Genomic DNA, 72,089 nt, shown 5'->3' with positions numbered 1-72,089 from the left:
TCCGGGTGGCGGAGGACGGATCTCAGTTGCCTCCGTGTCTGAGACCGTTAATCCGCACATCTTATCATGTGACTTGTTGAACGTATTGCCACAGCAACATGCCGCGTGGGGAGGCTTCACACTATTCTCCGCGGCTTCCACGCACAACTCACCACATGCCCCACCTAGAGCAAACCACAAGAGGAGGTTACCCCATGTGACTCTACCCTCCTTAGCAACCGGGCCAATTTGGTTGCTAAGGAGACCTGACTGGAGTCGCAAGTTTGAATCCAGGGCGTGCTGAGTGACTCAGGTCTCCTTAGCAACCAAATTGGCCCGGTGTGACAGTCAGCGTCAATAATCGCTGAGATACCCAGACCCCCCTACATTCTGTTTCTTTAAAGGTGTAGTATGTAAGATTCAGAAACTCTTGTTATTAGTGACACCTGTGGCCGTTAAGTGAACTGCAGCAGCTACCTGTTGCTCCTGCTCGCGCGCACACTCCATAGGGACGTGAGCGAGCATCAATCAAAACAAAGATGTAATGTACTGACAGATGCTGACAGATGAGGTAGCATAAATAAAATGACACAGTTATGAATGTTTTACTACAAACTTTGAGACTGTATATAATTGTGGCAGGGCAGAGAGCGGGGCCGTGATTATACACACCCAGTCCATTATCAGGCTAATTAAGCCTCCGCGAGGGATAAAGGCCGATTGCGGGCGGTGGTGCGGGAGAGAGAGAGATCGTTGATGGACATGTCCGTAAATGATCTCTCTCTCCCACACCATCCTCCGCAGTCGGCCTTTATCCCTCGCGGAGAATCACAACGCGGCCCCGCCCTCCACCCTGCCACAATTATATTTGACTCTCCAGTGCTGGAACATGGCTAAAACAAAGTGTGGACATAGATCTGACTATGCGAGTCTGTAGTTTGAAGTAATCACTTTTCTTTGCATGATACATTGACTGCATTTATACGATAGCCTATGTCGGCGTTAGCGAGCTAGCCAGCTTTAGCAATAGCTGTTAGCTAAATTTGGTGGACACTGTACATTATAAATACCGAACGAAGGTCCCTCCAGGAATCAAATGCCCTGCCGATGTTCACTCTAGTTCCCGCTTAGCCAGATGGGATTCAGTAAATAACTTTTTTGGCTTACTCTGAGTTTGTGTAGGAGTCGGTTGGGAGTTGTGTTGGGAGCGGGACGTTTGCTGGATTCCAACTCTAAGTTAACGTTACCTAGTGTTGCAGTTTGTTGTCGCTGTTGAATAGCGGAAGAGTAGCTATTACTGTCTCGGGAGCGCGGATAGACGACACATCTTTTGGATTTTCCCGGCAAAACCGACCCGCTCCCTTCGCATGAAAATCAGTCTACAGGCTTTTAATAGGCAACCTAGGAAGTCCGGGAAGGACTCATTTTTTATTGCATTTTTTAAGTTGCATTGCAAACAGTTCACATATTGGCTAAAACAATGACATGGAAATTGCCACATACTGCACCTTTAGGAGTAGCAGTGTGGAGTATAAATGTATATATTCTGTGCCACATGCATTACGCTAGTATTCTGTTCCAAATATACCCTGCAAGTTAGTTTTTGGGACGAGCTACACAAGTGCAGCAGGGAAATTAAATGAGGAGGGAGAAATGTATCAGCCATAGATAACGAGCAATTCATTGAGTTTTAATGGCAGAAATTCATGCAGTCCCTCACTGTCATGAATACACAAACTACATAGTGAAACACACACACACACCAGACTTCTGCTGAATCTAATGTGTGCAGATGGCGTGGCGGCGCCTGGAGTAACCAACACACAAAGCGATGTACTTGTCTCGTCCAATGAGAGCGCTCGTTTAAAACTGTCATCAGCAGACTGATGATTTATTGCCTGATGCTGACGCTCCACAAGAACTCCATTCTGCAACTGCACCGTCAGAACAATAACACATTAACAACAAAACCAAGACCTCACGCTACCTTTATACGCCACCCGTTCTTTTGACAGTAGCTCAGCTGTTTCCGAATCAGTCTGGGGCTTCCAGTTACGAGCTACTTCTTCTAGCAAGTAGCAGTGTAGTGTGTAGCAGTAGCATGCGGTTTTAATGTCACATTATATTGTGCATACAGCCTTAGTTCAGAAGCGTACTTTACGTGAGTACTTCTGCGTTTTTGCCGGTAACAAACCTCTCAGTACTTAAGGGGGCGATACAGTCACTTAAAACCCAGACTGCAATAAGGATAAACAGTTGTGTTGATATGGTAGCAGAGACTATTCAGCCAGAGATGGAGCTCTGGTACTAACATAAATGTGAGAAATTGAAACAGAAAGGAAGTCCCATCTTCCAACAGTAAAAGAGCCCATTACCTTTTAGATACAAATATTGCCTGTCAGTCAAATCGAGAACGAGCATGCGGATTAGCTGAACCAGCCTGAAGAACAGCGGGGATATTTTGGGTGTAATCAGAGCCAAAGAAGCACAATTTATGAAACAAGTGTACAAGTAGTGCTGATTTGAAATATGTATTTTGATCGTTATCTTGACCAACCGTTTTGGAGATTTCGGTCTTTCCCCATTCAAGTAGATAGGAGCTGCTCTTTTATGGTTCTTGCAATGCAAGAAAATTGCATTTACATGAGACTTGGGGCCCTATTTTTGTGAGCGCACTACGCACAAAAACCATGTGCTACGTCTTATCCAATTTTCATAAGATCGCTAATTGTACATTTACATTTACATTTATGCATTTGGCAGACGCTTTTATCCAAAGTGACTTACAGTGCACTTATTACAGGGACAATCCCCCCGGAGCAACCTGCAGTTAAGTGCCTTGATCAAGGACACAATGGTGGTGGCTATGGGGATCCATACCAGCAACCTTCTGATTACCAGATTACCAGTTATGTGCTTTAGTCCACTACGCCACCACCACTCCACAATATTCATGCTAACGAAAAGTGGGTGGGAGTGTTTGCGCGATCTGTGGGTGTATGCACGCTAACTGTAGTTGTATTGTATGTAAATGAAGTGGCACAAAGCGCAATTTTCTATTTTCCTGTGAAATAGTTCATTGTGCTTAGACGTTTCAGAACCTCATCTGTTTTCAGCGCAAAGCGCAAATAGTTTAGTTCCCGAATTAGCAGTTTGTAGATTCCGAAAATTTAGTGGAACATCAAATTATGTCTCTCACAATAGACACTTTATGACACAAGAATGTGTTACTGTACGTTCACACCAGAAGCGGTGAGAGCATCAAAATTCACTCTGGCTGCCCTGCCTTCAACGCTCGTGGACGCTCGTGGACGCTGTGACGTAGTTGAAATAGGCGGCAACGTTTGTTCAGAATGCTTTGTTTTGTGAACTATATTTAAAGGGGCAGCAATTTAAACATCCAGACATGTCGACCATTTACTTTTTGCCGACAGATCACAAGTAGCGTATATCCTCATTAAAATGTGAAAATAAGAAATTGATCGATGGCAGAAAGTAATTAAAATTATAGTTGTTTGTTATCAAAATAAAATACATTTGTAATAATAACTGTGGTCTTGGTCATATATTAAAGGGAAACCCGTCACGGCAATAATCAGTTTCTCCTCCATTTTACCAAAGTTCACACGGTTGTGTTCTCTAGACTTCGCTAGAGCGGAGCACTTCTATACTCCTATAGGTTGCCACCGAACCGCGTCACAGCTCATTACCATAATGTTGACTGCACTTGAACTTTCATCTGACGCCCACACTGCCCAAGACTCGCCGCGCCGCTTCTCGCCGCCGAGAGACGCTGGCTGTCATTGAAAATGAATGACTTCCAGTCGATTTGACGCTCTCGACCGCCTCTGGTGTGAATGCACAGTTAGACTTGTGTTTAACCATCTATAGGTCATGTTTCTATTATTATTACAGTTATATTTACAATTGCATTTACGATCTAATTTGTATTGGTATTTTTCCACCTGTTGTCATAAAGTGATTTTTAAGTCACTGCAAAAGCCGGTGGAAGAGGTTGAAAAGAGTAAAATGTTTGTATTTGGTGTGATTCTTTGACCCCTTCCTTATTTCAATTACATTTTTGATTTGTTTGAAGTGCAATTTGAATTTAGAAATATTTTTGGTTTAATTTCTTCGTGTTTCAATAAATGAATAACATTTTTCAAAATCTAAATCGACCGGTAGAAGTCACGTGAAGTGTGTGCCGAAACAATTAGGGTTAATACTAGGCATGAAAATGATTATTAATCCTTACATTCTCTGTAATTTAACAAAGCATACATCCAAATCTGACATATTTTCTATGCATATAAAAGGAGCGTGTCACTGTTGTAGAAATATGCATTTTTGTTAATAGACCAAAGAGGTAAATCAATATTTCTATTATTCTAATTCATTGCATGCAGTCCATTTACACTATCAACTTTACATGAATGTGTTAGCTTTGTTTATATTGCTGGTGACTGACAGGGAATGGACTATATAATAGAATACAACACTACAATTATCGGAGAAGAACCTCAGAATTAAATTGTACTTGATCCAGGCCACTTGTGCCTAGACTTAGCGCATGCTTGCACGAAAATATTGAAACTTCATGGCCATGCCCTTATGACTTAAAGCATAGCGCTTAGCGCTAGCACTCTTAAAATAGGGCCTAGTCTACATGCAAAGCCACATCAGGCGTTTTTCCAAAAACGTTACCCGTAGGGCTGGGCGATAAAACGATATTGATACATATCACGATAAAGAAAATCCACGATAAGCGTTTGAGGAATTTTCGATATTTACTGCGTGTCGCTAAAACACAAGCAGTTCGGCTTTCTCAGGCTGCGATTCAACTGGGGCGGACGAAATCTGCTCAAAGGCGCTCACAGCACTAGGAGAGAGCAACCGCTGCCAATCCTACGATCCACCTCGCGAGCATGACACTCGGCTTTCATAGAAAATGCTCAGCTTCGCTCACAACGCGCTAGTGGTAACGTAGGGTCAGACTGGATGAACTTGCTAATGCTAGCTGCCTTGCTAATGATTAGGCTACGTCAGACACCGGATTGACTCCATCCGCGCCGCAAGACTTCATGACAACGTTTGCGTCCTCTCATCGTCTCTAGTGAAGAGCGCGACAGAACAACAGTGATGTGGACAACAGCTCTGATCTTTCTGCGCTGTAATCTTGAATATTGTTCTCTAGCACCAAACATGCATCATTTCTGCCCCGTCCCGCTCCGCATGCGTCGCCTCTTTTCCTGCATGTGTGTAGACATGAAGTGCCGCACGAGTTAACGTGGTTTCAAAGCCTTTTAGACCAAAACGTTTTTCCCTTCTAAATGTATCTTTATTAATCAGCATGTTACGAGTCTTTAATAATAAACAAATCCAATAAACAAATCGATTTCTGTTCTAATGTTGTGCAAATGTATTAGATGTCTGGAATGGAAAAGGAAAGACTCAATTACTAGTCAGCTAGTCTCTCACTTTAATGAAAATATACAAATGTTTTCTAAATGTTCTCTCGGGACACCCCTGAACCCACATTCAGCATCATTCCACAATCACAAGGGCTTCTATGCCCCATACTTGAGTATCTGAATCTAAAGAAATATAAAAAATATTGAATTTTAATGTAAAAAATATTCCAACAAATACTGGACTGCTGTCACTCTGAACAAACAGATGATCTTTAACATTTATTTTCAATTGATAAACGGTAAAAGACGATAAAATTGGTGAATATCCCGCAGACCCCGCTGTCTCTGGACCCCCTGTGCATTTTTGTAGAGACTATTTTGACTGTTTAGAATAAAATGTTTCTTGTTTTCTTCCGTCAACTTTGAAATAAAAAAAGAAAGTGAAATGTGTAAATGTATATCGTGATAAATATCGATATCGAACAATAGGAAAAAGATTATCGTGATAACAATTTTGGCCATATCGCCCAGCCCTACTTACCCTATTAAAGTAACGTTGCTTAAGGTGTTTACATGAACACACCTTGTCTGTTAATTAAGCATAATCGCTGTAAGCGTGGGCATCTAAACGCACTCATTGTTTGATTTTAAAGAGACTTTGGTTTAATTTTGTGTTGGGTTGCCACTTGATGTTGAAAGTAATTCAACTACTATAAATTATGAAGCTTTATGAGCTGTAGCTCGGATAACTACAGTTTCCAAGTATCTTCCCCAACACCGGAGGTCATAACTGTGTGAAAAACTAGTGTTTAGTGGAGTAAAGTGTTCCTGGAATGAGGAGGCTTCATTCGTCTTGTAGAATGAATTTCTTTCACCCTCATTTCCTCTCAAGAGTGGCCCGGTTTCTTCATATCCACTTCAGATTGGCCACAATGCTGTACGGGTGTGAGATTGACAGCGAGTGTGTGAGAGATCTTCAGTAATCAATGCTTCTGTACGCAAGAACGTGAGCTCTGTCAAGCCCCATCACATATCAAACATCAGCTCTGAAAGTGGCCACTGGAAGGAAGGCTTTGGAGCGCGAGAGCTCCAATCGATGCTGCTTGAGCGACAGCCAAAATATGGTTTAAAGTAGCTTTTGATTGATGGTATTTAGGGCTTATCTGGACACAGAGGGCAGCCGCTCCATTATAATCTCTGGGAGTAACAGTTACACCGACAGCAGCAGAGAATGGCGACACCTTTCATGGTTTATGCAACACGCTCACCGCTCATCTCTCTCTGAGGGCTTTCGACGTTAACGATCAGGGCCTGTTGCTATTGAATGACGTCAGAAGATTTGGAATATACAGTGGACCAGGGATGTCGCTAGACACAGAAGAGAGCCATAACACAAAATTGACCACACTTTTACTACAGTAACTATAGTTCAACTACTGGTATTTGTAGTACAACCATAACACCACACTGTACCACAGATTTAATACAGTAACTATAGTTCAACTACTGTATTTGTAGTACAACCCTAACACCACACTTACCACAAATTTACTACAGTAACTATAGCTCAACTACTGTATTTGTAGTACAACCCTAACACCACACTTACCACAAATTTAATACAGTAACTATAGTTCAACTACTGTATTTGTAGTACAACCGTAACACCACACTTACCACAACTTTAATACAGTAACTATAGTTCAACTACTGTATTTGTAGTACAACCGTAGCACCACACTTACCACAACTTTAATACAGTAACTATATTTCAACTACTGTATTTGTAGTACAACCGTAACACCACACTCACCACAACTTTAATACAGTAACTATAGTTCAACTACTGTATTTGTAGTACAACCGTAACACCACACTCACCACAACTTTAATACAGTAACTATAGTTCAACTACTGTATTTGTAGTACAACCGTAGCACCACACTCACCACAACTTTAATACAGTAACTATAGTCCAACTACGGTATTTGTAGTACAACCGTAACACCACACTCACCACAACTTTAATACAGTAACTATAGTTCAACTACTGTATTTGTAGTACAACCGTAGCACCACACTCACCACAACTTTAATACAGTAACTATAGTTCAACTACTGTATTTGTAGTACAACCGTAACACCACACTTACCACAACTTTAATACAGTAACTATAGTTCAACTACTGTATTTGTAGTACAACCGTAACACCACACTCACCACAACTTTAATACAGTAACTATAGTTCAACTACTGTATTTGTAGTACAACCGTAACACCACACTTACCACAACTTTAATACAGTAACCATAGTCCAACTACTGTATTTGTAGTACAACCGTAACACCACACTTACCACAACTTTAATACAGTAACTATATTTCAACTACTGTATTTGTAGTACAACCGTAACACCACACTCACCACAACTTTAATACAGTAACTATAGTTCAACTACTGTATTTGTAGTACAACCGTAACACCACACTTACCACAACTTTAATACAGTAACTATATTTCAACTACTGTATTTGTAGTACAACCGTAACACCACACTCACCACAACTTTAATACAGTAACTATAGTTCAACTACTGTATTTGTAGTACAACCGTAACACCACACTTACCACAACTTTAATACAGTAACTATAGTTCAACTACTGTATTTGTAGTACAACCGTAACACCACACTCACCACAACTTTAATACAGTAACTATATTTCAACTACTGTATTTGTAGTACAACCAGTAACACCACACTCACCACAACTTTAATACAGTAACTATAGTTCAACTACTGTATTTGTAGTACAACCGTAACACCACACTTACCACAACTTTAATACAGTAACTATAGTTCAACTACTGTATTTGTAGTACAACCGTAACACCACAACTTTAATACAGTAACTATAGTTCAACTACTGTATTTGTAGTACAACCATAACAGCAAACATAGTCATGGTTCGTTCAGTTTTACTATATTGAATCTATGGTTAATTTTCGTAAGGGCATGTTTCTTGGTGGAAAAATATTAAATGAAAGTGAATGGTGACTGAGACTGCACTAGAGACTGCATCTCTAATCTAATATTTGTGTTTCATAGAAAAAATACAGTAATACAATTTTGGAATGGCATAAATGTTTGGCAATAAGTCTCAGTCACCATTCACTTTCATTGCATTACTGGTGAATGGTGATTGGGGCTGTCATTCTGCTCAACATCTTTTCCACAGAAGGAAGTCATACGGGTTTGGAAAAACATGTGGGTGAATTTTTATTTTTGGTTGAACTATTCCTTGATATAATAGCTATAATATTACTTCACCAAAGCAACCTAAAAATCAAGCCAGCTAGTAGATGGCTGAAGCAAAGCTCTACACGATTGGTTTCACACTTAGTAGGAGGTGTCGTTCGAACAGTCGTCCTCAGGGAAGCTGCGGTGAACCTGTTGTGAAACTCGCACAGGTGTTGATTTATGGAGTGAGGCAGCAAGTGTTAATTACAGCTAGAGCCGAGAAAAAAGAGCAAATATCCAGACACCCGGTCTCTCCTTCTGCTCCAAACTCTATCTCTGGCTTCCACTCAATCTCACTTACGTCCCTTTTTGGCGTTTTCGAAGGCGTTTGACCTTCAAACGTCTTCATTTCCACAAAGTCACCTGAACGTTTCCTTCACTATGAGAATTTCTCTCTTCTTTGAGGTTTAATCTCTGTCCCTCTCTTCAGACCCTGGAGTCATACCCATGGGCCATTAATTTCATTTCCCACAGTGCTCCGAAGGAGAATAGGGTCACCAATCTCAAATTTAAATGTAATTTTCCTCTGGGTCTTTGAAGGTGAGGTACCAATCTTGTTCTTTCTTTTAAGAACTGAATCGTTGACCGATCAATGTCACTCCTTCATATGGAGTCGTAAGAACTTGCTGATTCACATCTAAAGGGTACCGTAGAGTCCGAGGCGAGAGATTGAAAATTGACTGGCAGTACAGTAACCTCTGAATAGAGAAACTGCAGGCTTACTCCCAAGCAGACAAAAAATACGAGTCAAACTAGTCGAGAAGTTGCAGAGACGACCTCTGCAGAAATTTGAGGTGCCAAGCTGTGAAAACTGTTGGATCGCTTCCTATTTGTGTATCGAAAAAGAAAAAAGACATTGATGTTGACATTTATAAAGATAGTCATTCTTTTTATTTTTATTTTGCAAAGAACCTTGACAAAATGAGAGTGTTAAATAGATTTTTCATGTCAGTGGTGTTTTCCAGTGTAAAACTCACCAACAAGATGTGATTTGGATGGTTGCCAGGGCGTTTCTAAGGTGTTTTGGGTGGTTGTTATGGTGCATGCTAACTGGGCCATGTTATTAGCCCACCCCTTTCACAGACTTTTTGATATTATTTACTGTGCTGCTATGTGGTTAGGTTAGGTTAGGTTAAATTAGGGTTAGGTTAAGTTAGGGTTAGGTTAGGTTAGGTTGGGTTAGGGTTAGGTTAAGTTAGGGTTAGGTTGGGTTAGGTTAAGTTAGGTTGGGTTAGTGTTAGGTTAGGTTTAGGTTGGGTTAGGTTAAGTTAGGGTTAAGTTGGGTTAGGTTAAGTTAGGGTTAGGTTGGGTTAGTGTTAGGTTAAGTTAGGGTTAGGTTAGGTTTAGGTTGGGTTAGTGTTAGGTTAAGTTAGGGTTAGGTTAGGTTTAGGTTGGGTTAGGTTAAGGGTTATGTTAAGTTAGGGTTAGGTTAGGTTGGGTTAGTGTTAGGTTAAGTTAGGGTTAGGTTAGTTTAAGTTAGGGTTAGGTTAAGTTAGGGTTAGTTTTAGGTTAAGTTAGGGTTAGGTTAGGTTAGGGGTTAGGTTAAGTTAGGGTTAGGTTGGGTTAGTGTTAGGTTAAGTTATGGTTAGGTTAGGTTTAGGTTGGGTTAGGTTAAGTTAGGGTTAGGTTGGGTTAGATTAAGTTAGGGTTAGGTTAGGGTTAGGTTAAGTTAGGGTTAGGTTGGGTTAGTGTTAGGTTAAGTTATCGTTAGGTTAGGGTTAGATTAAGTTAGGGTTAGGTTGGGTTAGTGTTAGATTAAGTTATGGTTAGGTTAGGTTAGGGTTAGGTTAAGTTAGGGTTAGGTTGGGTTAGATTAAGTCCAATTAAGTCCTAAAAGTCTAAATGCTTTATAATTAACAGCACATGATTTGAGGAATCATTCATTCATGTCTTTTGCAGATCATTACAGGTTTTTTGAAAAGCCAAAATTATGCGCTATAGAAAACATTAAATAATAAAAACAGTAATAGTGAAACTATATATACAGTGTGTGTGTATATATATATATATATATACACTCACCTAAAGGATTATTAGGAACACATACTAATACTGTGTTTGACCCCCTTTCGCCTTCAGAACTGCCTTAATTCTACGTGGCACTGATTCAACAAGGTGCTGAAAGCATTCTTTAGAAATGTTGGCCCATATTGATAGGATAGCATCTTGCAGTTGATGGAGATTTGTGGGATGCACATCCAGGGCACGAAGCTCCCGTTCCACCACATCCCAAAGATGCTCTATTGGGTTGAGATCTGGTGACTGTGGGGGCCATTTTAGTACAGTGAACTCATTGTCATGTTCAAGAAACCAATTTGAAATGATTCAAGCTTTGTGACATGGTGCATTATCCTGCTGGAAGTAGCCATCAGAGGATGGGTACATGGTGGCCATAAAGGGATGGACATGGTCAGAAACAATGCTCAGGTAGGCCGTGGCATTTAAGCGATGCCCAATTGGCACTAAGGGGCCTAAAGTGTGCCAAGAAAACATCCCCCACAGCATTACACCACCACCACCAGCCTGCACAGTGGTAACAAGGCATGATGGATCCATGTTCTCATTCTGTTTATGCCAAATTCTGACTCTACCATCTGAATGTCTCAACAGAAATCGAAACTCATCAGACCAGGCAACATTTTTCCAGTCTTCAACTGTCCAATTTTGGTGAGCTCTTGCAAATTGTAGCCTCTTTTTCCTATTTGTAGTGGAGATGAGTGGTACCCGGTGGGGTCTTCTGCTGTTGTAGCCCATCCGCCTCAAGATTGTGCGTGTTGTGGCTTCACAAATGCTTTGCTGCATTCCTCGGTTGTAACGAGTGGTTATTTCAGGCAAAGTTGCTCTTCTATCAGCTTGAATCAGTCGGCCCATTCTCCTCTGACCTCTAGCATCAACAAGGCATTTTTGCCCACAGGACTGCCGCATACTGGATGTTTTTCCCTTTTCACACCATTCTTTGTAAACCCTAGACATGGTTGTGCGTGAGAATCCCAGTAACTGAGCAGATTGTGAAATACTCAGACCGGCCCGTCTGGCACCAACAACCATGCCACGCTCAAAATTGCTTAAATCACCTTTCTTTCCCATTCTGACATTCAGTTTGGAGTTCAGGAGATTGTCTTGACCAGGACCACACCCCTAAATGCATTGAAGCAACTGCCATGTGATTGGTTGATTAGATAATTGCATTAATGAGAAATTGAACAGGTGTTCCTAATAATCCTTTAGGTGAGTGTATATATATATATATTCAGATTTACAATTATATATTCTGATTTATAACTATTCATTTTGATATACATTTATAGTTTCGGATGTATAACTATATATTTAGAGTAACATATATACTCTAAATTTAGATTTCAAGCTGTACACAGCAGCATGAAAATGTATGTGAACCCCACAAGCAAATGATGGCATGAAAAGCTAATCAGAGCCAGGAGTTGGCAAACCTGGCATCCATTTAATGATATGAGATTGGAGGTGTGGGTTAGAGCTACTTTAACTTATAAAAAGCACTCAAACATTTTGATTTTGCTATTCACAAGAAGCATCTGCTGACGCGGACCATGCCTCACAAAAGAGATCTCAGAAGACCAACGATCAAGAAATGTTGCTTTGTATAAATCTGGAAAGGGTTACAAATCTTAAGGAGCTTAGATGTTCATCTGTTCACAGTTAGACAAATTGTCTATAAATGGAGGTGATTTAGTACTATAGGTACTCTCTCTAGAAGTGGCCATTAGATATTCATCTGTCCACAGTTAGACAAACTGTCTATAAATGGAGATGATTTAGTACTATAGGTACTCTCTCTAGAAGTGGCCGTTAGATATTCATCTGTCCACAGTTAGACAAACTGTCTATAAATGGAGATGATTTAGTACTATAGGTACTCTCACTAGAAGTGGCCGTTAGATATTCATCTGTCCACAGTTAGACAAACTGTCTATAAATGGAGATGATTTATTACTATAGGTACTCTCACTAGAAGTGGCCGTTAGATATTCATCTGTCCACAGTTAGACAAACTGTCTATAAATGGAGTTGATTTAGTACTATAGGTACTCTCACTAGAAGTGGCCGTTAGATATTCATCTGTCCACAGTTAGACAAACTGTCTATAAATGGAGATGATTTAGTACTATAGGTACTCTCACTAGAAGTGGCCGTTAGATATTCATCTGTCCACAGTTAGACAAACTGTCTATAAATGGAGATGATTTAGTACTATAGGTACTCTCTCTAGAAGTGGTCGTCCAGCCAAGATGACTCAAAGGGAACACTGCAGAATGATCAGTGAGGTAATAAAGTACCATAGATTCACAGATAAAGACTTGAAGGAATCATTGGAACTGGTTAACATCTCTGTTCATGAGTCTACTGTACAGAAAACATTAAACAGGTGTTTATGGCAGGACATCACGAAGGGACTACGCTGCTTTACAACAAAAACATTCCTGCACGTTAATTTTGCCAAAGACCACCTTGACACCCCACAACACTACTGGGAAAATGTTTTGTGGACTGATGAAACTAAGATTGAATTGTTTGGGAAGAACACTCAGCACTACGTTTAGAGTAACATGCAATATTCAGATTTATATGTAGATATTAAGGATTTTTAACAGTATTCAATGATATATTTTGATTTATGCACATTGTTGCATTCATACTCTATTCATATTTAAAACTATTCAGGATTTATAACTATATTTATATTATATTTTAATATTATCTTCTTCTTCTTCTTTCGGCTGCTCGTGTTAGGGGTCGCCACAGCGGACCATCTGTGATCTGCATATTTGACTTGGATCAGGTTTTATTCCGGATCCCCTTCCTGATGCAACCCACAGTAGAACTCTAATATATTAATATTATAATTATATTAAACAATTTCTAGATATAGAAATATTAGATAAAAGATATATTTTTCTTCATATATATATATATATTCACACACACACACACACACATATATATATGTTACTGTTTAAATGTAATTATCAGCATCTAGTGTGGATCAAGTGTCAAAGGATTATACTAGTTTTTAAGGGCGCATCATTCAACCAGAACATTTTTCTATTTCTGTATTTTTTCAAGAGCACTCTGGCCTTGTTCAGACTGCCACTAAAAATCTGATATTTTGCATATCCAGATTGTATCCAGGTGAGGTTTTGATAGTCTGGCCAGCTAAAACCACATATTTTTAAAACCACATCAGGTGGTTTCAAATGCGATTGAAATCTGATCTTTTCAGATGCATCTCAGTCCGCTTTTGCGTCACTCTTAATGCGACACACAACGATGATGTCAAAAATCAGTGACTGCAGCACGGAACATCACAATATTTACCCGTCTCCTCCGTCGCTCAGTTTTTCTTGTGCCATGGAGGAGTTCTGCACGACTGGACAGAGAGCGAGATGATGCACCTCCATTTATCCCACATCTGTTTTGAAAGCATCGTCACATGGGTACGCCTACGTCGTTACCAAAGCAACCAATGCAGATAATCTGCCTGAAAAGATCTGATTTGAGAAAAAAATCTGATTTGCCTGCAGTCTGAACATAGCATCTGTGTTTTCTTTAAAGCTCTTGTGGCATTTTTACACTCGTGATCATTAAAAAGTAATACAAGTCTCCATTTGGTGATACACTTTTGGGTCTCCTCCTGTGTTTTTCCGAATTGACAAATAACATAAAAATTGCAAGACCATGTAACAATGTTCCATTTCCCAGGTTTTGCATAAATGATTGGCACAGTGAGGAGCCTGTGCCATTTTACTGGCATCGGTGAGGAAGCTCACTGGTACCTGCAGGTACATTAGTCACCGCTGGTAGACTTCCCATCTTTTTCTGATCTGGGAACAGTTAGAAAGTTTCCCGTATAATGACTGAGACAAAACTCTGTGAAGGGGACGCAGATCCTAAATCAGCGTGGTGCTGGTACATTACGCTCAGAGCTGACAAATTCTGCATACTGAGAACAGTGTTGGGCTCATTAGGTTTGGAGAAGGTGACGGGCAGAGCATCAAGTGTGCCAGAGAGAAACGGAGTAAGTTTGATGGGCTGGATGAAGTTTGATGTGTAGGGTGGGTGGATTCAGTCGAAAATAGATTCAGAGCTGAGTTGAGAAAATGGTCAAAACAAGAATATAAGAAAAATTGGAAACCATTAAATGTACCTAAAAGCACAGTGGAGTCCATTAAAGGACTTATTCAACTTAAGTGCTTGGACATGCAGCACTATTATTACTGTTCATACTTACACTTACAAAAACCCCATGACTGCAAGCATTTAACTCTAACGTAACTCCAATTGAAAAAATGAAATTACAGAAATTGCTATTCATAATGGAGCTTAAGCAATTTTGCTTCTTTCACAACGCAATAATTCTGAAGATAAATGTTAGTTTCTCTTCTTTTGACATTCATTGAAATATTTTTTGTTTACATGGTAAAAATGTTCAGTTGAACACGAGTGGTTATTTGCTGTATGCAATAAAAAGCGAAGACGGGTCTGAAATGGCTTGTATAGGCAGTGTACATGCTTAATAATGGTTCTACAGTGGTCTATCTTTCATCTTTAAGGTCAAAAACACTAATAAATACTGTGTGAATTGTGTAGGTTTACCAACATCATAAGGTAATTAGTATTCTTTAGACATATTTTATCTAATGCTGCTTACAGTAGCTACACTAACTGAGGAAAAGTTTATACATATATAATACACTAAAGACATTAAAAAGGAAAATAAAAGGAGTCTCTTAAGAACGTGGCTCCCAGCGGTTTCGTGCTAGCGCAAAGTGCAAGTGGGCACAGGTGGGAGTGTTTGCGCTATCTATGATTGTAAGTGTGTAAATAAATAAATACATCCATCCATGATCCATCCATCCATCCATCCATGATCCATCAATCCATCCATCCATGATCCATCAATCCATCCATCCATGATCTATCATCCATGATCTATCAATCCATCCATCCATGATCCATCAATCCATCCATCTATCCATCTATGATCCATCCATCCATGATCCATCAATCTATCCATCCATGATCCATCCATCCATGATCCATCAATCTATCCATCCATGATCCATCCATCCATGATCCATCAATCCATCCATCTATGATCCATCCATCCATGATCTATCATCCATGATCTATCAATCCATCCATCCATGATCCATCAATCCATCATCTATGATCCATCCATCCATGATCTATCATCCATGATCTATCAATCCATCCATCCATGATCCATCAATCCATCCATCCATGATCCATCCATCCATGATCCATCAATCCATCCATCCATCCATCCATCTATGATCCATCCATCCATGATCCATCCATCCATCAATCCATCCATCCATGATCCATCCATCCATGATCCATCAATCCATCCATCCATCCATCCATCCATGATCCATCCATCCATGATCTTTCAATCCATCCATCCTTCATGATCCATCCATACATCCATCCATATATGATCCATTCATGATCCATCAATCCATCCATGATCCATCAATCCATCCATCCATCCATGATCCATCCATCCATCCATCCATGATCCATCCATCCATCCATCCATGATCCATCCATCCATCCATGATCCATCAATCCATCCATCCATCCATCCATCCATGATCCATCCATCCATGATCTTTCAATCCATCCATCCATGATCTATCCATCCATCCTCCATGATCCATTCATGATCCATCAATCCATCCATCTATCCATCCATGATCCATCAATCCATCCATCCATCCATCCATCTATGATCCATCCATCCATGATCTTTCAATCCATCCATCCTTCATGATCCATCCATACATCCATCCATCCATGATCCATTCATGATCCATCAATCCATCCATCCATGATCTATCCATCCATCCTCCATGATCCATTCATGATCCATCAATCCATCCATCCATCCATCCATGATCCATCCATCCATGATCCATCAATCCATCCATCCATCCATGATCAATCAATCCATCAATCCATCCATCCATCCATCCATGATCCATCATCCATGATCTTTCAATCCATCCATCCATGATCCATTCATGATCCATCAATCCATCCATGATCCATCAATCCATCCATCCATCCATGATCCATCAATCCATCCATCCATCCATCCATGATCCATCCATCCATCTATCCATGATCCATCCATCCATGATTCATCAATCCATCCATCCATCCCTAATGTAACAGTGTTAACCGATCTAAGCACTTATATTTGTAAATCATCGTCTTGGAATAAGTCGTTGGTATGTGGTGAGATCTCTCTGTGCTGAAACAGCGGGGTGTTGCGACCCTTTAAGCATAAAGTTCACTAAATATTGTCCTATTCCTCTGAAAACAAGACTTTTTACTTTTCAAGTAATTATACTGTCTCTTGGTTTAAGAATATTCAGACATTTATAGTGGATGTAGCACATTTCAATGTATGTTTTATTTTAATACGCTGATTTTTGATAGCAATTAGTGTTTTGCTGAGCATGTAAAAGTGCTCACTGAAGCAAACAAATGATTGTATTAAGTACAATTGTAAATAAAAGTATCAGCAATCTTCTGCCTGGTTAATCAAATTAGAGGACCAGAACTACCTAGTGTATGATTAACTATATTTGTTTAAGTATTCCTTTTATATGACCCATTTTATGCTTTTCAGACAAGTTTTAGAGAGACTTCATATTACAGCTCTGTTCAGATGAGACTGATCCCCAAACTCTCCCTGAAGTGACTTGCATTGTCAGGTCTGCAGCGGCTGTGAGTATACCCACAGTAACATAAGTAGATTTCACAGCACACCGTCACTTTCTTCATTTCCCTCAGGCAGGAAACATGCCAGCTCAAACAGAAGCCAAACGTGTGCTGCAGAGTTCTCGTCCCTCAGTGTTTGGAGGACCTACTTTCTCACAGCGACTCAGTTTCAAAGACCTACGACCTTTATCATCACCGCTCTGAATGCAATCTGCACCGAGGCCTTGCAGGTTCAATTTAAAGAGAGTTTGAGCTAACGGAGCCAAGCGACTGAATTCCCGTTGGAGCGGCAAACCTCTCGCGTTCTCACAGGCAGATATGTCCGGACCAGCACTGCATAGAGATAATAGAAATGATGGAATGAATTGTAGGCCAGAGTTTGAGTTTAGTGAGAATTCAGTGCAGTGGGGAATATTGGCAATATGTTATCTCATATCAAACAAGAAAATACATCGACATTTCTGCTTGATCTTGAGCATTACTTCACTGCCTCGAACTTGAGGCTATGTTTGTACAAATTGGTCAATTATGGGTTACAAATGGGTTTCATTATTAACTTAGAAGATCATACCGGCTCTGGGGGTTCATGTTACCATGACCATGGCTGAAATATATTAAATATGACCATAAATATTTATCCTCATTCATGAATTCATTTTGGGTCCAATCAATTATTAATGACTACAAGTTTTCAAACCGATTTTCAAGGTATTTATTTATTGATTTTTTATTTTTTTGGAAGAATATGACCTGAACCAAATGTGCCTTTTTATAAAAATGTCTAAATATCTGATATTTTCTGTCATTATTTACTCACCCTCGTGTCACTACAAACATGTATGACTTTCATTCTTCTGTGGAACTTAAAAGAAGATATTTAGAAAAACGTCTGTTACAATATATCCAGTGAAAGTCAATGGGGTCCCAATGTTGTTTTGGACCCTGTTAACTTTCATCTTATGGACAAACACAGTTTGAGAATTTTCAAAACATCTTTTTTGTTCCAACAATGTTGATTTTCGGGCAGGTGATCATTGAAAATTCTGGTCACATTTCATTTATGAGTTATGGAGCAATGAATGGGAATGCTGAAGGACACCTCTCTCCAGGTATTGTAGACCTCTTTGAATTTAACATGAATATTTTTTGGAAATGCTTGACTTTACAAATTATAAAACAAATAATTTCTCATTTGGATGCAGAGAACTGTAAACAATGTGGAATAAATGCGTTATCACCTTAACTGACCCAATTCAAATCTTTATTTCTGCACTGGAGTTAAACTGTATGAAAAGACTTCCACCTGGTGGTGATAAAGTGCAATTACACAAGCTGACATACACAAACCTATTGAGATGCACTGCTGGAACCTGTCATGAAATGATGGATGTTCTGAGGCAGAATCAACTGTACTACAAATCTCTCTACACACACACACACACACATGCACACACACACACAAACACTCGTGGCGAGTCTTCTTATTCTTGCAGTGTGACAGGAAGAAGGTGCTTATGAACAGGGAAGTTACAAAGAGATACACACTCCAGAGTCTCAAATTAAAGGACTTTTAAAGGATCATCCCCCAAAAATGAAAATTCAATGATGTTATTCCAGACACCCCCATGTAATAAGTGTTGTGTTGACATTCAGCTGTCGGGTGATAGTCAGTTTCCAGTGTGTTATTAAGAGAAGAGTCCAGTCGGAGAATAATAAAGTGCGGTTCTGATATATGTATCCTGAGAGATCAAGAGTTCAAAAGTCTGATTGCTTGGGGGAAGAAGCTGACATGGAGTCGGCTGGTGCGGGTCCTGATGCTGCGATACCGCCTGCCTGATGGTAGCAGTGAGAACAGCCCATGACTCGGGTGCTGGAGTCTCTGATTTTATGATATGATAGATTTGTGTGAGGAACAGGCCAGAAATGTTTTTTGTTTGTTCATTGTTTTGTTTTGTTTTGTTTATTGTCTTTCTTTGTTCATTGTTTTGCTTATTGTTTTGTTCATTGTCTTGTTCATTGTCTTGTTCATTGTTTTGCTTTGTTCATTGTTTTGTTTATTGTTTTGTTTATTGTCTTGTTCATTATTTTGTTTTGTTTATTGTATTTCTTTGTTCGTTGTTTAGCTTATTGGTTTGTTTTGTTTATTGGTTTGTTTATTGTCTTGTTCATTGTTTTGTTTATGGTCTTGTTTATTGTTTTGTTTCGTTTATTGTCTTGTTCATTGTTTTGTTTATGGTCTTGTTTATTGTTTTGTTTATGGTCTTGTTCATTGTTTTGTTTATGGTCTTGTTCATTGTTTTGTTTATGGTCTTGTTCATTGTTTTGTTTATGGTCTTGTTTATTGTTTTGTTTATGGTCTTGTTCATTGTTTTGTTTATGGTCTTGTTTATTGTTTTGTTTATGGTCTTTTATGTCCATTGTTTTTATTTATATAGTTCATTGTTTTGTTATTTATATAGTTCATTGTTTTGTTATTTATTTTTTTGTTATTTTTTGTTTTGGTCCCTGTTTTGTTGTCATTTCTGTAGCTTGGCAGTGATATTCACTCTTCACTTAACAGTAAATGTGCATGTTGTGTTCCATGGAAGAAAAAAAGTAAAATGTCATTGAGTAAATAATGAGAAACATTAACATTTTCCCCCATTCATTGCCTGTGAATCTGTCACGAATCCCACCCCTGCTGTTCCTTCCACTCACCACCAGAGGACCCCATCACCTGAGGATTGACTTTCACTCAACATTTCCCATAATCCCATAGCTGATTCTGATTACATTTTCACTTGTTCCTCATCTGCTCAGCTATATAAGACTCTATCTATCTCTCTATCTATCTATCTATCTATGCTAAGTCTTGTTTTGCCCTGCATACATTTCTGAGCGTTATTTCCTGCTTGAGTTTAATACCTGCCTGATTTCCCCATTTGATTCTCTGCTGCCTGACTATGTTTACTACTGTTTACCTGGACTACTGCTCTGACCTCTTGCCTGTTTGTGACCTTTGCCTGTTTACATTGTTATTAATAAAGCTGCACATGGATCTCAACTCTGATGACTCATAACAGAATCAAAACATTCACACTGAAAAAAACCTGTTAGAAAATGTGACAAATGTGTAAATTTAGTGATTTTTATGCTTTTAAACAAGTAAAAAAATATATATATACAATATCTGATAACTGAAAATGAATCTCACGAGAACAGATTGGGTCATTTTTTGCTTTAAGAATATTAAGCCTATTTTAAGAACCATTGTAATTATTTTGCTTTATAATGTTATTTTTAATTAAAGGAATAGTTCCCCCATTATTCACGTACCCTGATGCCATCCCAGATGTGTCTGTCTTTCTTCAGCAGAACACAAATGGAGATTTCTAGAAGAAGATAGAGCTCTGTCCGGTCCTTATAATGGATGTACATGGGTGCCGGCACTTTGACGGTCCAAAACTCATATTTAGGCAGAATAAAAGTAATCCTGGGATGGCATCAGTGTACGTGAATAATGGAATAAACTATTCCTTTAAAAAAAAAATATCTCAATTCCTCATTAAAGAAATGCATGTTATTTATAAAGAAACACAATTATTTATACATTTGTAATTCTCATTATTGTCAATGAGGATATTCTCGTTCCATTCGTATTGCTTTGATACAGTATTTTTATTGTTAAAATCAGCATAAATGAAAAGCAGTTCAGCAAAAGTGATATCAGTACAGAGATCCGTGAACTGAATGTCTTGAAAACGTTAAATAAGATCATGTGTTGAATTAACTGGGATCAAAGAGCAGATATTTTATCAGTGTCTAAGAGATAAATGCAAATGAAGAGATAAAGATGATAATGGGTATTGTGTATGTCGAACCAGGTTGTAATCTCAGTCTGAAGAACATTCCAGTCAGTTTCCTTGTTCCATGAGGTGAGTCAAGCAAACAAGACTCACCTGTACAGCGCTGAAATATATAGATATTTTCTAATAAGAACAAGTCACAGGTGAGATTTAACATGTTGATACTGCAATTTAAATATTGAGACTTGATGACCTACACAAACCTACTTAGATATATTAACACATTTTAATATATCTGTTTTTAACAGGATGTTACGGGTGGTACTACTCCTTTTGGCTGTGGCTGGTAAGATTTATTTACGATTTGGATTTATTTTTCTGTTTTGTAGAAGAGATTCGTACTATTTCAGACATTTTAACCCTCACCAAAAAAAAAAAAAAAGTACTTTTACGCTGAATAAGGTAAAGTGTGAACTGGAAAATATTAAGTAAATTGTACATTCAAACATGTTAAAACTAATGCTCGAGCTTATACGAAAATATTATTTATAATGCGTCATGATGGATCAATCCCAAAGTAACTTAAAATAAGTATATTTTACATGAAGGTAAGTAGATTTTACTTTATTTTATACCATTAAGATTTACTTAGAAAAACGAATTACAAAATCTTTAAGTAAATCTTAAAACGAGTTATTTTTTCAGTGCTCTTTATGGTACTCATTCTGTTCTATCAATGGAATAAGTTTCCTCCATTTGATATTTTTTACATAAAATAGTTCCAAAAATGAAAATCTAAATAATTTTTGGTAAAAATTAATGGTCGACCGTTATGGGTTTTTCAATGGCCGATGCTAATGTCTAAAAAAATCTAAAGAAATGTATGGAAAAACTAATGGTTGACCGTTATATGTTTTCAATGGCAGATGTATATCCAATATCTCAAGAATCAAAATAATTTTATGTAAAAACTAATGGTTGACCAAGATGGGTTTTTTTAATGGCTGATGCCGATATCTAGAGAGCAGGGTGGCCGATATAAATGCAGATACGTTTTTTTTATTTTATTTTTTTATAAGTGAAACAAACACGTATTTTATGGAATATTTCCTCAAAGTTGAAAATAGAAAATGGTGACTATATGTTGGCATATCTATTGGAAGGTTTTGAAACTGACACAATTAAAAGTTAACACTTTTGTTAAGAGCACGGTTATTGGCCGATGCAAAATGACCAAATATTGGCCTATGTATTGGCCTGGCCGATATATCAGTCATTTTGAATGACAGGAATCACAATATTCAGGACAAATATTCATGTTTCTGTCAAGGGTCCCTGCATAGATAAGACTAGAATTTATGTGTAATTTTACGACTGTCATTTTGCCCTTTTGAACTTTAAACTGTGTCAGCATATCATCAAGTATTATTGCAAATCATCTCCAGGGCATATTGCCATATTTTATCTTTTTGATAAGATTATTTCCCTTTACGACTAAGTCATTTACAGTATATGGTAAATGTTTAATGTGGAGACCGAAAAGTGGTGGTGGCGTAGTGGCTAAAGCACAGGGCTGTTAATCAGAAGGTCGCGGGTTCGAACCCCACGGCCACCACCATTGTGCCCTTGAGCAAGGTACTTAACTCCCAGTTGCTCTGGGGGGATTGTCCCTGTAATAATTGCACTGTAAGTCGCTTTGGATAAAAGCATCTGCCAAATGCATAAATGTAAATGTAAAAGTCATAAATGTCCAAATACTTTATAGTTTCCTTGTTTACTAATTCTCTTTGTTCCATAGTGAATCATTGTGAACTAGAACAACATTCACTTACATTGGTTAAATTACATTACTTGACATTTTATTTACAAAAACTTTTGTTTACCCTTGTGTGAACAGATAAAGTGTGAAATATGGTGTGGATGTGTTTGCAGGTCACCATGCAAGACCACTGAACGACACCCATCGATTCCGAAATAGTGGAGGGATGATAAAGGGGCCACACATTGTCCAAGATGAAGTCAAGGATAACTCAGTCCATCCGAAGGGTGCAGAACCTACAAATCATTTACAGATAGATTTGAACATTGGCATGAAACTCAAAGAAAACCAAAAATCAGTTCCTGTTGAGATGCGTAGGCAGGGAACAGAACCCTCTCGACGTATCCTGATGGACATGAACACTGGCATGCTGAAGGAGGAAGTCGGTGAAATGAACAGGAGAGTTGCTGGATGTATGTCTGCAAAGTCATTCACTTTAGTGGTTACAATTCACAGTTGATTTTGGCTGAATTTCATTTATTTTCTCTTCTTCACAGTCTACAATCCTCCAGCGTATGAGATGAGAAAGGGAACACAGAATTCTCACACCATGCGGGTGGACCCCATAACTGGACAGAGGCTGTATCCTTTAACTGAGATGCAGAGGAGCACAGCACCATGTGAGTCTTTCAACTATTGGTCAGCGGTCATGTTTTCAGGTTTGAATGTTGATTACACATTTTCTCCATTACCTGAACTTCCTTTCTGTGGTGTTTCCTCTACAGTGGATGAGTTCAGACAAGGCACTGAGTACAGACCTCACATCCTGAAGCTGCTGAGAATGCGAGACATTTTGAGATCTCAGTACAGCGCTGTTGGTGAGAAACAGGAGCAGAGAGTCATTCCTGCTGAGCTCCTGATGGACCTGAACACTGGTCTACTCAAAGAACACAGAAACCACATGGACAGCAGAGTACCAGGCTGTAAGTCAAAATGTTTATGCCATGGAATTGGAGATTTCTTTCTGTTGATGATCCACTACCTTGCTGAAAATACCAGAAAATGTGGTCACCAACTGATGTTGTGTTTTGGATGTTGGCGTCGCTAAAAATCTTCTTAACCAGAAAGACTATCTCGGGTTAAGAAGCTTCACCACCTATGTTTTGTAGCAAGATCAATGCTATCCCAGCACTAATCTTCATAAACAAGCCTAAACCAGTATGAAAGCTGGTGTTTTCAGCAGGGCGTCCCAACGTCTTAACCCTTCCTTGGCCTTGTGGAACTTTCAGACCAGTTAGAGCCATTTTAAAAACGAGTCAGAATGTCCCGCAAGACCAAGGAAGGGTTAAAGGAAAACCTCAATGGCTGACTAATTGGACTCTCTTTTTTCTTCAAATGCAGCTAAATGGGAAGTTGTTTCTGGTCCTGAGCATGAGGAAATGAAAAACCAGGACGTTTCTGGACTGAAGGAGAACCAAAAATCAGTTCCTGTTGAGATGCGTAGGCAGGGAACAGAACCCTCTCGACGTATCCTGATGGACATGAACACTGGCATGCTGAAGGAGGAAGTCGGTGAAATGAACAGGAGAGTTGCTGGATGTATGTCTGCAAAGTCATTCACTTTAGTGGTTACAATTCACAGTTGATTTTGGCTGAATTTCATTTCTATTCTCTTCTTCACAGTCTACAATCCTCCAGCGTATGAGATGAGAAAGGGAACACAGAATTCTCACACCATGCGGGTGGACCCCATAACTGGACAGAGGCTGTATCCTTTAACTGAGATGCAGAGGAGCACAGCACCATGTGAGTCTTTCAACTATTGGTCATCAGTCATGTTTTCAGGTTTGAATGTTGATTACACATTTTCTCCATTACCTGAACTTCCTTTCTGTGGTGTTTCCTCTACAGTGGATGAGTTCAGACAAGGCACTGAGTACAGACCTCACATCCTGAAGCTGCTGAGAATGCGAGACATTTTGAGATCTCAGTACAGCGCTGTTGGTGAGAAACAGGAGCAGAGAGTCATTCCTGCTGAGCTCCTGATGGACCTGAACACTGGTCTACTCAAAGAACACAGAAACCACATGGACAGCAGAGTACCAGGCTGTAAGTCAAAATGTTTATGCCATGGAATTGGAGATTTCTCTCAGTTGATGATCCACTACCTTGCTGAAAAGACCAGAAAATGTGGTCACCAACTGATGTTGTGTTTTGGATGTTGGCGTCGCTAAAAATCTTCTTAACCAGAAAGACTATCTCGGGTTAAGAAGCTTCACCACCTATGTTTTGTAGCAAGATCAATGCTATCCCAGCACTAATCTTCATAAACAAGCCTAAACCAGTATGAAAGCTGGTGTTTTCAGCAGGGCGTCCCAACGTCTTAACCCTTCCTTGGCCTTGCGGAACTTTCAGACCAGTTAGTGCCATTTTATAAACGAGTTAAAATGTCCCGCAAGACCAAGGAAGGGTTAAAGGAAAACCTCAATGGCTGACTAATTGGACTCTCTTTTTTCTTCAAATGCAGCTAAATGGGAAGTTGTTTCTGATCCGGAGCATGAGGAAATGAAAAACCAGGACTTTTCTGGACCGAAGGAGATCCAAAAATCAGTTTCTGTTGAGATGCGTAGGCAGGGAACAGAACCCTCTCGACGTATCCTGATGGACATGAACACTGGCATGCTGAAGGAGGAAGTCGGTGAAATGAACAGGAGAGTTGCTGGATGTACGTCTGCAAGTCATTCACTTTAGTGGTTACGATTCACAGTTGATTTTGGCTGAATTTCATTTATTTTCTCTTCTTCACAGTCTACAATCCTCCAGCGTATGAGATGAGAAAGGGAACACAGAATTCTCACACCATGCGGGTGGACCCCATAACTGGACAGAGGCTGTATCCTTTAACTGAGATGCAGAGGAGCACAGCACCATGTGAGTCTTTCAACTATTGGTCAGCGGTCATGTTTTCAGGTTTGAATGTTGATTAGACATTTTCTCCATTACCTGAACTTCCTTTCTGTGGTGTTTCCTCTACAGTGGATGAGTTCAGACAAGGCACTGAGTACAGACCTCACATCCTGAAGCTGCTGAGAATGCGAGACATTTTGAGATCTCAGTACAGCGCTGTTGGTGAGAAACAGGAGCAGAGAGTCATTCCTGCTGAGCTGCACAGACAAGGTAATGAAACCTCCAGAAACTTCCTGATGGACCTGAACACCTGTTTTCTTAAAAACAATCTACACCTGAGGAATTCACAACAGAGTGAAAGTTCTAAAATTAGCAAATACTTCAGTATGTTCATTATTTGCTATTATTTCAGAAGTTCTGGTTTGCAGGACAGTTTTCTCATGTTGTTAATTCTTACTAGTTAAAATTCAATTGTAGAGCTCTGCAATAAAAAAATGAAGGGGATTTAAAGGAAACATACAGTATGACAAGTTAATTTCCAATCGTAGAGCTCTGTAATTGGAATTTATACTTGGATGATAGGGATCTCCATAACTGAGGCCGATGCGATAGGCATCTCGATGCATAGCCAAAGATACGATAAATGAAAGATACATATGAAGCAGCTACCGATGCGATCCGATTCATCCCTATTACGATGCAGTGCGATCCGATTTCGATTTGATTCAACACAATACGTTTCAATGCAATGGGAAAAAAAATATGATGCTATGCAATTCAATATGGTAGGATACAGAGAGTTCACTTTTATTTCTTTGGTTCAGATAGATAGTAAATCATAAATTAATTTAAGTGGCTTCTGACTTCTAACACATGGACCTTTCACAAAAAGGCCTTTGTAGTGCAAAAAAAAAAAATTTATACATTTAATTTAATAAAAAATTTCATAAAACCAGCCATTATTCTCCAGAACACTTTTAACAGTGAAACAATTTAAGGATGCTCAGGGTTAAAAAAAAATGAACAAATGTTCTGTAACTTGCCAGCAGACGAATGTGCTTTTGTGTCGGCGCTTCAAGTGTGTTGATAAATTAGTCATACTGCCTTTATATTTTATAGCAGCATGACATATTTTACAAACTGCATGGTTTTATAAAAATCTCCATCTCTCTTATGAAACCCAAAGTGTTTTCAAACATTGGATTTGTAATTATTTGGTGGAAGATACAGCTCTGCCTCTGCCATGTTACTCTATATTCTATGTCAGGGGTGCCCACACTTTTATGCGTGATGATCTACTTTTAAATCACCAACTCAATAAGATCTACCAACTAAAAAAAACACAGTTTCATTAAAAAAATAAAATAAATGCTTGTTGGGACTACTGCATTTATCCCTACATGGAATTCATCTTCTAAATAATTAAAAAAAATACATAATAATGTTCAGTGTTCATATCATTCAGTTTTAACACTAAAGCCCAACACACCTACAGCACATATTACAATAGCCAAGGCATTTACCTTATTCTGATGATTAGCCCTGAATGGAATCAGACAGTAGCTGCTGGTAGCTAGTCTCAAACACTGCTAGCTTCGCAATTTCGCGCTCTGTTCTCAGAAGCCATTGGAAGGCGCGAACCTATATTGTCATGGCAACTGAATAAACAAAATCTCGCCTGGTCAAAATGTATTCGTCAGGTGAGAGTCAGACAGAAACTAAAATAAGGAAAGACATTATATTTATTTTTATTAAAATTTAACGTAAACACATTTACATTTTGTGTGATCTACCAGCATTGCCATTGCGATCAACGTATGTGACTGTCAGGACACGCCTCGGTTTCCGTAGTGTTGTGTTACGTCATGTTCACGTGATGAGAGAACGCGCTGGAGAAACAGTTTAGAGAGGAGAAATCAATCTACTTATAATATATGGTCACAAATCATTAGTCACTTTCCAAATAATAAAAGTATAGCGGATCTACTAATAATTATATATAAATAAATCGGTTTTTATCGATGCAAATAGAAACGATGCATCGCGATACAAATGCCAACTTGTATCCGATGCACACTTTTATAATCGATGCATCGCATCGTTGACGACGCACCGATACGAATCGGTGAATCTTACCATCCCTATTGGATGAGTAAAAGCCAGCAAAAACAAACTGAGTGCACCTTTAAATTGGGGCTTATTGAAGGCTCAATTAGCTAGTATTTTAATCTTGAGGAAGTTGTGAATTGAGTGTGTACACTGTGGATCTGTGTTTGATAGGACAGGTCCAAGCTTCCTGTCAGGGTGAAGTGATCCAAGGAAAGTGCTACAGTTTCAATTCATCTCCACAAACATTCAAGGAAGCTGAGGTACACCAGTCCTTTAAAACGTTGATTTCGCATTGTCTTTAATCTTTGCTTTTAACAAATGTGATTTTGCAGGTGTCCTGTCAAAAATGGTCTCCCAGAGGACACCTGGCCTCAGTGGCGAGTGCAGAAGTGCATAAACAGCTCATCTCGATGGTAACCAAAGCAAAGGACGTTCCAGTTCTGACATGGCTTGGAGGGACCCAAAAGGTGAAGATCCATTCACAATATAAATTAAAGATGTTCAACACCATGTATGTCATGAATGTTGCATTTTCTGATCACAACAGGAAAACAAGTTCCAGTGGATAGACGGTTCCTCTTGGACATACAGCGACTGGATGCCCGGTCACCCACACAAACACAATCTGTCGTGTCTTGAGATGTTTAGAATGGGTGAGATTTATGGCACTTTTCCTTATCGGTGAACATTATCATTCCTGGCGAAGTATCGATAGATGATCGGGTTACATAACTGCTCATTGTGCGTCATCATGTTTTAACGTCTTTGATCTTTCAGCTATTGTTAAGTTGTGTAACGCCTCATACGATTGAAGACGTAATATTGCATATGTCTACTAGGCCATTAAGGCCAAGAGTAAAGAACAGCACCATGCAGGAAATACATGTTTCAATGCTGATTGTAAGGTTTTTAATTTGTTTGTATTTTTATCATATTTGTGCTGAATGATAAAAATATTGTTTCCTCTCTTTCTCACACATAAACACCAATTCCAGATGAGAGCTGGTGGACAGCGGTTGATTGCAGTCAGAAGAAAGCGTTCATCTGTTCGTTCCCTATGACAGCATAAAGACCATCCCATAATATGTATCTATATATCTGTTGTGCATACCAAGCTATTGTCAGATTTAATAATGACCAAATCATTTATTGTATGTTATTGAATCTAATACGATGTACTATCGGACTCAAAAGTGTCTTTTGATAGAAGCCTCATACAATATTTGAACTGATCCCCAGTTAGAAACATTGCTACAGTATATCCACAAAATAAAAGCATCACAAAACCTACTTGTTTTGGCTTTTGATTTATTACGTTTTTAAACTGTTATCATTGGTGGTCTGTGGGGCGTACTGTAGCTTTAATTGTCTTCAATCTGATAATTATGCCTTTTAGATTGTCTGTATGTTTTTGTATTTCAATAAAAGGGAAACATCACGCACTCCTTCCCCATGTAGTGCCATATGAATTAATTCAAATGTTTCTAAAAAACAAAAACAAACTAAAGAATTATATAAAAAAGGCAATACATTGTGTGCTCGTATCCCAATTACAATAAAAGGGAAAAATATTGCCCTTCTTCCACATGTACTGTACTCCGTGTTATTCACTGTGTAGGGAATGAGTGTATGAGTGATCAATTTGGGATACGTTTTTGTATTACAATAAATAAGGGTAAACAATTGTACACTCCATCCCTATGTAGTGCACTATGTGTTATATACTATGTAGGGTATAGGAAATAAGTGAACGACTTGAGATATGTAGTGCACTATGTGTTATATACTATGTTGGGTATAGGAAATAAGTGAACGACTTGAGATATGTAGTGCACTATGTGTTATATACTATGTTGGGTATAGGAAATAAGTGAACGACTTGAGATATGTAGTGCACTATGTGTTATATACTATGTTGGGTATAGGAAATAAGTGAACGACTTGAGATATGTAGTGCACTATGTGTTATATACTATGTAGGGTATAGGAAATAAGTGAACGACTTGAGATATGTAGTGCACTATGTGTTATTCACTGTGTAGGGAATGAGTGATCGAGTGATCCATTTGGGACCCGTTTTTGAAATACATTTAAAAAAAGCTAAATGTGCGCTATTTCCCCATGTAGTGCACTATGAGTTGTTGACTATGTAGGAAATTGAGTGATCAATTTGGGATAAGTTTTTGTATTACAATAAATAAGGGGTAAAAAATTGTGCAATCCATCCCTATGTAGTGCACTATGTGTTATATACTATGTAGGGAATAGGAAATGAGTGAACGACTTGAGATATGTAGTGCACTATGTGTTATTCACTGTGTAGGGAATGAGTGATCGAGTGATCCATTTGGGATACGTTTTTGTATTACAATAAATAAGGGTAAACAATTGTACACTCCATCCCTATGTAGTGCACTATGTGTTATATACTATGTAGGGTATAGGAAATAAGTGAACGACTTGAGATATGTAGTGCACTATGTGTTATATACTATGTTGGGTATAGGAAATAAGTGAACGACTTGAGATATGTAGTGCACTATGTGTTATATACTATGTAGGGTATAGGAAATAAGTGAACGACTTGAGATATGTAGTGCACTATGTGTTATATACTATGTAGGGAATAGGAAATAAGTGAACGACTTGAGATATGTAGTGCACTATGTGTTATTCACTGTGTAGGGAATGAGTGATCGAGTGATCCATTTGGGACCCGTTTTTGAAATACATTTAAAAAAAGCTAAATGTGCACTATTTCCCCATGTAGTGCACTATGAGTTGTTGACTATGTAGGAAATTGAGTGATCAATTTGGGATAAGTTTTTGTATTACAATAAATAAGGGGTAAAAAATTGTGCAATCCATCCCTATGTAGTGCACTATGTGTTATATACTATGTAGGGAATAGGAAATGAGTGAACGACTTGAGATATGTAGTGCACTATGTGTTATTCACTGTGTAGGGGTCATTCATTCACTCATGTGAACAAGTGATCAATTTTGTTTTACAGAAAATAGTGGGAAAATCGTACACTTCTTCCCTATGAAGGACACTACGAGTCTTCGACTATGTAGGGAATGAGTGATCAATTTAGTAAAAGTTTTGTAATACATTTGAAAAAGGCAAAAATTGTGCGCTCTATCCCCATGTAGTGCACTCTGTGTTGTCTACTATAGGTGAACAGGGAATGAGTGACTGAGTGATCAATTTGGGAAATGTTTTTTTATTTAAAAAAAAAAAAAAGTGAGAAAAAATGTGCCGTCCTTCTCCATGTAGTGCACTATGAGTCATCGATTATGTAGGGAATGAATAATTGAGTGATTGATTTGGGATACATTTTTGTATTACAATAAAAAAGGGGAAACTATTGCACCCTTGCCCGTGTAGTGCACTATGTTACTCACTATGTAGGGAATTAATGATCAAGTGATCAATCTGGGATATGTTTTTGTATTACAGTAAATAAGTGGGAAAATTTGTGCACTTCTTCCCTATGTAGTACACTACAAGTCTTCGACTATGTAGGGAATGAGTGATCAATTTGGTAAAAGTTTTGTAATATATTTGAAAAAGGCAAAAATTGTGTGCTCTATCCCCATGTAGTGCACTGTGTTATTCACTGTGTAGGGAATGAGTGATCACTTTGGGATAAGTTTTTGTATTACAGTAAATAGTGGGAAAATCGTGCACTTCTTCCCTATGTAGTGCACTATGTTTTATGTACTATGTAGGGAATAAGAAATAAGTGAACGACTTGAGATATGTAGTGCACTATGAGTTATTCACTGTGTAGGGGATGAGTGTATGAGTGATCAATTTGGGACACATTTTTGAAAATCATTTAAAAAAGGCAAAATATTTGCGCTCTTTCCCCATGTAGTGCACTATGAGTCGTCGACTATGTAGGAAATTGAGTGATCAATTTGGGATACGTTTTTGTATTACAATAAATGAGGGGTAAAAAATTGTGCACTTCATCCCTATGTAGTGCACTATGTGTCATTTACTATGTAGGGAATAGGAAATGAGTGAACGACTTGAGATATGTAGTGCACTATGTGTTATTCACTGTGTAGGGAATGAGTGTATGCGTGATCCATTTGGGACACGTTTTTGAAATACATTTAAAAAAAGCAAAATGTCCACTATTTCCCCATGTAGTGCACTATGTGTAATTTACAATGTAGGGTATAGGAAATGAGTGAACGACTTGCCTATGTAGTGCACTATGTTACTCACTATGTAGGGAATTAATGATCGAGTGATCAATCTGAGATGTTTTTTATTACAGTAAATAAGTGGGAAAAATCGTGCACTTCTTCCCTATGTAGTACACTATGAGTCTTCTACTATGTAGGGAATGAGTGATCAATTTGGTAAAAGTTTTGTAATACATTTGAAAAGGCAAAATTGTGTGCTCCATCCCCATGTAGTGCACTGTGTTATTCACTGTGTAGGGAATGAGTGAACAATTTGGAATAAGTTTTTGTTTACAGAAAATAGTGGGAAAATCGTGCACTTCTTCCCTATGTAGTGCACTACGAGTCGTTGACTATGTAGGGGATGAGTGATCGCTTTGAACAGCCTACTGTCATTCGCTGTGCTTCATGAGGTATTGTGGGATACTGGCGGACTCAGCAGCACTACTGTGATGGCGACCAACATCGAGGAGATCTTTAGGGATTTTGTTATGAGTAAAATCAAAGAAATCGAGGATGAATCTCAAGATAACAGGTGAATTGATCTTTTTATTACGTGTGCCTTCAGAAAACGTGAATCTGCGCGAGAGTGTGTTTGAAAACGTGTTGATCTGTTTTAGCCGGATAGCAACATTAGCTAAGTGTATAACAACAGATGATGATGATGTTTGTGGTTTGGTGTAATTGTGTGTTTTCGCGTTGTCACGTGTGCGTTGCTATGTAATACTGTTGCTGTGTTTCTATGCTACAGTGATGCGTTTAGATGGTAATACCACTGAACTTTGATGATATTTGCATCTAGGCACCATGATATTAATTGAGATGCTACAATGACTTTTAAATATGTGATTGAAAATGGCTTAAATAAATATATACAACTTAAAAGAAATGATGACCAGTCACATCACCTAAAATGTACACTTTCCTCATATAGAAAGTAGATAAACTTTAGTAGATAAAAGAAATGAGTTAAAGAATGGACAAATCTTTTAACAATGTTAACAATTTCACCTAACAGAAGATCAATGACAGTGAAGTTCATCTACAATCTAGTATAAATGAGTAATAACATTTTTTGTTTTTTAATCAGTCGGACAGACGAGACCCATTGTAATACTGTGGAACTACAATCTGAGCCTGTCGCAGAGACACGAGAAGATGGACTTCAAACAGAACACATTAACACAACAACAGGTCAGCCATCAATACATACTATATGCTCTTTGTGTTCAAATGTTCAGTCACTGTCTATATTATGACTGGCACTCTGTTCACTGCAGATAAAGACACACGTACTGACCTCCAGGCTGACCATGATAAAGAGGATGCCAGCACTAAACACAGGAAGAGTAAGAAGCACAAAAAGCATAAAAGTAAAAAGAAGAAAAAAAAACATAAGTCCAGAAAAGATGGCAGCTCAGAGACTGACTCTGACAGAGAGACTCAAGAAAGGTTTGACGCGGTTCTCCACTTATTTCATATTACAGTCTGCCTAACATCTTATTGTGTTAGCTAGTGAAACTATGTGCATACTTTTTTTTTTCTTCCCTTTTCTCCCCAATTTGTAACGCCCAATTCCCAATCCGACTATGGTGGCATAGTGACTCACCTCAATCCTGGTGGTGCAGAATCTCAGTTGCCTCAGACCGTCAATCCACACATCTTATCACATGGCTTGTTGAGCGCGTTGCCAAGGAGACGTAGTGCGTGTGGAGGCTTCACGCTATTCTCCGCGGCATCCACGCACCACGCACCACTTGCCACATGCCCCACCGAGAGCGAGAACCACATTATAGCAACCACGAGGAGGTTACCCCATGTGACTCTACCCTCCCTAGCAACTGGGCCAATTTGGTTGCTTAGGACACCTGGCTGGAGTCACTCAGCACACCCTGAATTCGAACTCGCGACTCCAGGCATGGTATTCAGCGTCATAAATGGCTGAGCAACCCAGGCCCCCCTGTAGTATACTTTAGTACATCTGGAAATTTGTCATTTTCATAATCATTTTTAAAGTGTGGTTATTTATGAAGTTATTCTTTCTTTTGTTCAAATGGTTATTTTCACTGTTTTTGTGTGTGGCATTCAGTGGAAAGAAAAAGAAGAGAAAGAAAAAGAAAAAATCTCGGGAGGCAGACAAAGCGAAAAAGTCTGGCTCACGTTTTGAAAGCTCCTCTGGATCAGAATCCGAAGCAAAACCTTCCTGTGAAAATGCTAAATCGCCATCAGCAGGTAAGACTTCAAAGTCTGAGCTGAAGGAAACATCTGGTTTAGGTAAGTCTCGGGAGTTACCCGACATTATTCCCAAGATGGAAAATTCTGTCCACAACAACATAGAAATTGAAAGGGCCAAGGACAAGAAAAGAAGCCCCAGCAGGACATCTAAAAGAGAGGAGAACTCCAGAGGAAGACGAACCAGGTCAAGATCACCCAAACGGAAAGCCGGACACAGATCAAGATCCCGGTCTTCAAAACGACAACAGAAATCAAAGTCGAGGTCTCGTTCTAGAAATAGTCCCAGAAAGAGGTCTAATCAGCAGAGAGAGAGAAGTAGATCGAGGTCAAAGGGACAGAATAAACATTCCAGGTCTCGTTCTGTAAGAAGAGGCAGAAATTCAAGATCAAAGTCACGTTCCAGGCGGACTCGATCAAGGTCTGTTGTAATCTTAAGGAGGAACAGAAGGTCCGCTTCAAAATCTAGGTCTAACTCTCCACGACGTAGGAACCATTCCAGGAGTAGGTCGCAAGGCAGAACAAAACATTGTAAATCAAGGTCCTTATCAAAATCTAGTTCTGTTTCAAAAGACAGGCAGAAGATAACTGAAACTATTACGAACGATACAGCTCCAGCAGAGGACAATAGTGAAAGTTCTGTAATGCAAGCAGATATATCTAAAAAAACTACTGAGAATGGACAAAGTCCACCAATGGCTGTGAATGCGGACACCGAGCTACCTGAGACTGTTGTGGATAGCTCAGATTCTGGTGTGAATGAAGTTGGCTTCACTGGATCTTGGAGACCAGTACCCTTTTTAAGTGAGTCAACTAAGGGCAACTCTTCACAGAAGTGCAATACACCAGAGGTGCCTTTGGAAGTGATCAATGTATCTGCAGAAAGATCAGCGTCCTCAACAGTTGAGCCAAAGGATTTAGAGTGTAGCGTCAACCTTGAAAAGGAAGAAGCTACCACAACTCCAACAATAGACGCACAGACTTCATTAGAGAGGTCTTCAAGGTCACCGTCCAAGTCTCCCAATCCACAAAGATCCTCAAGATCCAAACGAGCTGCAAGATCTAGATCAAAGTCATCCTCGAAAAGGAGGAAATCCAGGTCGTCTTCACGGAATAAGGACAAGAAGTCCAAATCTAGATCACCCTCACAAAGAAAAAGCACCAAGTCCAAAACGCAGAACAAAAGTTCTAAGTCAAAGTCGCCCAAAAGGAAAAGGTCAAGGTCTCGTTCACCAGGTAGAAGGAAAAGGTCTAAAACTCCAGACAGAAGCAAGCGATCTAAATCCAAAAAAAGGTCTCGCTCGCGTTCAAGGAGACGATCTCGATCAGGCTCGCGTTGGAAAAGAGGTTTTGGAAGTCGAACGCTAAATCAACGGGACCGTTGGAAACGAGAACCCAGTCGTTCTCCGGTCCTCATTCTTCGTAAGAAAAGGTCGACATCCAAAACTCGGCGAAGCGCCAGCAAGACACCTCCACGTCTTACGGAGCTTGGTATGACTAAACTTCTGAATTCTTTCCTAGGATTTATAGTTCTTGCTTTTGAATATATCTCATCTAAGTCCATTTCTGTTCACAGATAAGGAACAATTGCTGGAGATAGCTAAAGCTAATGCTGCAGCTATGTGTGCCAAGGCAGGTGTGCCCATTCCAGAGAGCCTCAGGCCTAAAACTATTCTTCAACTACCCTTGCCAAATGCAAATGCTACTGCCTTGTCCTTACCAGTGATGTCAAACATAACCATGAATGCTGCTATGGCTAGCATGACTGCTGCTACAATGACTGCTGCTTTGTCTAGTATGGGTGCCTTGGCATCATTGCCGCAATTCGCCCCATTACCGACAATTGTCAACAAGCCACCCCCTTCAAACACCTCTAATCTAGCCAGTATTGAGGAAGCCAAAAGGAAAGTAACCAAACAGGCTAACAGTTTCAGCATTCAAGAGCTAACAGAGGTAAGGGTTGCACTTGTGGTTTGACTTGCACTTTTGGTGTACCTTGAGTGTTTCTCGATCTGCCTTGACTCAACTTTTTATTCCATCATTCAGAGATGCAAGAAGATTGCTGAGAGCAAGGAAGAGATGGCCATCGCAAAACCACACATGTCAGATGATGAAGACGATGCGAAGCCATTTGGGGGATCTTCCCTTAAAGAGAACAAGGGCTTTGCCTTTAGTCTCAGTGTAAGTGTCTCACTAAGGCAAGCATCACGATTACGACTAAGGTATACTTTGTTTTTCCGCTTGTCTTTCTGTCTTGCGAGCGTTCAGCCTTTCAAAGTATACTCTTTTAAACGCGATCCCATACGGATGCATTCGACACATGCACACTAAGACTGCTTTGTAATACTTATTTTAGTAGTCAATGGCGAAGTATGTGCAAACGACGCACACAGACTCTGACTGTCCACGTGTCTATATAAACTGGGCTCAGTGGAGTAACTACAAAGAGTGAAGGGTTGGACACACGGCAGATCAGGGTAAAAAGGGAGGCACGCTATGGCAGCCACCAGGCCGACAGGTTGCAGAAGATGATAAGGGGGGACAACAGGTGCTTTGCACTGGGGAATGTAAGATCCAAGTTAGGTGGACTGTCTGTACTGTGCTGATGATGAAATTTGCGTCACACATTTTAACTGCGTTAATATTTGTTTGGTGTGATCCTGGACCTTCACAACTTTGAATGGCTGAATATGCATACATAGTTGTTGACATTTTGGTTAAGAATTAGCAGTTGCACTTGGGTTAACAAGTGGCATTATTGGCAGCAAACCTTTTGTCCTTGTAGCTAATAAGTTTTAAACTATTCACGCCTTTATCTTTCCCAAAACTTGTAGTGACTGTATTACCAAGTGCCCCTCTTTTTTCAGGGCACCTCAATAAAGCCAACCGTCCGAACGGAAGCTGTCTTTGCTAAGGAGTTTCCAGTGTCCTCCGGCTCCCAGCACAGAAAGAAAGAGGCTGATGGTGCATACGGGGAATGGGTGCCAGTCGAAAAGAAGACCGAAAAGCCATCAGAATCAGGTTCTGCCGGGACAGAAGAGGCCAGCAAGGACAATGATAGTGTCTTTCCTGAAGCGCCTTCTCAAGTAAGTTTACAATTATTGAAATACCCCACATTCTCAGTTGAGCTTTACCTTTCCAACTTGTCCAAGCTCTTTTTGTCTTGCATTTCCAGCCAGTGGACATCACGTTGGCTGTCAGCGAGAGAGCAGTGGCCCAAAAGAGGCTGGCGGAAAATCCTTTCGACATAAATGCCATGTGTATGCTCAATCGGGCTCAGGAGCAAGTACGTTTAAAATTAGTTTTTGGGATATTGGGTTTGTGCAGGGCTGCTTGGAATCTGCAGTCATAGAAGTCATTGCACACATTCTATTTCTCACAAACAGCTATCAAATGGCTTCTGAAGACTTGAAATGTATTGCTTGTAGGCCTAGGTTTGAAACTTGCAGAAAGAATAGTTCTTTTACTCTGTCTGGCGATTGACTTCTACAGGTTGACGCCTGGGCCCAGTCCAATACAATTCCTGGACTCTTCACGGGTTCAACCGGTGCCCAAGTGCTCTCGTCAGATGAGCTGTCTAACAGCGGCCCACAGGCTTGGATTAAGAAGGTAAAGCCATGAGTTGGTGTCACCACTCTGAGAAGGATGTTGGACATGTTTTGTGGTTGATGGTTTGTGTTTTGCCTCCTATGCGTGTATGATACTACAAAGACTCCCAAGAATCAAAGAGCAGATGCCCTTTCCTCATTCAGATTGTTATATTACAGTCAGATCACACAAAAATATGTAAATGTTTTCCTCTTTTGGATGTATTATTTAGGTTTACACTGTTCACCTTTTTCAAAATGGAAAGTTTACCCAAAAATGGAAAGTCTAATCATTTACGCACCCTAACGGAACACAAAAGGAGATGTTAAGCGTTAGGCTTAGTGACTGAAGCTGTCAGTACCTAACATTCTGCCTAACTCTTTGTTTTGTTTTGTTTTCTTCTTTCATGGAACAAAGAAAGTCATGTGAATTTGGAAGGACTCAAGGGGGGAGTAAATGATGACCGACTTTTCATTTTTGGGTGAACCTTCTCTTTAACTATTGAAAACGTACCTAACACACTCACACAATGGCCACAGAGGGCAATATATTTCTTGAAATAGAACCATCTTTCTCTCGAATGTATAAATACCCACCACCCCCCTCTCTCAATACATTTAACATCTCATATAGGATCATCTGTGATTTCTATGCCAATTGGTGTACCCAGAGTTGTTAATCAGATCGCCATCAAGTCAGTTGTCACGTAAAAGACAATTCCAGTCCGCGCAGGCCACGTTTTTGTAATAAGTATGGTTCTGTTGAGTGAGGATGACGTCAAGGTGTCCATGGTAACCTTCTTGCCAAAAGACAGCTCAGACCTCTGTGTTTACTGACGTCATATGTGTCTGTCATAGTCGGCTAACAGAAAAGGCTTCTTGTCTTTCCGTTTTAAGTGCAGATATTTTATACTGGCAATCTTTTGAAGGAATCACAGTCACGGGTACACCACTTGTGCATGGTCATGCAGATGTTTTATTTTTGAAATTCTGTTGTAGCAGATGCAGGATGGGCTGCTCACCTCACTGTATTCCTCTTAAAAGTGTCTTGAGAGAGAGAGAGAGAGAGAGAGACATGGAAACAGAGAGAAGGGAGGAAGGAAGAGGATTTGAAGTAAGTCCGAAGACAGCCTGGAAACTGTCAATGGGTAGAGGAAATGCATCGGATAGTTCCAACTCTGAAATCTGATTGAATGAGCCATGTTCAAAACGGTTGCCTTATGTGCACAACAGTGACCACACATCAAAATACATTCTATATTATAATACAGTTACGCTAATATTAACTGGAGGAAGAATTGTTTATTGTGATTATTATTAGAATTAAATGATATTACTGATTTACATTTTTTGGTAATTTATCATATTGCTGTTGTACAATTTTAATAAAAGCAAACAAAATAATTGAGACCATGTTTTAGTTAGGGGTTTTAGGCAATTTCAACAGCACTCCTTAATCATGGTAAAATAACTGTAATTTACATTTACCCTTTTAAATGTACACTTCTTTCAAACTTTCCAACCAGTAGTGTGTACATGTGTGATTCTTATGAGTCTCATTTTAGCCAAAATGCATATTGTCCCAAAGGCTTTTTTTGCTTGTTTCTTTTTTGTTTTTTCTCCCCAATTTGGAACACCCAATTCCTAAGTCCTCGTGGTGGCGTAGTGACTCGCCTCAATCCGGGTGGCGGAGGATGAATCTCAGTTGCCTCTGTGTCTGATGCCGTCAATCCGCGCATCTTATCACGTGGCTTGTTGAGCACGTTACCGCGGAGTCATAGCGCGTGTGGAGGCTTCACGCCATTCTTCGCGGCATCCACGCACAACTCACCACACGCCCCACCGAGAGCGAGAACCACATTATAGCGACCGCGAGGTTGTTACCCCATGCAACTTTACCCTCCCTAGTAACCGGGCCAATTTGGTTGCTTAGGAGACCTGGCTGGAGTAACTCAGCACGCCCTGGATTCGAACTCGTGACTCCAGGGGTGGTAGTCAGCGTTGTTACTCGCTGTACTACCCAGGTCCCCGTCCTAAAGGTTTTTGATGTTGACCACTGTGTAATAGAAACCTGATCTTTACATTCAGATGTGATAATCCTAAATTTTTATATAGACTCTGGATCCCTATGAGCTAAATATATAGTGGTGTAAAGGTTCAAGGCTTTCACACAACCAAAGACGGCATTCAGGGCAGTGTTTCACCTAGATTCAATATTACATTAATAACATTTCCCAACAGTAACTAGACTTAAAGATGTCTAAATGTGGAATATTTTTGGAGCTTACCCCTCACTCCAGGGGTGGGATCCAAATTGTTCAAATCCTATAGAAAGTTGACGTGCATGATGCTTTTGAATTTAAAGTAAGTCCCTATTTTCTGTCTCAAAAATGACTTCCTGAGATGAAGTGTTGAACACTTCCCAATACACAATGACTGCAATCAAATCAATGTTTTTTTCCCTACGGGATCAGAGATAAATGGGATTTGGCATCCATTGCCAGACGGTACAAGGTTCCAAACCTCAAGTTTGTCTGTCTGCCCATGGTGGCAGCTAGTGGGTTTATTGGGGTTGGGGCACGGATGGACGAGGGGTGGGGGCTCACAGTTTGACCTGTGAACTCTCACCCCTCTGTATGGAAACTTGTTGCAGGGTCAGTCCTTGTAGCTGCCTTGTTGCCATGGTCACAGTCAGGCCCCTTCTATTCACGTCAGATGCTCAGCCGCTGATGAGGGCCTAGGTACGTACGTCATCCAGCACCCTTCCTTCTATTCATGTGGATTTGTGTGTGAACTGATTCATATCTGCCATGTCGTACTGTTTGATTCATCTGAACTGACTTGAACCCTGAGTTCTGTTCAGGGCGGTTTTGATGCCTGGCCTGTTGAAGGCTTGCACTTTAAAATACAGATGTATTATCTAAACGTGTAGTCCTTTTAGATTGCTTCAGGTGAAAATGCAAAGAAAGGACTCTACATTTAAACCATTTCCATGATATAACTAGGTCTGTCAATCAATTAAAATGTTTCATCAAATTTATAACATGATATGCTGATTAATCACATGCGTCAAATGGACTTCATTGGCCATTGGATTGTGACTTGCTGTTTTACAATCTCAGCTTGTGTAAATGTATACATTTAGCGTCTTTGGTCATAAATCCCACGTTAAGATGCGCCATCAAGTTTGATAAACGTGTCCCAAGACCCTTTGCATTCTGGTCCATTATAGAATTTTTGAACGCAAGAATGCGTCTTTGTGAACGAGCCCATTCTCTGTAAGCTGGGGGAGCGCTGACCGCAAGACTTGTAAAAACATGACATTGGTACTTTAAGCTTGAATTGCTCCAAATGTGGGAGAATAACTCATTACGGAATTCACATACAGGTCAGAGGGCATGACACATTTTCTTTTAAATATAATTAATCAAACAAAATGTATGCGTTACATTGACAGCCCTAGTTATAACATATCAAACAGTAAAAATTTAAGGTGACTAAGTTAAAAAAATCTAGTAGATGGAGATATGTTTTTAACTTAAATACAGCTCTATGCTCAGATTAAAGTGACGTGACCTGGCTTCTTCTGAAGATGTGGAATGCAATGACAAATTAATCAATCACTATCTCCCGTTTTTCTCCGTTTGCTTCTATTCCCCTCTTCCTGTATCTGTCCTGTTCCATTTAGGATCAGTTCCTGCGAGCTGCGCCAGTTTCGGGCGGAATGGGCGAGTTGTTAATGAGGAAAATGGGATGGCGTTCCGGGGAGGGTTTGGGGAAGCACAGGGAAGGCACAGTGGAGCCCATCGTTATCGATTTTAAAACAGACCGCAAAGGTACATACAATCCTCGCAGAAATCACCAGTTGATCTTATTATCACTGGGATTTTGTCACCAATGTCATGCATTGTTGTTCATTTAGGGCTTGTAGCAGAAGGAGAAAAGACCCAGAAATCTGGTAACATTGTCGTGATGAAGGATCTTCTAGGTAAGTCTTTGAACCGGCCAACCCACTTGTCCTTCCTACGTGTTTTACCGAAGTAGGGCATTTAACCAACACCATCCTTTGTTGGTCCTGAAACAGCATGCCTATAGCCCTTTAAGACCCCCAACTCTTGGCACTACCTCCTATTCCTAATTCTAACACCTTGCTTTAACCTTGTCCCCTAATTCCCCCACCCTTTATTTAACCTGGGTCTTAACCCTTTGCCCGCTATTCCTAACATACGCTCCTAATATTCTACCCCAAATCCTATTGCTAACCACTGTTCCAGGGGTTTGCTCCTGGAGTGCCACTGTCCTGCAGAGTTTAGTTCCAATCCTAATCAAACACCTACCTTTCATTTTTCAAGTAAACCTGAAGACCTTGAATAGAGTTGGAGCTAAACTCTGCAGGACGGTGGCACTCCAGGAGCTGGTTTCAAAATCCATGTGGATATTCCTGTTCATAACCTTCACTGTTACTTCTAGCCTCAAACCCCATCTTCCAGTCATAAATCCCTATCCCCACCCCATTTCCTCGTCCAAACCTAAATCCAATACTAATGATGCCAGTGTTGTTGTTTAGTTCAGAAACTTAACCCCAACCTTGTCCTAAAGTCCAAAGAGGCCAGAGGCAAGAATGTTGTCCAAGTCCCTACCCCAGCCCTAAAATCTGTCTGCCTTAATACCAACTCGCCCCTCCCAATAAATAAACTCTGATATAAGACACTTTATTCTGACCCAAACCTACACATCTGTAGGGAAGCATCCAGTATCTGCTTTAATGGAGATGTGTAATAAGAAGAAATGGTCACAACCAGAGTTTGTGATGGTGCACCACAGCGGACCCGACCACCGCAAGAACTTTCTCTTCAAGGTTGGTGTTCAAATGTATCTTATTGTCTACATATTTAGTGTAGTCATTGTTCTTTCACACATACAATCTTTGCTGTGAATTTAACTGCATTTTTTCATTTAGAGATTAATTGTTTCATTAAGGACAGGACAGCAAATCATCTCCGGCAACTTTTCGAAATAAGGAATTGTAACATTGGCGGAAAATGTCTTTATTGATGCCTTGTGCGAATAAAGATGTAACATTAGTGGTTTAATTACAATTCTTAACATTCTCTGATGTAAGAAGCTTCCTGTCATAGAGTTCCACAAAAGATTTGATGGAGCGGTCACAATTCATATCATGCAAGAAAACCATTTCTAATGGCCCAAGGTGCTCGAACCCTGTTGCATTTGTTCAGAATTTCTGAAAAGCCCATTTATTTTACTTGTCCTAAGCCATTGGTCAGATTTCCATGAGGAACACTCCAGACAAAATGTTATTTCAATCATTTTGAGTTGTCATTGTGTTTGTCAGATACAAGCTAATAACATTTTGGTGCATGGGCCATTACTAATTGGCCTATATCTCTTGAACGTAATGTTCAATCTGCATGAAACTCGGTACGCATTGACAATCAGACATTCTGAAGACGGACACCAATTTCTGCCTATAGGGGGCGCTCTGAGACTGTCAATCTGCGCATCTTATCATGTGGCTTGTTGAGCGTGTTACCGCGGAGACCTAGTGCATGTGGAGGCTTCACTCTATTCTCTGCGGCATCCACGCACAACTCACCACACGCCCCAATGAGAGCGAGAACCACATTATAGCGACCACGAGGAGGTTACCCCATGTGACGCAGATTGATATCTGAATATTTAGCATTAAAATAAAAATGTATTGTTTCTATACTTATAAACAACAACTTTAAATAAATAGTTTTACATTTTACATCATTTTTATTCCATTACGTCATTCGCAATGCTTTATGGGATTGTAGTTCGTACCCTCATTACACAGTCTTGTACCTTCATCTTTTTGGTCAATTTTTAAATGCAACTATTTATTGGAGGAAGTTGAAATGAAAACCCAATATAACGACTGCCGCGTGTGGCTATGTCTTTATTCTGGTTTCATATCACTCTCAATGCCTGCTTCTGTCACTTCACACAGGTGATGGTGAATGGATGTGAATACCAGCCCCAATCTGCCAGCCCTAATAAGAAACATGCCAAGGCAATGGCAGCCACAGTCGCCCTGCAAGCAATGGGAGAGGTTGTAGGCGACAACGCTCATACTGGACCGGTGTTTACTGCGGCCTCTGGCATCTGATTCCAGGACAGAACACGCTTGTGTAACTTCGTACACAGTATCACATCGGTTGATGAACGATGAATGCATATCTGCATTATGTATTTTTGTAATTTTGGCTCATTTTCTTCTACTACTACCCCCTTGTTTTGGTAAACTGTGATGGACTTTGCACAGCAATTAAACAAGTTGAGATGAGCACACACGCTGTTAATGAAGATACCAATTTGACCAGGTTTGGACTCCAAAGGTGCAAAATTTCCTCTGGATATATGATGCATTTGACTGAACTACAAACTTTGTTTTTGCTATATCTGTTGTTGTAAATATTTCATGCATGCTTTACTAAAGGTGCATCCTAAAGAACGGACCATTTTATCCTTAAAAACGTTTTTTTAACCAGTTTTACCAGCCCAAGCACGTAACAGAAGTCATCTAGTTTGGCATGCATATGTGTTACTGGCAAATAACATGTTTTTGTGTTAAAACAATAAAAGGAGGTTCTTCGTCTGGAAAATGATACTTTATTTTGATACTTCAATCTTTTCTACTTAACTACATATTTAATCTAATCCTGTAATTATATCTATATTCTTTTTCTGGATGAGGTTACTCCATATAACCTTGTCTATTGTGGAAATGTGCTTATTTCCTGTAGTTTAACAGTTTGTATCAAACTGTTCAATAAGTAAAGTATACATTACATAAAGCATCATCAAAGGGGATCAGTCTGACAAAGTCTATATGTTGGATGTATCTGAATGTTGTTACAGCACTGATGTCTTATGCTCAAACTAAAGACAAGCGTGTTCTCAAACATAACCAAAGTCAAACATAACATTTTTGCTCATTGAACACACATGACAACATAGCATGCACATCTAATCTCATCAGGACAAAATACAACTATGCAATGCCACAGACAGTTCATTTGAGCAAAAGTTGCTTTAACTTACACGTATTAAAATATGTGTAAAATGTACCTACAAGTGAATTAAACAAATTGAGACGAGTCCTTACAGGTGAACATAGACGTCTAGATTTTTAAAAGCTTAGAGACTCTGGACATTTAAATATATACAGGTTTGGACCTTATGTCAAATGAAGTCATATTAATTGATTTTTAAGAAACTGAGGCCCTGTGTACACCTGATATTAACATCAGTCTTGGGTGATGCAATCGATGGTGTAGATTTGGCTTGAACATTGAGGGGGTTGCAGTGTGAAGCATTTACGTGTTGCTATTGATCATGGTATAAATATTGGGGGGTTGTACACCTTTGATACAATTGCAAGTGGTCAGATTGACATTAAGATACAGAGAAATTAACTGCACCAGTAGGTGTATAAATCAATAGCACCATGTTTAACCCCTACATCCAAAAACGTCAATTCTCGACAGTAAAACTCTTTGGGCATGCATGCAATTAGTATGAATAGATTCCAGACATACGTCATCCTGGGGACATGGTTTGCAATTCATAGCACTAACTAAAGTTATTAAGGGTTTTTAGGCCAAATTATGGATTTGATGCCTCAATAATTAGAGGTATACCGATATATCGGTTTCACCGATTAATCTTTGCTAATAGTTGCTTTTTGTAACTATCAGTGATCGGCAAAAACCTAAAAAATATGTCGATAACTGCTGATAGTTTTAAAAGAAATATTATTATTATTCCTCTGGCTGGTGCTGGAGTATACTACAGTATATATATATATATATGCTACAGTATAACAGTGGCTTTATATGTTTATCCTCGTTTTAATGCATATTTTGTTATTTTGATTAAATAATCAAGTGTTAGAAATTGAAGTGAGGGCATGCATAGAAATTAAATATGTATAGAAATTGTGTCTCCAACTTATATTGTAATAATAAAATAATAATAACCCGCATTCTTCATTAAACCTTATCTGGTGAAATATACAGTACACACACAATGGGGAATCTAAAGGCTTTAAATACAAATTCAAATTTGGTAAATTGCCTATTTAACACCAGAGCATTGACAAGACTTTGCCATTTCAAAATAAGAGTCCCCGCTGTGTTTCAGGCTTGTTTATATTTGAAAGTGCACCAAATCTTCTGTCATTAATATTTTGTTCTGGTAATATTTTGTAACATTTTTGGTTGATCAATCAATTGCATCTGGGATTCGAGTCATTTTGGACTCTTGTAGCATCTATGGCTGTGCCCGCCATAGTAAAATATGACGAAGAAACTTTTTTAAATAATCTTTTTTAATAAACCGATTTTATAAATCGGTTATCGGCTTTAGTTATCGGTATCTGCAAAATCCACTATTGGTCGACCTCTATCAGGAATGCATTTTTCCATCTCTTATACATTTCTCTGAATACAAGAAAATAAACGTTTAAAAAAAGGTGAATTTTCTTCTCAGGGTCATTAACCGTTTTTTAAATGAAAATACATTTATTTTAAAATATGTCTGATTTTCCAGTACTATATAATACTGTAAGTAAACAGTGTTCCACAGATAACAAAGACAAGCTAGATAAAATACTGTATATTTAGTTGACCTAACGATCTGTTTTCTGTTCATGGAAATGTTTGAAAGTTTTAGCACCTCTTCATTCATGTTCTCTTAACAATTCATATTTTTCCAAATACCAGCAATGAACCCAAAATTACTGCAGTGACGAGCAGAACTCCACTAATGAGACCAATCCGGATCCAGGGAATTTTCTCATCTGAGAGGAACTCAAACGGATCACGCTGACCTGAGAGCAAACATCCGACGTTAAATATACTGCACAAATATTCATTCCATTTAGTGTGATCTATCGGATACTAACCAGAAGTGGTGCTTGCTTCAGGGACGGGTGGCATTTCTGTGATCACTGGAACTAGTGTTGGTAAAGAGAAACAGATTGTCTGAAATAAAATCAGTTACTATGAAGAGCCTCCAATGTTCAGTCATGGCACCTTACCTCCAGTGATCTCAGCATAAGTCTGCGTTGGCACATTACTGCTTGTTGGAGTTTGAGTACTCACAACATATGTGTGAGTTGGCACTGTGCTACCCGCTGCCGTTTGAGTACTCTCAACATATGTGTAAGTTGGCACTGTGCTACCCGCTGCCGTTTGAGTACTCTCAACATATGTGTAAGTTGGCACAGTGCTACCCTCTGCCGTTTGAGTACTCTCAACATATGTGTAAGTTGGCAATGTGCTACCCGCTGCCGTTTGAGTACTCGCAACAGCCATCCAAGTTGGCACAGATCTGCTGGTGTGAGTATATGAGCTCTCGCTGGCATGGGAAAGTGATTTTGTAGTGGTTTTCATTACAGAAGAAACAGCTGAAGAAAGAGAGAGAGAGAGGTTACACGACTACAAGAGCTCATTGCCACCCCCACCCTATTGGGTTTCAAAAACAGACCAAACCAAGCAGCTCCGAGGTGAATCACGTCATTATAAACTTTGATTTGAAGCACAAAAGTATTTGAAATCGGACAAAAAGACAAAGATACAAGATTGTGTACTTACTGTGTCTTCAATGAGGGAATTAACTACAATCCCATGATGCATTATAAATGACGTAATACAATTTAAAACGATGGAAAATGCAAAACTATTGATTCAAAGTTTATATAAGATTACAAGTATATAAAATATGTTTTCAGTTTATTGCAAATATTCAGATATATACAAATACATAAAAAAATATTTAGCCTGTTTTTAATATTTATGCTTTTCGAGTCCCCGCGTCCACATACGTGGACGTTACGTTTTGGCTTCGCTATAGCCTATGCATAATTTAATTTCATGTTAACTGACTAATCTCAGTTTAGGGGACTCTGTGCTGTCATTAAAGGGATAAACTTTCAAAAAAAGAGTCATGTGACAAAACAACATGGTGCTGATCACAGCGGAGTTTGTCTTTGAGAGAAACACCAACAAATCTACATCTGGAGAGAAACCTAATTAAGTTTTTACATTAAAACCTGTTTGAGTCAAAAGAATAGAGTCTCTAGTTTCATCCGATATGGCATTTTTTTAATTTGAGCGATTTATAGCAAAACGGCACACTGCTAAACACAATGACCACGTACGTGGACTATAGGTTTATTTTCATTTAAAATATCCTATACTGTATATACTGTGCATTATCAAATTGAGAATCAATGGGTTCATCTAAAAGCTGATAAATGTGTCTTTCAGAGGCTTTATATGGAGTTATGATGAAAATAAGATGCATTTTGAACTGTTCTGAGACCAGTGCAGACAGACAGCACACAGGAGGTTAAGTCATTCTCTAAATAGGGAGTAAGGGAGCATCCTATAACTCTCCTATAACTGTTCTGAGAACAGTGCAGACAGACAGCACACTGGAGGTTAAGACGTGCACTAAATAGGGAGTAAGGGAGCATCCTATAACTCTCCTATAACTGTTCTGAGACCAGTGCAGACAGACAGCACACTGGAGGTTAAGTCGTGCACTAAATAGGGAGCAAGGGAGCATCCTATAGCTCTCCTATAACTGTTCTGAGACCAGTGCAGACAGACAGCACACTGGAGGTTAAGTCATGCACTAAATAGGGAGCAAGGGAGCACCCTATAGCTCTCCTATAACTGTTCTGAGATCAGTGCAGACAGACAGCACACTGGAGGTTAAGTCATGCACTAAATAGGGAGCAAGGGAGCATCCTATAGCTCTCCTATAACTGTTCGGAGACCAGTGCAGACAGACAGCACACAGGAGGTTAAGTCATTCTCTAAATAGGGAGTAAGGGAGCATCCTATAACTCTCCTATAACTGTTCTGAGAACAGTGCAGACAGACAGCACACTGGAGGTTAAGACGTGCACTAAATAGGGAGCAAGGGAGCATCCTATAGCTCTCCTATAACTGTTCTGAGACCAGTGCAGACAGACAGCACACCGGAGGTTAAGTTGTGCACTAAATAGGGAGCAAGGGAGCATCCTATAGCTCTCCTATAACTGTTCGGAGACCAGTGCAGACAGACAGCACACTGGAGGTTAAGTCGTGCACTAAATAGGGAGCAAGGGAGCATCCTATAGCTCTCCTATAACTGTTCTGTGACCAGTGCAGACAGACAGCACACTGGAGGTTAAGTCATGCACTAAATAGGGAGCAAGGGAGCACCCTATAGCTCTCCTATAACTGTTCTGAGATCAGTGCAGACAGACAGCACACTGGAGGTTAAGTCGTGCACTAAATAGGGAGCAAGGGAGCATCCTATAGCTCTCCTATAACTGTTCGGAGACCAGTGCAGACAGACAGCACACTGGAGGTTAAGTCGTGCACTAAATAGGGAGCAACGGAGCATCCTATAGCTCTCCTATAACTGTTCTGAGACCAGTGCAGACAGACAGCACACTGGAGGTTAAGTCGTGCACTAAATAGGGAGCAAGGGAGCATCCTATAGCTCTCCTATAACTGTTCTGAGACCAGTGCAGACAGACAGCACACTGGAGGTTAAGTCATGTACTAAATAGGGAGCAAGGGAGCATCCTATAGCTCTCCTATAACTGTTCTGAGACCAGTGCAGACAGACAGCACACTGGAGGTTAAGTGCGTGCACTAAATAGGGAGCAAGGGAGCATCCTATAGCTCTCCTATAACTGTTCTGAGACCAGTGCAGACAGACAGCACACTGGAGGTTAAGTCATGCACTAAATAGGGAGCAAGGGAGCATCCTATAGCTCTCCTATAACTGTTCTGAGACCAGTGCAGACAGACAGCACACTGGAGGTTAAGTCATGCACTAAATAGGGAGCAAGGGAGCATCCTATAGCTCTCTATGCAGTTAAGTGCGTTCACTCCTAAAATCTGATCAAAAGTTCAGTTTCAGGCTGCAGATGATGTTTGGATCACTCAACATATGTATTATTTAAAATGTCACAGCTTAGTCCCGCTGTCCACATATGAGGACATACGTTTTTAGGAAAACTATTTGGTCTAAAAAAAAAAGTTTTTTTTATGTTTCTTAGGGGCTACTAGTTACAAATCAAAAAGTGATGCACACAGCAGTCATGCTCTGGTCTCAGTAGGTTAAAGATTACTCAATTCAATTTGATGGATTCAAATCTGTAAATCTATACAATAATTGTTTTGAGTATTAATTAGTAGTTTGGGGGTGTAGGAAGAGTGACTCGATTGCGTCATTCACAGTGTGTCATGGGAGTGGGCGGAGCTCCAGAGCTTGTTTGGCATGATTCTCTGATTGGTTGATCTTTCTCTGCAGGATCATGGGTAGTAGTATTTTATTAAGTTGAAATAACGTGGACTGATGGTTTCAACAGAAGCATATACCATTGATTAATAACCTCGGAGCTCACGTTGGGTCTGTCTATAATCAATTCCCCTATGGAGAAAATTGTATTTTTACTTCCTGGAATCAGACTGTTGCACTCCATCAAAAGTTCAATGCATACCCAAAACGGTGAGCTTGTACGTTTCCGGGACTCCGATACGCGGTGCCTGGTAATCCATGCTTTTGTAATGGCATTGATAATCGCCCGTGTCCAAAACACGTACTGAGCTAATGGTCAAGGAGAAGTTACCACGACGCATGTTCTCATTGGGGGGCAAAGACATTTGGGTGTCACCAGTAAAAATGTCGATCCTTCCAGAGCTGAACCGCAGAACTTCCATGCCATCTTTAAACCATTGGATGAAGATGTCTTCCCAAGGCTTATTTTTAGGGATATTGCCAAAGCATGCCAAAGTGACTTCCTCGCCCTCAAACGCAATATGAGCACGAACAGGTGGTACTTAAAGACAAGAAAGAGAGAGAGATATGTGACTATATTTAAACTTATTTCATCTATGACATTCATGACATGAAGGTGAGTGAGTAAATAATGATGGAGCTTTTATTTTTGGGTGATCTATTCTCGGTCACTGGCGTACTTACTCAACACGTGTACTAAAACAGAGCACAGGGGTCTCGTTCCTTCCCAGAGAAGTTCATATATATCTCCGTCATTCAAACTAAGATATGTGAGCACAAGGGAAAATACTCCTGACGTCGTCGGGTCACTGAAGAAATAAACTCGGTTTTCATATCCGGTTCCGACTGTGATGTTGCCTTCTCGTAGAGAGATAACGTCTTTGCCCATTGACTCCCATTGTAAATGAATCCCATCAATCTCAAGGCCTGAAACATTGCAGGGTAATATGATGCTTTCACCGATGTACGCATTTACTATGGCCGTCTGAAGATACAAAGCTGAACAAACTGGAACAAAAAATGATTAATGCATTAAGTCCACTAAAATAAACCATCACTTACACAGTAAATCCAAGTCAATGTGAATTCAAAATGTACCTATTTGTTTTCTTAATACATCTCGTCTTATTGTGAACATCATCAGTATAAAAAAAAGCGTTGTATTCATTATTTGGTAAAAGGGATCTTTGGCTCATAGATGTTTTTATTGGCTGAAAAAGTAAAAATGGAGGTTACAGTGAGACACTTACAATGCAAGTCAATGGGGACAATTTTTGGAGGGTTTAAAGGCAGAAATATGAAGCTTGTAATTTTATTCATAGCATTAATTCTTCTGTTAAAACTCATTTATTATTTGAGCTGTTATTTTTATGGTCGTTTAAGGATTTTAGGGTTTAAGGCGTTACGTCCTAATGGCAACAACATTGTAAAATTGGATATAACTTTACACAGATGCAGTTTTAAGTGATTTTATCACACTAAAATCATGTTAACACACATATTGTGTCTATACTTTTGAAACAGTGAGTATTATAATGTTTACAGATTGGCCCCATTGACTTGCATTGAAGTGCCTGACTGTTACCTCGATTTTTGCTTTTTTAAAGAAAAGGAGGGACGAGTCAAAATTAACTTTTGTGGTAATCAATATTATGCCACAGGCATATTCTTTGATATTTTGACATATAAGAGGTCTTTCTAATATAAAAACATACTGTAAATTTCAGAGCTCAAAACGTAATCCCCAATGCAATAAAAGCATTTATTGAAACCAAGCAGCAAAAACGCCTCGTTCTCTATTTCTGCGACTACCGTACTTCACTAGGGGTACATTAATTCATGACCGCCTCTACAGCTCAAAAACATTTACGCCTACTTAAAATCATTGGCTTCGCCCACTGGTGCTTCAATTTGTACTCAGAGAGAGAGAGAGAGAGAGAGAGTGCAGGACAAATAAGGAAACTATTCCTGAACACCAAAGGGGACCCATCTGGACTATTTTGGATTATTTTTGTATTTAAACATGCACAGACAGACATCTGTTACAGCTTGATACATATCTCGGGCCACTTTTAAAAGAGTAGCAATTTGGTTTATTTCAGCTGCTGCCTCTAGTTGTTTTGAGCACAAACGCATCATGGACGCTATTTACAATTGTTGGTGTTTGAAAACATACATCTTTGACCATTCTGATACATTTCTGGCGATGCAATGCTCTATGTGTGTGCATTATGTGGATGTGTCTTCATAGTATTTCAGTGTGGATTGCATGTTTTATTCGGCTCATATTAGCGTGGATTGTTGGTGAACCTATCATTATACGATTCAAGCTTTGTAAAGGAACTGTTAGAATCAGAATCAGCTTTAATGTCAAGTTTGCTTACATATAACAGGAATTTGTCTTGGTGATAAATAGACTAAACTGTTTATTGCACATCATTTTTCTCAATGGAGCAGTTTTAACTGTTCATGAGATGGATCACCTGAGGGAAATAAACTGTTTCTGTGTCTGACGGTTCTGGTGCTCAGTCCTCTGTATTGTCGGCCAGAAAGCAACAGTTCAAAAAGGTAGTGGGATGGGTGAATGGGGTCCAGAGTAATTTTTCCAGCCCTTTTCCTCACTCTGGATGTGTACAGTTCTTGAAGGGAGAGCAACGGGCAACCAATAATCCTCTCAGCAATCCGAACTGTACCTTGAAGTCTTCTGATGTCTGATTTTGTACCTGAACCAGTCCAGACAGTTTCTGAAGTGCACAGGACAGACTCAATGACTGTTGAGTAGAACTGTATCAGCAGCGCCTGTGGCAGGTTGAACTTCCTCAGCTGGCGAAGGGAATACAACCTCTGCTGGGCATTTTTCACAATGGAGTCAATGTGGGTGTCCCACTTCAGGTCCTGTGAAATGGTAGTGCCCAGGAACCTGAATGACTCCACTGCTGGCACAGTGCTGTTCAGAATGGAGTTGGAGTCAGTGTTGGGTGTTCCTCCTAAAGTCCACAATCATCTCCACCATTTTTAGCATGCTCAGCTCAAGGTTGTTTTGAATGCACCAGACAGCCAGCTGTTTAATCTCACTTCTGTATGCAGACTAATCATCATCTCGGATGAGGCTGATGACAGTAGTGTCATCTGCAAACTTCAGGAGCTTGACAGAGGGGTCCTTGGCGGTGCAGTCCTTGGTGTAGAGCAGGGGTGTCAAACTCAGTTCCTGGATGGCCACAGTCCAGCAGAGTTTAGCTTCAACCCTAATTAAACACACCTGAAGCAGCTAATCAAGGTCTTCAGGAGTGCTTGAAGATTACAAGGAGGCATTTTGGAGCAGGGCTGGAACTAAACTCTGCAGGGCTGCGGTCCTCCAGGAACGGAGTTTGATACCCCTGGTGTAGAGGGAGAAGAGTAGTGGGGAGAGCACACATCCCCGAGGGGCACCAGTGCTCTTTGTACAGGTGCTGGAAGTGAATTTCCCCAGTCTCACTAGCTGCTGCCGGTCTGTCAGAAAGCTGGTGGTCCACCGACAGATAAAGGTGGGAACAAAGAGTTGGTTTAATTTAGTCTAGAGAATAGCTGGGATGATGGTGTTGAAAGCCGAACTGAAGTCCACAAAAAGGATCCTTGCATATGTCCCTGGTCTGTCCAGATGTTGCAGGATATGATGCAATCCCATGTTGACTGCATCATCCACAGACCTGTTTGCATGATAAGCAAATTGACGGGGATCAAGAAAGGGTCTGGTTATGTCCTTCAGATGGGCCAACACCAGTCTCTCAAATGACTTCATAACCACAGATGTCAGAGCAATGAGTCTGTAGTCATTAAGTCCTGTGATTTTGGGTTTCTTTGGGACAGGGATGATGGTGGAGCATTTGAAGAAGCAGGGAACACTGCTCCAGTGATCTGTTGAAGATCTGTGTAAAGATGGGGGCCAGCTGGTCAAACACCATCTGGGCCCTATGCTTTCCTTGTCTTTTGTTTCCGTAAGTACCGGCACACATTGTCTTCATCTTAAGTGGAAGTTGAGTAGCAGGAGGGGGGAGGATGGTGGTTGCAGGAGGTGTTAATGTTTGTGAAACGAAGGTCAGAGCTGGTGAGGGGTGTGAGACTGGGCTTTTCAGTAAAATACATTCAGGTCTTCGGCCAGTTGTTGATTGGGCGTTTGCAGTGTTGGGGGATGGTGTCTTGTAGTTAGTAATGCCTTTCAGGCCTCTCCACACTGATGCAGTGTCATTAGCTGGGAACTTGTTTTTCAGCTTCTCAGAGTAGCTCCTTTTAGCCACTCTAATCTCTTTTGTCAGTGTGTTGTACAATATTTGATACCCACTTCTGTAAGCATCCTATTTTGCCTGACGAAGCTGCCTAAGTTTTGCTGTAAACCATGGTTTGTCATGTTGAATGTTAAATACGTCCTAGTAGGAATGCACCTATCCTCACAGAAACTGATATATGATGTCACAGTATCTGTGAGCTTGTCCAGATTGGTGTCTGCAGCCTCAAAAACACGCCAGTCAGTGCAGTCAAAGCAGGCTTGCAGTTCCAGCTCTGCTTCATTGGTCCATCTTTTTATAGTCTTTGCTAAAGGCTTAGCTGATTTCAGTTTCTGCCTTTAGGTCAGAAGAAGATGAACCTGATAGTGATCATATAGAGTATATTATTGTTATTGAAGTTATTGAAGAATGGGGCAGTTAAAAACACTTGGACCTGATGCAAAACAGATTCATGAATACTTCAAATGTCATGACTGTTTGATGAATTATGATGCTGAGTGTTAACAGTTGTGCTTGAGATGAACAGTTTGATATATTCAGATGCAATGTGTTGGATGTGCATTATGTGTAAACCCTGAAATGTAGTTTTATAATGTTGTGGAGCTTGTTTATTCTCTTAGCCAATCAGGACAGTGGGCCTTTATGCTGAAGTTTTAAAGAGGTGCATAGGCCAAAATTGAGCATTTCAAACAGAGGGCCAGAGACAGGGTGGAAAATTATCATATATTACTATATGAAAAAAAAAAAAACGTTACTAACATTATCAATGGACCTCAGGCAAGATTATACAACTATATAAAAAAACAGCATTTCATGACCTCTTTATATTGTCTTTAAAAATGTGGTGCTTGTGGTATAAGGTGCATCATAACGGTCAAAGACATCTGTCTAGCGCATGTCTACATTGACCTACATATTGAAAATAGTACAGCAGAACACAAGAATGTGTTCTGTGTGAACAGCCCCTTATTTTTCAACCCCTCCAAACACTTTGCTGCATTCTGGTGTGTAACGCCCACTTTTCATGATCCAATCAATTCCCATTTGATACATTTGATTATAGTATTTTTTACATTTGGTTTCACTCTGAAATACATAACAATACAGAAGCGAAATTAGTTTTTATTTAATGAGAGGTAATATTTATCTCTTACCGTTCAGGGCGAGAGTAAAAATCCAAGCAGAGCCAAGAATATTCATTTTGTCTTAGAAAACCTAATAAATAAGAAAAAAGGAAAAACTTTATTAATAGTTAATATTACCTTAGAAAACCTAATGAGGGCTCTTTATCTCTGAATAAAGTAATTACTACAACAACAAAAGATATTGAATTTCTCCACCATTATTGAACACACACACACACACAGTGTGGCATGTTGTCACACTATATGGGGTAAGTTGTCATAGTAGGAACCTGCTGTTTATTTACACTGATTTGAATACACTTACTGTAGGTCATATAAAAATGATATCTAGGACAGAGTTGTAGTTTTATTGTTTTTGCTGGTTTTCCCAAAGGCTATTAAAGAAATGGAAAGTTATTGGACTGAATAAAATGCTAAAATATTATCAGGGATATGACAGAGTGAATTGTTTTGAAGTCCCACAAATGAATAGTGATATCTAAGCACCTCACTACTAGTGGAGTTAAACTACTGTCCAGAGTTTCATTGATACTCTGTCCGTTCTAAAGCTTTATTTAAAAGTGCTGACTATGATAACACCTCTGAAAGACTGTAACTAAATCCACATACGCCACACGAGACACTAGAGGCTCTAGAAATAACGTGCCACATCATGCTGTGCCAGTTACACACGGGAAAGAAAAATCTAAGTTTGACAATCTTGATGCCAATCTGAGATTTTACATGAATAATAAATGACTGTGGTTGTATCATGGTACAGTGAGGTTTAATTTTACAATGCTGAATGATCATACTCATGGTATTTACACTCCCAATATTAATTATTATTATTTATTTTTTTAAGATTTACGCATTTCAAATTCATAATGGAATTCCATCAAACTTGAAAAAAAAAAAAAACTTAAAAAAATAAATAAATAAATAATTTAATTTTGTTAGAAATTACACACTTCAATTTCATGGGATTTTGTTATCAAATTTTTTTGTATTGTTTTTTAGCCATTTATCTCCAAGGTATGTCAAAGAATACAAAAGCAATAATAGTAGCTACGTGACAAATAGTTTTTTATTGCAGTAGTTTTTTGTAAATGCAATACTTCAGGTAATAATCTAAAATCATAATATATCCAAAAGTATAAATAGTAGGGATGCACCGATGTATAAATGCCAATTTGATTATAATTAATTAGTAACACACTTTTGTAAAAACTCTGGATTTACAGTAAATGCACAGTCCAGAAATAATAATAGTCACAATATTAGAAAGGTTGGCACTCCTTAGAACATGCAATATTTAAATCGTGTTCTCACGTTAATGCGGGAAAAACGGCACAAACGGACGTGACGGTTGTGAAAGCGCCACTTACCTACAGGTTACCATCTAAAGACATCTGAGATATCGGTATGACGTCAATTAATACTGCATGATTCATTGAATTAAGATTGAAATCGCAATATGACCTTGCGTGATTACTAATCCTCAAAAGGCTGCGTTTCTACATTCAGCGCTGTGTTGGACCGCCCTCTAGCGGTCCAACGTTCAATGCTAATTATTTATGGTTAAAACAGCGAAAAAACTTTTGCACCTCTTTGTGCATTTTAAAAGCATAATTCCAAAGTAAAACAGTGATCTGATGACAAAATAAATTACGTTGCAAAATATCAGTGTCGTCATAATGGTTGTTAAAAACAACAAATCGGTATCAGCCAAAAATGTTCATATCAGTGCATCCCTAATAAATAGCAAAGAATATTTAACCAGTAATTATCGTTACTTATATTTTTGCATTTAAGTGTTTAAAGTTTTATGATTGAGAAATTAAATTAGACATGCTATAGGATCATCATTAGCAACATAAATGTTCACATGAAACATACAGTATCATATTTATTACATGTTATACATGAATTAGATCCTCCTAACCAGTAGTTCAACTGCACATTTAAATAAGAGTTGTCTGTAATTCTGTGCACAGTAAATGATGAGGGAACCTCACAGGAGGTGTACTTACCAAATATTCAGTTATTACACTGTTATAACGAGCTCACGCTTTATCCGGTCTCTTTTAAGCTGCTAAACTCTTGCGTTCCTGTCGTTTGAGTTTAATTCCAATGAAGTCCAGAGACGAGTAACATGCTGAAGGGAGAGGAAATCAATCCAGAGTGTCTGAACACACTTGAGCATACTGCACATGGATGCAACTTTATGTTTAGTGCTGCAGGTGACATGGGTGTTAAAATATGACCTGACACTGAATATATTACAATTGTATTACATAAGAACTACATTGCATTGCAGTAATTCATATTACAATATTGTATTGCATGTGTATGCATTTAAGTTACATTGCATGCATTTAATTGCAACATGTAAAAGTTCCTATCCCTCATATAGTATATGTACACTTCTGTCATTCAGTATTATTAATGTACAGCCTGTGAAACGTGAGACGCTGGAATACGAGCACTAGGGTCATCTTCTGGATGAAGGAATCTCTTGGCTTGACTCTCACATGTATTTACACTCTCCAATTTAACACTTCTAGCATTAACTCAAACTCTATTTTAAACCTAGTGAGCTTTTACACTACAATTAACTGATTTATTCAACTGAAATGGGGAAAATAAATCATAAATACACGTACGTAAAAATACAAATGCTTAACTTTAATTTGCAACTTAAAGGTTTAATTTTCAGTCTTCTTTCCCTACCAGACACTAAAACTTTCAAAGGCATGATTTAACCTTCCTTTACTATTCGGTCATTTCTGACCAAAATCACTTTTTCACGATATAACTAACTCACTCACAAATATGTAATAATATATGACATTCTATGGAGTCGTGAGTTTGAATCCAGGGCGTGCTGAGTGACTCCAGTCAGGTCTCCTAAGCAACCAAATTGGCCCGGTTGCTAGGGAGGGTAGAGTCACATGGGGTAACCTCCTCGTGGTCACTATAATGTGGTTCTCGCTCTCGGTGGGGTGTGTGGTGAGTTGGATGCCACGGAGAATAGCGTGAAGCCTCCACACGTGCTACGTCTCCACGGTAACGCGCTCAACAAGTCACGTGATAAGATGCGTGGAAGCAACGGAGATTCGTCCTCCGTCACCCGGAGTGGCGAGTCACTATGCCACCATGAGGACTTAGAGCGCATTGGGAATTGGGCGTTCCAAAATGGGGAGTAAAGGTGAGAAAAAATAAATAATAATATATTACCTTATTATAATTTTTTTCTTAAATTTTGACATTTAAAAATAAATTATTTATAACTAAATTATTCTCTTTACAACACCAGGTCAGGTTTGACTGAAAGCATAATGTGAAATTATTGCCAAGTCTGACACTTCCAAACAGTAAAAAAGCTAAACTTTGAAAAATAATAGTTTTATAAAATCTAAATATATATCCAAATGCATAACTTAATAATTACTAAACAGAAGGTGGCTGCGTAGATCACTGCTGCCACCTACTGGCTATTACTGTCATGGCAGGATTTAAAATCATGTTATTTTTATTTTTTCACCACATGGCAGCAATCTGCCCACAAATACTCATATATTCTTTTTTACTTCATGGAAGTAAAAGTTTTATAATAATAATAATAATAAAAAATTATTTATCTGTACTGTTTAGGTAAAAAATTACCATGAACAGTAAATTAAGCGGCCCTTTTTTGATTGAATAGTAAGTAAGTAAGTAAAGTTTATTTATGAAGCGCTTTTCACAGATAAAATCACAAAGTGCTGTACAGGAGGATAAGTAAAAACAAACAGTATAAAATGTATATACATATGTAAGATTAAAGTGACACTAGTAAAAACCCATTAACCAAAAGCCTTATTAAATAAACATGTTTTCAGCGCCTTTTTAAAAGAGGCAACAGTGTCTGCCAGACGCATGGACAGGGGCAGGGCGTTCCACAGTCTGGGAGCTACAGACTGAAATGACATGTCCCCTCGGGTCTTATAATAAGTCTTAGGGACTGCAAGCAAGTTCTGGCCAGAGGAACGGAGAGTGCGGTCAGAGGAATACAACTTCAAAAGGTCCAGGATGTAATGTGGGGCCTGACCATTTAAGGCTCTGAAAGTCAGCACTAAAATCTTAAAATCAATCCTGAATTTTACAGGGAGCCAATGGAGATCCATTAAGACTGGTGTTATGTGAGACCTTCGAGGGGCACCTGTTAAAAGTCTAGCAGCAGAATTTTGAACAATTTGTTCAAAGCAGACTTATTCAGACAGATAAAAACAGAGTTGCAGTAGTCAAGTCTTGTTGATACGAAAGCATGAATTATTATTTCCAGATCTTTCTTTGATAACATTTTGCGAATTTTAGAGATGTTCCTAAGATGATAAAAACAATTTCGGACGAGCTGTTTAGACTGTGTCTCCAAAGACATGGCCTGGTCAAACACAACCCCCAGGTTTTTGAGGCTGGATTTGACAGAGCGGCCCAGAGAGCCAAGGTGCTGTTTGATCAGTGGGATCTTATGGTCTGGGGCAAAAATCAGAGTTTCAGTCTTGTTTGGGTTTAGCTGTAAATAGTTTGTGGCTAGCCAGTCTTTGATGGAGGACACACACTCTAAAAACAGAGACAAACGATGAAACTCAGACTCGTTAAAAGAACAATACAACTGGACATCATCAGCACAGAAATGGTATGATACATCCTTGAAACAACCAATAATTTGACCAAGTGGCAAAATGTACATTAAAAACAAAATAGGACCCAAAACTGAACCTTGTGCCACTCCACAGGACAAATTGGTCACATCAGACTGTACACTGAATAGGGGGTTAAAACTCATGAATCTCATGAAAACGTGTCCACGTTATTATATATATATATATATTTATCGGCATAAAACAAGCTGATTTTTAAGACCATTAATATTTAAGTACAACAATTACTGTAATAATGATTTTTAATGCAATTTAGTAAAAACCCACACGTACAATTAAATTAATTTTTATTATGTTAAAATGTATTACTGTAATATTTTAACTTTAAATATTTTTTTTAGAATGCCATAAATAGGCTTTATTTTCTTTCAGCAAAATATTATTTTTATGATATATATATAAAAAAGAATCACCCAAAAAGTTCTTGGAAGTGACCATGAAAATATAATGGTACATAAATATCTATACATTTACACCACACTATCTTTTTACCATCTGGCAATATCTCTGTACCGTGATATCATCAAACTAATTGTTTATTTGTAAGAAAAGAAATACTAGTTTGTAAATAAATTGCTTACTAATTGAATCTTATTACATGCCGGTCTGGAAAAAGTCATTCTGATTTGTCAATTCTTACATAATAAAACCATTTTAACTCAAGTCAATATTTCATGTCCATTTATTTGGATAGTATCCATGTAATAATGTACAGTCAGCCATTAATCAAACATATGTGCCACATTCAAATGTACACATTAAAACCGGACACGTCTGCACGCCTTTCTGATGGTGTTATGTGCAATACAAAGCAAGAATTATTTCAAATCGTTTCATATTCATACAAGTGTGATAGAAGTCCAAACATTTCACATGCACTTCTTTAAAAAGGGAAATTGTCTTGAATTACACGTCTAAAATAGACAATGCACGTTAAAGCCACAGACCCTGAATAGTTCCAGCACAAAAAAAATCTTGATAATATTCGTGTCTCAAAAATTCAAGTTATTTGTTGAAAAACATTTCAAATAATAAGTTGTGTAATGTAATGTGTATTCAAGGTGTAAGGAAACTATTTAAATACCTTTTAGTTGATGGTTACACCACATGACATTTTTAAAGGCATTACATTTATTTAGCTTTTTTGTGGAAAAGGCAAAAAAAAAATTATAATTTTAAAGTGCATGAAACCAACTTGACATAATGAACCTCAAACACGTGCTTAAAATGATTTCTAATTTCCATCATTTTGGAAAACTTTGTCAACAACTCCAATATGTCAAGGTTGAATTTATGGTTGATTACAAGAGGAAAAATGAAAAGATTGAGAACAAAAGCGCAATTCGACGTACCTTCAGCGTGTGCAGAGGGGCCCCTCATAATATTGTATTTTTAATATAATTATCATTTATTTATAATAATAAAAATGGTCATATTGGCCAATATAGACATAATCACTTGTAACAAGATACTGTAAATTATGCAAAAAGAGCAACGATGTTTTAAAAATGCAATCTGATTTCTTCACTCGCCGACAGTTTTGTGGAGATCGCCGACAAAAGCCTGAAATCGTCGGCAAATCTGAGCTCGCACCTGTGAACGTCGAACGCATTGTATGAATAATCAAAGACACGATTTGAGAGAATCGCCGACACGTCGCCGATGTCAGCGAGATATCTAGCATGTTAAATATCTGGACCCGTCTGCGACTCCAGATCGTGCAATGTGAAATATGTTTTGACTGGATACAAGAGCAGCGTTGATCTACAGCCAATGAGAGAGCAAGAAACGGGGCGGGACGTTTCAGTGGGAGGAGTCCTGATGTACCTGCAACAGAACATCAACTAGCGGCTGCGGTATCAAGAAACTCTAATTGGATCGAAGAAATGGACAGGGAGCAACCTGGAGTTAAGTGCCTTGCTCAAGGACACAATGGTGGTGGCTGTGGGGCTCGAACCAGCGACCTTCTGATTACCAGATTACCAGTTATGTGCTTGGACCACTACACCACCACCACTCCCAAATAGATCAAGACTGAATTTAAGATTGACTTACAATAGCACAAGTCGTTGTACCTGGAGTGTACGCAGTGTGGCCCCTCTGAAGGCTGTAGGGGCGAGTAATGTTGGGGGACGTCCAGCCTGAGAGACTCTTACAGTTAATCAGGAAGTTCAGGAGAGTGAAAGTGTTCGAACCCTCGACCAAAACCACCGACTCCGGTCTGTGATCTAACCGCGCCTTACGACTGATGCACCAGTGAAGGAAAAATATCATGTAAATCTAGTCAGTCATGGGTTATTAAGTTCCACGTTTCTAATGACTCGGTAATTATTCGGTATCAAGATATGAAAATACATTGACACATGCGGCCCATCACTGATTCTAAAAGATACAGTCTTATAGAAATTGCATCTGGTTTCTTGATCGCCCATCATCATCTTCATCACATCTGTACAAAGGTGAGAGGTGAGAAATACAGACTGTACAGAAGTTTTCTGATGTTCTCACTCAGTGCTGTTGCGTCACTGATGAGCCGATGGGCTCTGTGCTCTTCTTCCTTTCCTCCAGTAGAGGGAGCGAGAACTCTATTCCTGAACACACCAAACACAAACCATGAGCACCACGTTAACAGCCTTAAAAAACATGATCATAATGTACAAGACCGATCTAAAGTCAATAAAACTGACCCTGTTCTTATTGTGAATTTAAAGGGCAGTTTTAAGCTCTGTGAACTCCTAGAAAGATGATTTCATTTGCCTGCTAACAATGTCCAACAGTGCAATGTATGCACATGCACAGGAGATTTATGCCATTTTTATCAAGAAAAGTCCCACCGCAGCGTCATTTCCAGCACATCTCAAATTCTGTGTTGTGTTTAATTGAATTCTGTGCTGGAAATGATGCTGATGGAAATGACATTTTTAAGCTTGTTCAAATAAAACCATTGACTTAGTCTTGCTAAGGCTAATTTAATTAATAACACTGTGTCCTAAATACACACAACTGAATCATATTTTTACACTTTATGCATACACTAGTTGGAAATGATGCCCAATAAAGAGTTATATTTCCCTTGATTTTTCTTCATATTTCAACTCAAGCGTGCTCTTCACTGACACTTTTGTCCACTTGATTGACAAGTACACTAACTTTTGAAAAAAAACGTTATCATGGGCAAAATTGTTTGGTGTGGCGAAAATGAAGCCACAAATATGGAACAAGTTTTTAAATTGTATTCTTTGTTTAAATGATCATAGTCTACACAAATTATTTGTGTACATTTAGTATCATGTATATTTCCATTTAGAGGTTGACCGATATATCGGTTTTATTGATTAATCGGTGCCGATAGTTTTAAATGTTTGTTTTTTGAACTCTTTGTTAAGATGATCATAGTTTAAAAAAACAATTATGTGTACATTTACTTCGGCATCATTACATTGAATCATGTATATTTAATTTAGAGGTTGACCTATATATCGGTTTTATTTATTAATCGTTGCAGATAGTTGCTTTTTTAATTTGTTTGTTTATTTAACTCTTTGTTAAGATTATCATAGTTTAAAAAAACAATTGTGTACATTTAATTCAGCATCATTACATTGTATTATGTATATTTAATTTAGAGGTTGACCGATATATCGGTTTTATTGATTAATCGGTGCCGATAGTTGCTTTATTAAAATGGTTTGTTTATTTAATGCTTTGTTAAGATGATCATAGTTTAAAAAAGCAATTATGTGTACATTTAATTCAGCATCATTACATTGTATTATGTATATTTAATTTAGAGGTTGACCGATATATCGGTTTTATTGATTAATCGGTGGCGATTGTTGCTTTATTAAAATGGTTTGTTTATTTAATGCTTTGTTAAGATGATCATAGTTTAAAAAAACAATTATGTGTACATTTAATTCAGCATCATTACATTGTATTATGTATATCTAATTTAGAGGTTGACCGATATATCGGTTTTATTGATTAATCTGTGCTGATAGTTGCTTTTTTAAAATGGTTTGTTTATTTAACTCTTTGTTTAAATGATCATAGTCTATAAAATGTATTTGTGCACATTTAATTCAGCATCATTACATTGTATCATGTATATTTAATTTAGAGGTTGACCGATAAACCGATAAACAATAAATAACAAAAAGATTTTACTTATAAAGCTATGTTATGAACTTTACTTAATTTTATGCTATATTTTCAAAAAAGATTTTGAGTTTAAGCTGTACTCACAAAAATGACATTTTTTATATCAAGAAATTGCATTTTAACTAGTGACATTTTAATTGTTTATATCTACAATTAATCTCCAGCACATGATTAAAAGTCAACGCAGCTTGCCATAATAAAAAGAACAGTAAAACCATCCGCTGATATCTGCCAGATACCTTTAATTCCTCTTCAAATAAAGATTCATCTTCAGAGATGGACAGCTTTAAGATATAAATTAATAAAAAGCAGTACATTAAATATTCTGTAAATTCTCTTCACTTGTAAATACTATGGTAAATAAACATGAAAACTATCAAACAGAATATGATTATACTTTTTCATTCTGTACCATATAAATACTGTAAACCTTCAGTCACCTGTATGACGTCATTATTGAACAGTTCTATTGATTTCCCGTTCAAACCCGCAGCTGTCGCCTTTATCCCGTCCAGAGCGCCGTTATCGCAGTCGGTGCATGATAAAGTTCTCTTTTTTGGACTGTTGTAAGTGTTCTCGATGTCCGCGAACGGATTCCTGCGCTTCACCCCGCCGATGGTCCGGTTCATCAGCGGCCCCGGAGAGAACGCCCGGACTCCCTCCACCGACACCGCGGGGCTCGACGGCTTTCTGCCGGGTCCTTCACTCTGCGCCCGCTTCCGTCTCGTCCGCAGGACATCGGACGTTTTTTTTTAAAGCTGGGAGAGTAGCAGCCAACTCCAACATTTCACAATGCTTCTGTGTGTGTTATGAGGCGTTTCTTCTTCTTTTGACGCTTGTTTTGTTTGGATCGAAATTTCGCGCGAGGCGGGGTGACGTCAGAGGTAACGTGCTGACGCAAAAATACACGTTGAGGTAGTAGCGTAACACCCGACAAATGTAAAGTCTCTACAGTTTCATATGTAGAACAATAAAAAAATTATATATGTATAGTTACAATAAATAAAAATAGATACTTTTAATATAGAAAGAAAGAAAGTCTCAAATATTTAAATTGTTTAATTAAAATAAATAAAAGATTATTTCAATAGTATAGATCAAATAATTATATTATAAATAGTTTATACTAAAATAAAAAAATATATACAATATTTATAGTTAAATAATATTAAAATAAATAATTTATTTAATAAGAAAGAAATAAAGGAAGAAAGTAGTCTCTACTGTTCCATATTTTAAGTTTACAGTAAAATAAATAAAAATGGTTAAATATTATAGATAATTATAGAAAACATATTATAGATAATTTATTATACATAGTCTATTATAAGTAGTTTATACAGTTTATACTTCAAATAATACATCAAAATATTTATTATTAAATAAAATAAAAATAGATAATTTATTTAATAAGAAAGAAAGAATGATCTACCGTTTCATATTTGTCTCAGACAGTAACAAAAGTTAGTTAAATAGTATATATAAAATAATTATAATATAAAAAGTCTATTATAAGTAGTTTATACCACCATAAAAAATAAAGATTTTTTTTTTATAGTTAAATAAAATATATAATTTATTTAATAAGAAAGTAAGAAATAAAGAAATATCTACTGTTTCATATTTTTCCCTAAGTAAAATAAATAAAAAATAGTTAGTAAAATGGTATGGATAAAATAATTATATTATAAATAGTCTGTTATAAATAGTTAATGCAGTTGGACCAATAAAATAATAAATAAAATATTTATAGTTAAATAAGATAAAATAAATAATAAATAATTTATTTTATAGGAAAGAAAAAATAAAAAAATATATAAATATTTAGTACACCAAACTGTCAAAATACATTGTTTTGATTGAAATAAATATAGGCTGGGATATGGTCTATTAAACAGTAAAGTTATCTTTTTTTATAAAATTTTAAAATCTGCATCACCAAGTTCTATGATGAGTAAATTCATAAATATAATTGTTTTGCAGCACTATAGATTGTAATATATTGTGACGAGCACAGTGCCACCTGCTGTACAAACACTAAAGTCCTTAGACTATAACTTTTATTATGCAGTCTGACATAAATAAAAGTTGATTTGTTGGAAAGTTCTTGGGTATTTTGATATTTTACTCATATTCATATTTCATATTAACACACAGCTTCTTCTGTCACTGTCTTTCAATATGTCAGTATAGATTAATGACAGGACTTGAGTTCATGTCACGATTAATTGCCCACTATTCATCATTTGCATTTGTGATTAATCACGATGTGAAGTGTCAGGAGGTGAATATTGTCGGTATAGATGAGTTGTCAGGGGTTACAGCTCTACATATTGATCCTGCTGCTGGTCAGGAATGAAGACGTGATGAATGGCCTGAGGTTGAGCAGTGACCCCGAGGAAGATTTAGGCCGCTTTTATAGGAATATAGAGATTAGATTGAGATATTTTAGAATATACTCATATCAAGACACGCATTGAGCTTTGCTTAAAATAAAAATGCTTTTATATTTGAAGATGTAGATGACCATTATGAAAAACATAAGCCTTTATGGGCATAGCGCCATTGAAACAGAATAAATATTTGCAACATACATTTTTAATTTTTAAACAGTGTTTCCTAAAGAAACATGTATACATGCAAAGCAGCCCCAAATCATGATGCCCCCTCCACCGTACATCACCGTTGGGATGATGTTTTCATGTTGGTATGCGGTGCCCTTTTTACGCCAACCGTAGTTCTGCTGTTTTTCCCAAACAATTCAACCTTAGTTTCAACAGTCCACAAACATTTTCCCAGTAGCTTTTAGAGTGTCAAGGGGATCATTGGCGAACTTCAGGTGCACAGCAATGTTTTTGTTGTAAAGCAGCGGCCTCCTCCGTAGTGTCCTGCCATGAACACCATACCTGTTTAATGTTTTCTGTTCAGTAGACTCATGAACAGAGATGTTAACCAGTTCCAATGATTCCTTCAATCTTTAGGTTTCAGTCTCTAGGGTACTTTATTACCTCACTGAGCATTCTGCGGTGTTCCCTTTGAGTCATCTTGGCTGAACGGCCACTTCTAGTGAGAGTACCTATAGTACTAAATCGTCTCCATTTATAGACAGTTTGTCTAACTGTGGACAGATGAATATCTAACGGCCACTTCTAGTGAGAGTACCTATAGTACTAAATCACCTCCATTTATAGACAGTTTGTCTAACTGTGGACAGATGAATATCTAACGGCCACTTCTAGTGAGAGTATCTATAGTACTAAATCATCTCCATTTATAGACAGTTTGTCTAACTGTGGACAGATGAATATCTAACGGCCACTTCTAGTGAGAGTACCTATAGTACTAAATCATCTCCATTTATAGACAGTTTGTCTAACTGTGGACAGATGAATATCTAATCAATTCTTGATGTTTGAGTGCTTTTTATAAGTCAAAGTAGCTCTAACCCACACCTACAATCTCATATCATTAAATGGATGACAGGTTTACTAACTACCGACTCATATTAGCTTATGTTGATGTCATTAGCCTAGGGGTTCACATACTTTTTCCAACGTGCACTGGGAATTTTTGAATGATGTATTCAGTATGTATAAGAACTATTCAATAATTTGTGTGTTATTAGTTAAATCAGATTGTGTTTGTTCATTATTGTAACTCAGATGAAGATCGAACCAGATTTTAATAAATATTTATACATAAATGCAGAGTAAATCCAAAGGGTTCACATACTTTTTCGTGCCGTTGTATATAATATATATGTATATATATAATTATTTTTCTTCATATGGAGACTTCATCGTCCATTCCACACTTCGTTGCATTAATTAGTTTGTTTACTAAATTCTGTCTCTCCAATAGAATCAAACAGAACTATAGAACAGAAAGCATCACACATGTAATGACTAAAATAACATCCGTATTACAACATTTTCTGATAGATATTTCTCAGAGCTGTTTGTCTGTGAGTGCACAGTTGTGCATGGAGACAGACAGTGGTATGTGTTTGTGGCTGTATCATGCTGCTCTCACACCCTGAACTCTTTTTATAAAGACTATTTGATTTTATAGGTCTTGGCCGGACTCCTAGACCACAATTATAGCCACGGCCTAGTGCTGGGACGGGTCTGACTTTATATAGTGCCCTGTGCTCTCCGTCCCCTCCATGTGAGTGTGAGCGTGTATTTATCACTTTTTAGGGACCAAATGTCCCCATAAGGATAGTAAAACCCTAATTTTTTGACCTTGTGGAGAAATTTTGTCAGTCCCCATGAGGAAAACATCTTATAAATCATACTAAATTATGTTTTTTGAAAATGTAAAACTGCAGAACGTTTTTTGTGAGGGTTAGGTTTAGGGGTAGGGTTAGGTTTAGGGGTAGGGTTAGGTTTAGGGGTTGTGTTGGGTTTAGGGGATGTGTTGGGTTTAGGGGATGTGTTGGGTTTAGGGGATGTGTGAGGTTTAGGGGATGTGTAGGGTTTAGGGGTTGTGTTGGGTTTAGGGGATGTGTTGGGTTTAGGGGTTATGTTGGGTTTAGGGGATGTGTTGGGTTTAGGGGTTGTGTTGGGTTTAGGGGATGTGTTGGGTTTAGGGGTTGTGTTGGGTTTAGGGGTTGTGTTGGGTTTAGGGGATGTATTGGGTTTAGGGGATGTGTAGGGTTTAGGGGTTGTGTAGGGTTTAGGGGATGTGTTGGGTTTAGGGGATGTGTTGGGTTTAGGGGATGTGTAGGGTTTAGGGGATGTGTTGGGTTTAGGGGTTGTGTTGGGTTTAGGGGATGTGTTGGGTTTAGGGGTTGTGTTGAGTTTAGGGGTTGTGTTGGGTTTAGGGGTTGTGTTGGGTTTAGGGGATGTGTTGGGTTTAAGGGATGTGTTGGGTTTAAGGGATGTGTTGGGTTTAGGGGATGTGTTGGGTTTAAGGGATGTGTTGGGTTTAAGGGTTATGTTGGGTTTAGGGGATGTGTTGGGTTTAGGGGATGTGTTGGGTTTAGGGGATGTGTTGGGTTTAGGGGTTATGTTGGGTTTAGGGGATGTGTTGGGTTTAAGGGTTATGTTGGGTTTAGGGGATGTGTTGGGTTTAGGGGATGTGTTGGGTTTAGTGGATGTGTTGGGTTTAGGGGTTGTGTTGGGTTTAGGGGATGTGTTGGGTTTAGGGGATGTGTTGGGTTTAGGGGTTGTGTTTGGTTTAGGGGTTGTGTTGGGTTTAGGGGTTGTGTTGGGTTTAGGGGATGTGTTGGGTTTAGGGGTTGTGTTGGGTTTAGGGGTTGTGTTGGGTTTAGGGGATGTGTTGGGTTTAGGGGTTGTGTTGGGTTTAGGGGATGTGTTGGGTTTAGGGGTTGTGTTGGGTTTAAGGGATGTGTTGGGTTTAGGGGTTGTGTCGGGTTTAGGGGATGTGTCGGGTTTAGGGTTGTGTTGGGTTTAGGGGTTGTGTCGGGTTTAGGGGATGTGTTGGGTTTAGGGGTTGTGTTGGGTTTAGGGGATGTGTCGGGTTTAGGGGATGTGTTGGGTTTACGGGTTGTGTTGGGTTTAGGGGATGTGTTGGGTTTAGGGGTTGTGTTGGGTTTAGGGGTTGTGTTGGGTTTAGGGGATGTGTTGGGTTTAGGGGTTATGTTGGGTTTAGGGGATGTGTTGGGTTTAGGGGATGTGTTGGGTTTAGGGGTTATGTTGGGTTTAGGGGTGTGTGTTGGGTTTAGGGGTTGTGTTGGGTTTAGGGGATGTGTTGGGTTTAGGGGATGTGTTGGGTTTAGGGGTTATGTTGGGTTTAGGGGATGTGTCGGGTTTAGGGGTTGTGTTGGGTTTAGGGGTTGTGTTGGGTTTAGGGGATGTGTTGGGTTTAGGGGATGTGTTGGGTTTAGGGGTTATGTTGGGTTTAGGGGTTGTGTCGGGTTTAGGGGTTGTGTTGGGTTTAGGGGTTGTGTTGGGTTTAGGGGATGTGTTGGGTTTAGGGGTTATGTTGGGTTTAGGGGATGTGTTGGGTTTAGGGGATGTGTTGGGTTTAGGGGTTGTGTTGGGTTTAGGGTTTATGTTGGGTTTAGGGGATGTGTTGGGTTTAGGGTTTATGTTGGGTTTAGGGGATGTGTTGGGTTTAGGGTTTATGTTGGGTTTAGGGGATGTGTTGGGTTTAGGGTTTATGTTGGGTTTAGGGGATGTGTTGGGTTTAGGGGTTATGTTGGGTTTAGGGGATGTGTTTTGGGTTTAGGGGTTATGTTAGGTTTAGGGGATGTGTTGGTTTAGGGGTTGTGTTAGTGTATATGTGTGTGTGTGTATGTCTATGTGTGTGTGTGTGTATATGTATGTGTATGTCTGTGTGTGTTTGTGTGTATGTGTGTATGTGTGTGTGTGTGTGTGTGTGTGTTTGTGTATGTCAATGTGTATGTGTATGTCTGTTTGTTTGTGTGTATGTGTATGTCTGGTGTGTGTGTGTGTATGTGTGTGTGTATGTCTGTGTGTGTGTGTATTTTTGTGTGTATGCTTGTGGGTTAAATCTGGGCAAAAGTGAGATGGTCCAATACACATATAGGGAGAGTGGGGCAAGATAAGCCTGTGGGTATGTTGACCCAGACCTTGTATCTAGGCAACTCTACATATTTGTTGTCATGTGACCTTGTAAGCAGGAAGTCTCCATCGTTGCTATCTTGCTGTGAAAAGGAGAAGCACATGGGAAAAGAGGGAAGTATGTTTTTTTATGCAAAAAGTTGCTTTTTGCTGGCCAAAGAAATTGTATTTACATTTGAGGTTTACGGATTGTTGCTCCAAAGCAAATATATTCAGGTACAAAATGACATTTCATGTATAATTGCATGATGGTGTATATTCAGTGGATACATACACATGATTTGATTAGCACAATAGTAACCCTAAAGTAGTAAGACAGGTGCTTTTTTAATAAGTAAATCTTATGTTAATTATGTTCACAATTAAAAGAGGACCTAAAGTCAAAGACTGAAGTCCAGCTATACGTTTGTATCCAATCAAATTTGCCTTTTTAAACTTTTTAGGCTTTATGTGTTTAATGTAGTCTATGCTAAGGGATTGATTTAAATATTTCCATCATTACATGCAATAACAATCCTTAGTGTTAAAGGATGCAACAAAAACTAGTCCTTAAATGAAATACATTTCACATTTAATTTAATGACTTTATATGTTTCATACATGTGATTTAATTATGTATTTACTGATCAGTAGCGTTTCTAGCTTGTATGGCGCCCTGGGCGAATCCCGCTTCAGCACGCCCACAAAGTCGTTGCCCTAGGCAGCTGCCCATGTCGCCCGTGCCTAAATCCGGCACTGTTACTAATTCATTTAAACATTTAATCAGTCAAACTGATCTTGTTTTAAGGATTTTTTTTATATTTTTACAGGAAACCAATACAAAAATGATTATCAAGATTACAGTTATTTTGCCCTAATATCAAAGATCTCAC

General features: G+C 38.8%; 2 protein-coding genes across 4 annotated transcripts; both read left to right on the top strand.

The window, feature by feature from the left end:
* The first annotated feature begins 21,238 nt into the window (after positions 1-21,238).
* Positions 21,239-28,852, top strand: wu:fa56d06 (uncharacterized protein LOC795664 homolog). The gene is given in 12 exon segments (XM_052126356.1): positions 21,239-21,611; positions 23,198-24,007; positions 24,252-24,254; positions 24,426-24,830; positions 24,936-25,133; positions 25,552-25,749; positions 25,833-25,955; positions 26,061-26,201; positions 28,212-28,300; positions 28,373-28,507; positions 28,588-28,693; positions 28,818-28,852. Coding segments are annotated over 12 exon segments (2,280 nt in total). The 5' UTR covers positions 21,239-21,574.
* Positions 28,853-32,669: 3,817 nt separating this feature from the next.
* On the top strand, positions 32,670-44,702 carry LOC127643625 (protein SON). Of its 3 annotated transcripts, XM_052126416.1 has the most exons (13): positions 32,670-32,778; positions 33,334-33,437; positions 33,524-33,695; positions 34,333-35,966; positions 36,052-36,428; positions 36,522-36,656; positions 37,343-37,561; positions 37,651-37,761; positions 37,968-38,084; positions 41,751-41,898; positions 41,985-42,050; positions 42,805-42,920; positions 44,055-44,702. In XM_052126416.1, the coding sequence occupies exons 1-13, from the start codon at positions 32,696-32,698 to the stop codon at positions 44,211-44,213; spliced, it is 3,441 nt and encodes a 1,146-aa protein (XP_051982376.1). In that variant the 5' UTR covers positions 32,670-32,695; the 3' UTR covers positions 44,214-44,702. The 3 variants fall into 3 exon arrangements, 2 of the variants coding, with proteins under 2 accessions (XP_051982376.1, XP_051982377.1); XR_007970547.1 differs by lacking the exons at positions 41,985-42,050; positions 42,805-42,920; positions 44,055-44,702 and adding an exon at positions 40,716-40,803 and having other exon boundaries at positions 41,751-41,891; XM_052126417.1 differs by lacking the exons at positions 41,985-42,050; positions 42,805-42,920; positions 44,055-44,702 and having other exon boundaries at positions 40,716-41,888.
* The last annotated feature ends 27,387 nt before the right edge of the window (positions 44,703-72,089 follow it).

This window comes from Xyrauchen texanus, chromosome 5 (genome assembly GCF_025860055.1).
Source record: "Xyrauchen texanus isolate HMW12.3.18 chromosome 5, RBS_HiC_50CHRs, whole genome shotgun sequence".
NCBI classification, from domain to species: domain Eukaryota; kingdom Metazoa; phylum Chordata; class Actinopteri; order Cypriniformes; family Catostomidae; genus Xyrauchen; species Xyrauchen texanus.
The sequence above is the reverse complement of the archived record's forward strand: the minus strand, read 5'-3'. Positions and strand labels throughout refer to the sequence as shown.

Excerpts from the sequence above, each read along its gene's own strand:
- LOC127643625 (XM_052126416.1), top strand. The coding sequence starts at position 32,696 with ATGGCGACCAACATCGAGGAGATCTTTAGGGATTTTGTTATGAGTAAA. Across the intron at positions 32,779-33,333 it reads GATGAATCTCAAGATAACAG|TCGGACAGACGAGACCCATT; the intron begins GTGAATTGATCT and ends TTTTTTAATCAG. Across the intron at positions 38,085-41,750 it reads CACAGGCTTGGATTAAGAAG|GATCAGTTCCTGCGAGCTGC; the intron begins GTAAAGCCATGA and ends TGTTCCATTTAG.